The sequence below is a fragment of the Lactuca saligna genome, chromosome 6 (genome assembly GCF_052625555.1).
Source record: "Lactuca saligna cultivar CGN05327 chromosome 6, ASM5262555v1, whole genome shotgun sequence".
In the NCBI taxonomy this organism is placed as follows: domain Eukaryota; kingdom Viridiplantae; phylum Streptophyta; class Magnoliopsida; order Asterales; family Asteraceae; genus Lactuca; species Lactuca saligna.
This window is the reverse complement of record NC_136422.1, coordinates 31,536,988-31,609,076: the sequence shown is the minus strand read 5'-3', so window position 1 is coordinate 31,609,076 and position 72,089 is coordinate 31,536,988.

Genomic DNA, 72,089 nt, shown 5'->3' with positions numbered 1-72,089 from the left:
CATTCTCCCCCGAAAACATTTAAACATTGGGGCTGTGAAACTCACCCTAGTAGTGTGATTTGATAGAATCTAACACCTTCAGCAAACGAGAGAGTAAGAGAGGATGGAAATGTGATGTAATGAGAGTTAGCGTTGGACTTGCTATTTATAGGCAGTCCAAGGCCCTATCACATCGTGAGAATGATAGGCTCACTTCGCAATCAATGGTTGTATCACTTCTTAGACTTGCCATTTGCGTTTCTAGCTTTGGAAGGTGTTCGGATAACATCTCACGTAGTGCGCATAACATGCTCACATCGTGATCCCTAAACTTATCACTCTGTACACTTTCCATCTGTATTTTAGACTTGAGAAGTGTCATGGAGCACTCTCACATCGTGAGAATACACGCTCACATCGTGAGTTATGACATATTAGGGTTTCTACTACGTGTCATGCTCTCAGACTGCTAGATCTTCGGAAGATCATATCTTTTGCATACGAGCTATGTTTTTGATGTTATTTATATACACGTTTAGGTATTTATGAGTACTATAAGTTTCTTTTAGATTCAAAAATCAAATTCTTACTATATTTTAATTTCCTCTTATTATAGAGACTATAGTGTTTAGAATTTATCATAACTTCTTCATGTGAAGTCCAATTGATGTTTGTTAAAATCTTTTTGAGTCGTATGGACGTGTACTTTTGAATTATACAATTATGTATGAATGAAAGTTCATATTTGTATTAGAATTAGCCATGAACTACAAAGTATGTTTATTATATTATTAGTTTGCTTTAATTACATGTAACTATTATTGACGTATTTTGACTGATGTTACACAAACGACGCCGACATCAAGTGTAGAAAGAAGACTGTAGTAATCAAACCACCTGGAACAGAACAATTTATGGTGTATGGGGAGAAACTTAATGTAAATTCTGGAATCCACTCCTTGATGAAAGCCATAAATTGTTTGTCTAAAGTATGTACATCATATCTGATATTCGTGATCGATGCCAAAAATGAAAAGAAAGAGATTCGGAGGATTCCTGTGGTGTGTCACTTTCTGGAAGTGTTTCTTAAAGATCCTCCTACATTACCATGTAACAGACAAGTAGATTTTAGGATATATTTGTTCTTAGGAACCACTCTTATAGCAAAATCACTTTACTGATTAGCACCAAAATAGATGAAGGAGCTAATGATACAAATCCATAAATTATTAGACAAGGGTTTAATTAGGCCTAGTTCATCACCCTAGCGAGCTCCGGTAATACTTGTAAAGAAGAAGGAGTGGAACATGAGGATGTGCATAGTGAGAGCTAAATAAAGAAATGTTGAAGAACAAGTACCCATTTCCAATGATTGACGACCTGTTCGATCAGCTGCATGGTGCGAGCTATTTCTTGATGATTGATCTTAGGTCATGATATCATTAGGTGAAGGCAAGAGATCACGATATAGAAAAGAATACTTTTAGAATGAGATATGGGCACTATGAGTCTTTGGTTTTGTGTTTCGTACTAACTAATTCTCCAACAACATTTTTGGATTTAATGAAATGGGTTTATAAACCTTTCCTAGCCAAATATGTAATAGTGTTTATTAATGACATTCTCATATATTCAAAGAGCTAGAATGAGCATGGAAAGCACTTAATAGAAGTGTTATAAGTTCTAAAGAAGGAGAACGTCTATACAAAGATCTCCAAGTATGGTTTATAGACTTGCAAATTCCAATTCTTAGGTCATGTCGTTAACCAAAAAGGAATAATGGTTGACCCAACATAGATCAAAACTGTGATGAAGTGGGAACGATCAAAAAGTCCTACTGATATGTTGGATAAGGTGTTTAAGTCCATAACTATATTTGGTATGTACTTGACCTGAGAGTAGCATGGTCCATTTGGGTAGCATGGCACTAGAACAATTTGAAGGATGGATAATTGAGAAGAGGTTATTGATGATTTGTTAATATATTATAAGTTCTAATATATTAATATGACATCATATATTGAATTAGTATTGATGAGGAATTAATTTGGAATTAAATTTGTGATCAAACGAGACTAATTAAATATATGAGGATTGATTGTGTAAATCATTCATTCTTAGAAAGTGTTCTTATGATCCATAGTTCTTTATGTTGGGCTAAACCCATGTGGTGACCCATGGATACTCCATGGAGTTTAAAACCCATGGAGCCTAAGGAATGTGGAAAGTCATGCACATTAGGGTTTGCATGGTGTAACCCTAGTTGTGTCACACTATATAAGAAACCTCGTGGCTACCAAAATCAACACTTAAGTGAGATACAATAGGGCTAGCCGATTTTTGTGTGTGCAAGACAATCTCTTCTCAAGTCCTCCATTGTTTGTGGTGTTGTGTGAACCATTTGAGGCATCACATTTGGGTTGCCAGGATGATGCTTTGGAAAACTGAAAGTTTTCATGTATAATAGAGAAAATATAGATCCAAAGCATCTAGGGTTGCATGTACACCATAGGAGTGTTAGAATTCTCAAAACCCCTCAGTGGTATCAAATCCTACGATTGTTTTCCATTTTATTTGATGCTACTTGTTTTCAAAGTTTGAAAAAATCGATTTTCTGCTTTCTGGACAGTGAATTCGCTGAGTCCCCTGACAGACTCACCGATTCCACCCTATAAACTAACCAACTCGCCGATTCATTTCATGCACTAGATGAGTTGGTGCTCCAGCATGCAGAATTTCGAGGTTTAAAGACATAATTAGACTAGAATCATTACCCTAAACTAGTTTTAAACAAATAACATGTTTTTGATGTGCTAATGATTATGCTTATCCAATGTCAAAGATAATGGTCAAAGTTTCTTTTTCTTGTATTAGTTTATATGATTAGGCTAATTTCATGAAATTTGTTTGATATGAGTTATCTTGTTCATATGAGTTTAATTGAATCATGTATGAATTATTTGATACTTGTGTTAATTAAAATAATTTGTTAAATGCGTTTAATGGACTCCATAACTTGTCCTCAAGTTATGGAAAATGAATGGTTTTTCGTTTAGGAGATCATTAAACTCATATGTTTGGAACTTGTAAAGTTAAACTTTTGCATACTTTAACTCTAAACCTTAGAATTTTAAAGAATTAAAATTAAAACTTTATACTTTTATAATATTATAGTTTTAATATATATATATATATATATATATATATATATATATATATATATATATATATATATATATAAGACAAGTCAGTCTTACCGTTAGTAGGCCCTATTCACGAAGCCGGTCTATAAGAGGGGGGGGGGGGGTAAGGTTACTACCTATAAAATGACAATTTATTGGGTGTCCACTCTCACCCACCGCTTCCTTGACTGTAGAGGGTCGTTAACTAAATGAGCATGATAGGGCATTAATTCTCATTATAAGTATAATGATAATTATAAAGTAACTAAACCCTTTTATAAATTCCCAGTCTTAGTGGAGCGTGTATGGTTAACCGACACGTCGATTAGGTGATATATGGCATCAAGAGTACCAAGCACATTTTCATGGTTATTCACACCTTGTTTGTGATCCTCGGTTTCCCAGCCACAAACCTGAAAGGCATAATAGAGATGATTTAAACATGCCATTGAATCGTTCAATAAATCTCAAAGGATCTAGGAATTTCGAATACAATTAAAACTTAATAATCAATTTCATTTTTCATGGTGGAAATTGATAAATCGTCATTTACCTACCTTCAAATATTTTTCAAGTTGGATTACGACATCCCTCTTCTAAATTGTAAAATATTGTGTTGGGTCCTAACCTTAGTATTTCATTTGGGTGTTATACTGAGGACTCTTATCTAATATAAACTTTGTTCTTTTCTTTTTCAAATGCCTTCCAACACTGCTTCTGGCTCAAACCCTACTGGCTCCTTCTCTCTCATGAACCTTTGTGGGAGAGTCATCTTTGATGGTATTAATTTCAATGATTGGATTAGAAACATTAGGATGGTCACTCGCTATGAGGAAAATGAATATGTCCTCGACAAGGAGCTAAAGGAAATCGATGAGTCTTTTGCTACTCCTCAGGAGATTACTGAGTTTAGGGCCCGTGAAAAGGATACAACTAAGATAGTTTGTATCATGCTTGCCACTATGTCAGCTGAACTACAAAATCCTATGAGGACTTCTACCCTTTTGAGATGCACCATGACCTGATGGAATGATATGTTCAGAGTGCTCGTCAAGGGAGGTATGAAATAATATTCTCCATGATTACAAAAAAAATGAAGGATGGTGAACCCATCACAACCCACTTGTAGAAAATTCATAGGTTTGTGGACCATTTGCTCAAGTTGAATGTGAACTTTGATGAGGAGCTGGCTATAAATATCTTTGTACACTCCTTACCTCCATGTTATGATCAGTTCCGTATGACTTATCATATGAAGAAGGAGGAGGTCACTCTGAGCAAGCTTCAGGGCCTTATGAGGACTACTGAAAGTGATCTCAAGGCAAGGGAAAGAAGAGGAAGGCTCCTTCCAAGAGCCGTAAGGGAAAGTATCTTGATGGATTCTCTTCAAGTGGAATAAAAGGTGGTTCCACTACACCCTCGACCATTCCTTACGAAGCAGAGTGTTTCTATTGTCATGAAAAATGGCACTGGAAGCGAAGCTTCCCCAAATACTTGAAGGATGTCATGGATGTAAAGGTTAAACCCACCCATGTAGGTATTTATACTATTCTATCCAAAAACTCATCACATACTAACTCTTGGGAGATTGACGCGGGTTGTGGATTTCACATTTGTTTTGATGTTCAGGGCTTAAAAAGTAGTAAGGATGTGGAGCACGGGAAGATAAAATAGATCATGGGAAATAGGAAAGTATCACCTATCACCAAGATTGGAGTTTACTCCTTATTGCTTAGTAGTGGATTAGACATAGATTTGAATAATTGTTGCTAGTCGTTTGATATGATGAGAAATATTATTTCCTTTCATGGTTTGTACAAACAAGGTTTTACTTTTTCATTTGATAATGAAATTGGTGCAATAAATGCTTATTATAATGGTGTTTTTTTTTTATTTTAGAGCATTACCTTGTAATGGTGTATATGAAACTGTGATCGTTGTAGACAACTTAGTAAATAATGTGTTGCATATCGATTCTTCCAATGATTTGGATAAGGCATCCTTGTGGCATTGTTGTCTTGGACATGTCAACAAGAAGTGAATAGGCTAAATCCAAAAGGCTGGAGTCTTGGAGTCAGTTGATTTAAGGTCGGATGACACTAAATCACCCTTCATTGGCACTTGCGAGAGTGGTGAATGTTTGTTGGATCTCATACACACCGATGTGAGGGGGCCATTCCGAACCGTCACAAGGGATGCTAACCGCTTCTACGTAACTTTTAATGATGATTACAGTAGATATGGCTATGTCTACTTATTCAATCATAAGGCAGAAACATTTGAATGGTTCAATGACTTTAAGCAAAAAGTGGAAAATCAACTAGGCAGGAAGATAAAGATGCTTCGATCCGATCGAGGTGGTGAGTATCTTAGTATCGAGATCCTAGACTATCTTAAGGTGTCACACCCCCAAACTGAAACGGCGGAAACGTTCGGGGGAGGAGGACGTCATATGTAGTATCACAACACATGCATCACGGTAATTAAAGTAACAAACAACCATTTCATTAATATTAAAGTGTTTACAAAGTATGTGATTCAAAAAAGATTGACTCCAAAAGTAAATAACAAAACAAGACATGAATCAACTATACTCCATCTTCTAAATCCCAGAGCACGTACATGTCTACTAGTTTTCCTGAGAATACAAGTTATTTTGAAGGGCTAGATCAGTATTTAAGCTGGTGAGTTCATAAGTATTTTAGTTATGAAAAGAAAATTATAAGTTCTTTTGAAAAGTTTGCTTGTTCCTCCAGAAAATCCTATATTTTATGATGTGATGAATGATAAGTAAAAATGACTCTACAGTTCCTTCTATGAGTACTAAATGGATACAAGTTATATACAATTTAGAGTAAACAGACAATCAATTGTGTGAATCTGCCCTAAGCCCACAACCAAACAAGGAATATTAAATGAGGTGGAAGTCACTCATCCCATTGTTGGTTAGATATTTATTGTAAATAACCCTTGCGTATTCACTAGGTACTTACGGATTTAACTGTAATAGTTCTTTTATATTTGATGAAAACATTCCTTAAGAAAATCATATATTTTATTTAGTAATATGGTAACCATAATAGTTCCTTACACAATCACTTAGTTTATACTAGCTATATATAATATAATATTGAATGGACAATTAAATGTGTGAATCTGCCCTAAGCCCACAACCAAACAAGGAACAGGAAATGAGGCGGAAGTCACCCATTCCACTACCTATTGGATATTAATTATATAAAATAAGGTATTATAGAACTAACCACTTAAAGTCCTTTATGTTATACTAGTCTAATAAGAAGTATTAAACCCTTTTATAAATAAGTTTCTAGTTTCGCTAACTTAATTGTGAAATGTTGTTTTTGGTAAAATGCTATTATATTTTCAGAAAGTTCAATCGAAAACTATTTACCTTAAAAGAATGATATTTACCAAAGAAAATACTATACGTTCTATAAAAACCGACTGGATGTCCATGTTTTTCTAAGTTTGAAAAGCAAAGGTATACTCCCTATACTTACTATAATGATGTCTAGTTTTGTAAGTATGTTAGACTGAATAAAGACTTGGTTGTTCTGGATACCTGATACGACGATACTATCCTCCTATGATTACCTAATACGTACGAGTTGCATATAACCAAGATCGAATAGACAGTTGAATGGGTGAATTTGCCCTAAGCCCACAACCAAAGAAGGAATAGGAAGTAAGACGGAAAACAAACATTCCATTGTCAATCGGACTTCAGTTTTATCTAACCCTAAGGTATACATTAGGTAATCAGATAGTTATTATCCTTTGATATTTGTTTATGAAAAGTTTATTACCATGTAAATATATCGTTATTATCTATTGTAAGTTTTAGGACCATACTAATTGGATTGGTTAACCCTGACGTATTGTAGACGTCGAAAAGAATATGATATTTGTCACCCGCAGACCTGCCGGTCCGGCTGTAGCTAACAACGAGGTGAAAAATTGCCAATCCTGTATAGATCTATACACAAACTCACGCTCTCCCTCCAGGATACTCTGTTCGTAAGGGTAGACTTTCACTGGTACTTATATGAGTACTAAAAGATGTGTCCCACAAGTTGGATTAACGACTTTTTACAAGTAATAAGGTGTAAAACCCTTTTTATATTTGACAGATAAGTTTATAAAAAGATCCTTTTGATCCTTAGGTTAAACTTATTAAATTTTATAAGCTTACTTCTATGTTCTATTCAAAGTTTCAGATTCTAAATACAGTTTATTGGTACAAAGACATAATAAGCAATTTATATTTCAAAACACAACATTTCTTGTGTTATACTTGTATTCCCCCCCCCCCCCATTAAAAGCATTTAAAATCATTTAAAAGATAGATTATAGGGGTATCAGCTCACATTATGTGGGTAATTCAACTGAAGATTCGAGTAAGGATGATAAGTTCCATGAATGAAGTCCCAAGACACAAACGATTCCTAAATGACATATAATGATACATATATGTACATAATTAGTGTGTATATCAACTAACATGTAACGGAAACAACCTTAGGAACTAGGAAACACTTGAAATGAAGTGTTACAATCATAATTGATTGATTGAAGGGAGTTTACGACCACACTATGAAATGTTTACGGCCTTAAAATGTTCACGGTGAAGAACACATGATGTGTTCACGGCCATGGATGAAGGGTTCACAGCCATATCAAGATCTTATGAAGGTTTCACAACCACCATGATCCTATGAAGGGTTCACGACCCAATGAAGGGTTCACAGCCGTGAACTCTTGAAGAATCATGCTTAAAAGGTGTTTGTTTTGATGGGGATTCAAGAGCTTCTAATGGACAACAAGTAGATGAAAGAGCTACTTACGATTTGGAAGCTTTTAAGGTGTTCACGACCGAAGAACAAGTGTGTGTTCTTTGTGTACTTAGTGGAAAGATGGTGATTTGAAGATCTTGAAGAAAAGTGATGAATTTATGGGTGTTATCAAAAGGCTTCATGTGAATAAGAAGAATAACTAGTAAAAAGGGGAGCATCACTTATGTTTTTTAAGAGAAAGAAAGGTTTCCCTTGATTATACTTAAGAGAGTTTGAGGGGTTCACGACCAAACTTAGGAAAAATGAGGGAAATCTTTACATGTAGAGAGGGGTTCATGACCAAACTTGGGTTCACGACCATGAACCTAGTTTGCGGTTGTGAACATCCTTTGTTGATGTTCTTGGCTTGGATTCACTCCATAGATCCATTACTCACACTTCTTAGTACCAAATCCTAAGTATCCAAGGCTAAAAAACTCATAGAATGACCTTTAACAAGGCTAAAAGGTAACAGAAACAAGTCTGACTCTCGATTGATTGGTTGGACTTACAAGATAAAAAATTCGGGTTGTCATATAAGGGGTGTGGAATTGTTTCACAATTGATGCCACCTAGGAGACCGCAACTTAATGGTGTGGCTGAGAGGCATAACCGAACCTTTTTGGACATGGTTCGTTCCATGATGAGTTGAGCTTCATTACCAATCTCAATATGGGGGTATGCCTTATAGACTGCCCCTTATATCCTTAACCTAGTCCTAACTAAGAAGGTTGCCAAGACACCTCACCAGATGTGGACAAGGAAAGGTCGCTCGTTACACATTTCAATGTTTGGGGTTGCACAACTTTCGTGAGGCATGAGACTCATGATAAGCTTGAACTTGTAGTGAACGGTGTATTTTCATCGGCTACTCGCAAAATTCCTTTGGTTATCTCTTCTATAGACCGATTGACTATGTTGTCTTCGTTTCGAGGAAAGGGATTTTCCGAGAGAGGCAACTCATATTCCAAAGAGATAGTGGGAGGCAATTTGGCCTTGAATAACTTCAAGAGTTGAGTGGTAAAGGAACCTCAAACACTAGCGATCTACCTGAAGAGGAAACTCCTATTGAACCAGTTGATGAGTCTGTACCTCTAAGGCGTTCCATTAGAGTTAGTGTTCCACATGTTTTATATGGTTTCCATATAACATCTGAGGATGACACATTTATCAATGTTAGCACATTGGTAAATTTGTATGAAGCTAGCAGCTACAAGGAAGTAATGTCAGGCCCCGAGTCTATGAAATGGAAAGAGGTAATGGACATCGATATTCATTCCATGTATGATAATCAAGTTTGGAACTTGGTTGACAATGTATAGGGTCGTAAGATAGTTAGGTGAAAATGGATCTTCAAGAAGAAGACCAACATGGATGGGAAAGTACACACATATAAGGTGCGACTGGTTGTGAAGGGCTTTACTCAAACTTTGTGAGTTGACTATGACAAGACCTTCTCACCAGTAGCGAAGATTAAGTCTAGTAGGGTTGTGCTAGCCATAGTTGCATTTCATGATTATGAAATATGGAAAATGGATTTCAAAACGCTTTCCTTAAAGGAATGTTGGCCGAGGATGTTTACATGAATCAGCCAGAGGGTTTTGTGAATGCAAAGTACCCTAATAGAGTGTGTAAGCTTGATAAATCAATTTATGGATTTAAACAAGCATCTCGTAGATGGAATCTTTGTTTCAATGAGAAAGTCAAAGAATTTGGCTTTTCAAGAAGCGAGGATGAGTCATGTGTATATGTCAAGGCTATTGGGAACACAATTAGCTTTTTGGTATTATATGTGGACGACATACTACTCACAGGAAATGACATCCCGACCTTACAGGAGGTTCAGTCCTGGCTTGGGAAGTGTTTCGCTATGAAGGACCTCGGAGAAGCTACCTATATTCTAGGAATAAGGATATTGAGAGATAGGAGTAAAAGACTAATTGGACTTAGTCAAAGTACCTACTTGGAAAAGGTGCTGACACGGTTCAGCATGCAGGATTCCAAGAAAGGTGACTTACCGATCCAGCACAATGCCAGACTGAGCAAGGCTCGATGTCCGAGTACAAAGGTTGAGATAGCTGAAATGAGTCGAATACCTTATGCATCCGCTGTTGGCTCGATCATGTATGGTATGACTTGTAATCACCCTGATGTGGCCTTTGCTTTGAGCATGGTCAGCAGATATAAAGGAAATCATGGTAAGGCTCATTGGACTACGGTGAAGAACATTCTTAAGTACCTGCGAAGGACTTACGATTGGGTCCTTACCCTCGGTGGGAGTGATGACTTAAGAGTGACAGGATATAGTAATGCCAACTTTCAGACCGACAGAGATAATTTCCGCTCTCAGTCGGGCTGGGTGTTTACCCTAAATGGTGGAGCGATTACATGGAAAAGTTCCAAGCAAGAGATGATAGTTGATTCAAAGTGTGAATCATAGTACATAGCAGCGAGTGAAGTGGCGAAGGAGGCGATATGGCTGAAGAACTTCATCGGATACCTTAGAGTTATACCAAACATAAAGGAGCATGTGGAGATTTTCTGTGATAGCAATAGTGCGGTTGCATTAGCCAAGGAACCAAGAGATCATGGCAGATATAGACACATTGATAGAAAATATCACTTCATAAGACACCAAATAGGACTCCTCATGTCAAAGAGGGTATCATCATATAAGAACCTGATAGATCCCCTCACGAAGAGACTGAGTAGGGTTAACCATTTACAACATGCGAGGCGCATTGGGCTGAAGGATGATAATAGTTTTAATGATTAGATAGCTATTTCAAAACTTTTAATAGATAAACTGTAACTGATATTTGATGCTTAAATAAAAGGTTCTTTTTTATTTACTAGTATGGTACTGTCTATAGTTTACAATTGTTTCATTTTGCATGTTTTGACTTCCAGAATAATTGGATTATTCAAACCATCCACAGTCTATCATACTTTGGAAGTAGGTATTGAATCAATACTTTCATGAATTTGGCTTGTAGATTGTCAGAAATGGTTAGACATTGCTATGACATTCTTGAGTGCTCATAAGGTCTGAGTATTGGATTCAACCCATGCTCACTTTTATCAGTTCATGGAATTTATCCCGAGTGATCGTGAGATGATAATATCATATAATCTTCAAACCAAGAGATATGAGTTGTTGACTATGAGTTGGTTGTACATTGATAGTAAGAAACCGCTTCAGTAACTTGATGCCATAAAATGTGATGTTTTGTACAATTTGATGAGTAGTTAGTACAAGAATATGAGTCGAAGTTTATCTATTCCTTTTAGTCCTTGGAGGTTTAAAATCGATATCTTGAGCCCCTCGATGATTTTGTTTTGACTTATGTGTCGTGCCGGATCAGAACTAAATTGATGTGTTCAATTAAGTTCTATGTCAAACAAATCTAAAATCGGGAAACAAACTACTGGACAATAAGATTCACTGTGTTCCATGTGTTTTTCCAGCTGATATCTTAAGAACATAAGATTCTATGACCACTTACCTAAAATGGTACGTCTAAATTTGACAAAGGCATTTAAGAGCCACGATTGCTAGTAGGAAGCTGAAGTTATACTTACAACTATAGTTATTAAACTTATCCAAGTGAGAGACTGTTGGATACAGTGTCTAAGTCCATAACTATATTTGATATGTACTTGACCCGAGAGTAGCATGGTCCATTTGGGTTGCATGGCACCAGAACAATATGAAGGATGGACAATTGAGAAGAGGTTATTTATGATTTGTTAATATATTATAAGTTCTAATATATTGATATGACATCATATTATTTAATTAGTATTGATCAAGAATTAATTTGGAATTAATTTTGTGATCAAAAGAGACTAACTAAATATATGAGGATTGATTGTGTAAATCATTCATTCTTATAAAGTGCGCTAATGATCCATAGTTCTTTATGTCGGGCTAAATCTATGTGGTGACCCATGGATACTCCATGGAAGTTAAAACCCATGGAGCCTATGGAATATGGAAAGTCATGCACATTAGGGTTTGCATGGTGTAACCCTAGTTGTATCACACTATATAAGAAACCTCATGGCTACCAAAATCGGCAGTTAAGTGAGATACAAAAGGGCTAGCCGATTTTTGTGTGTGCAAGAAAATCTCTTCTCAAGTCCTCCATTGTTGGTGGTGTTGTGTGAAGCATTCGAGGCATCACATTTGGGGTGCTAGGCTCTTAAAGGCTTAAGGTTTCAAAGCTACAACAAAGTTAAGTCATCTGACTAGATTTTTGTAGTGTATATACTCTATAGTATGCTAGTTAGGATGATGCTTTGGAAAATTGAAAGTTTACATGTATAATGGAGAAAACATAGATCGAAAGCATCTAGGGTTGCATGTACACCATAGGAGTGTTAGAATGCTCAAAAACCATGTATTCAAAGCTTTATAGGGTTAGTTGGATATTACATAAGATTTATCTAAGGCTTTTCTTTGATAACTGTTCCATTAACAGCTTTGACCTATAAAGGAGCTAAGTATACATGGAGTGCGAAGGACGAAGAAGGTTTCAAGGAATTAAAGAAGAAGTTGTGTTAAGCACCGATTCTTTCTTTACTCAATGGAGTTGAAGACTTTGCAGTTTATAATGATGCATATGGAGTTAGGTTAGGTTGTGTTATGAATCAGAGAGATAAATTAATCGCCTATACATCTTGACATCTGGAAGAAATCGTGAAGAACTACCCCACTCATGATCTGGAGTTGGTAGCAGTAGTCTTTGCGCTAAAGATATGGAGACATTATCTTTATGGCATGAGTGTAAGGTTTTCACTGATCAAAAGAGTCTATATTATATCTTTGGTCAAAAGGAATTGAATATGATACAACGATGCTAGCTAGAATTACTCAAGGATTATGACTACGACATATTGTACCACCTTGGGAAGGCCAATGTCATAGCAGATGCTTTGAGTAGAAAGATAAACTTGGAAAGGAAAAGCCAAGAGTGTTAAGAATTAAGATTATCTCAAGAATCGTAGAGAGTATTTAAGAAATGTTAGGAGGAAACTTTAGAAGGAGATAACCGAAAGGAAGAACGTTTAGGTAAGATGTTGGAATTTGGTACAAACGACCAAGGGTTCAAGGTATTCCAAAATAGGATTTGGACGCCTAAGATAGGAGGAATGATAGATCTTCTTATGGAAGAAGCCTACAAGATCATGTACTCGATTCATCCAGGCATCAACAAGATGTAGATGCATTTAAAACTTTGTTACTGCTGATGATAAAGCTTGATGTTGCAAAGTATGTGGTTGAGTGTGTGACTTGCACAATAGTTAAAGCACAACATCAGAAAACATATGCGAGTTTGGATCCTTGACCGGTACCCATGGGTAATTGGGAAGACATCACAATGGATTGTGCGACTAAACTACCTAGGACAAAGAATAGTTACAACATGATTTGGGTAATCTTGGATCGATTCACAAATAGTGCACGCTTTATAGCGGAAAATGAGAGATGGTCTACGGATAAGCTCACAGATTTCTATATGAAGGTGATAGTAAGAATTCACGGTGTTCCTTTAATGATTATGTCAGATTGTGACAGTTTTTTAACTTCAAGGTTTTGGAAGAGCCTACAAGAAGAAGTAAGTATGAAGTTGTGTTTGAGTACAACCTGCCATCCATAGACTGATGGTTAGAGTGAAAGGACAGTTCAAACACTGGAATATATGTTGAGAGCATGTACCATAGAATTCTAAGGTAACGGGGATGAGCATCTACCTCTAGTAGAGTTTTCCCACAACAATAGTTATTGTTCAAGCATTAAGATGTCACCTTATAAATCCTTGTATAGACAAAAGTGTCATACATCATCTTGTTAGATTGAATATGGAGAAAGCAGTTTATGGGACCGGAGATAGTCTATCAAACTGTTGAAAAGCTAAAGGTGATTAGAGAAAGGATGTTAGCAGCTCAAGATCTTCAAAAGAGCTATTCTAACAAGAAGCGATGACCAATGACCTTTGAAGTTGGAGATTTGGTGTTGCTTAAAGTCTTTCCATGGAAGGGACTTATCAGATTTGGAAAGAGAGGGAAGTTGAGTCCAAGATTTATTAGACCATTCAAGGTTCTTTAGATAGATGAGAACCAAGCTTACAAGTTGGAACTTCCAAAAGAGTTAGATGACATTCATAACACTTTCCACATGTGCTATTTGAGGAAGTTTACGGGAGAAGTCCCTAATATAAATCCACTTTCGGATATAAGGATTTATGAAGAAAATAGGTTAATCTAAGAACTCGAAACTATTGTTGACCGTAAGACAAAGAAGTTATGACGTAAGATGGTTGATTTAGTGCTAGTGTGATGGTGACATTTGAATTGGCCGAACCTCACCTAGGTAAGAGTAAGCGAGATGAAGAATCGCTATCCAAATCTGTTTAATGATGCATGATTTTGAGGACGGAATCATCCTAAAGGGGGGTGAGAGAGAGAGAGAGAGAGAGAGAGAGAGGGAGGGGGGAGGGAGAGAGAGAGGGAGAGAGAGAGAGAGAGAGAGAGAATTGTAATCCCCTCATATTCTGCAAGACAATTAATAAGATGATGTAATAATTAGGATCAATAGTTGTAACCTATTTCATATAATAAAGGATAATTATGTGTTCTATATGTAATTATTTGCAGTATACGTGCTTACAACGATATAATAAAATAGGAATACAATACATTTCTAAAATAGAATGATAATTTGGCTGAATATCTTTGGCAAAAATTGAAGTAACCGTAACAAGGATTCCAGAGATATAAGGAATGCTTAAATCAAATTTATAACGAAGAAATTATGATATGTTGAAGTTTTGCTATTCAACTCAATACAACAACACGCGTCATAAAAAGTAAAACTTTGTTTAGTTACTTTTTAGCCTTAGTTATCTAAACGAAAGTCATAGTAGTCGTCAAACCGAGAGCGTGCATATAGTGAATGTCTAAATCTGACATCATGGGAGGAAGTTATAATTTTTCTACGATTCATTTAGTAGTATATAAATCAAAAATCGACTTTTAGATCAGTCGATTTTTAGCTGAAAGGATTTAAACGAGAACTGAAGATCTCGTTAATAGAAGTTCAACTATATAAAACAGTCGAAAACGAACATCACATGACAAAGTTATGCATTTTATACAGGCTTTAACAGTCTAAGACTATATGAAATAAATAAAATACAAAATTAGCAGACGAAGTCTAAATGAAAGTTGTAGATCCCGTGGATAGTTCCGTATGCATATAAAGAACGTCAAAAATGGAATTCATATGAAGAAGTTACATAATTTTGAAGTTTGAAAAACATTACACGCATGTGCGCCTCATGTACAGCCTTCTAGAAGTCAACCATATCGCCGCACACAGTGCCAGACGCGTGTCAACACATTGAGAAGCCACATCAACCATGTGCATGATGCGCATGGCTCTTGCGCGATGCACAAGTCTACGTTCTAGACAATAAATATAGCTCATTTGTGCTCCTTCCATTCCCCACATCTCCTCTATAACTCTCTCTAGAATTCTGCTTCTTTTGGTCCGAGATTTTCTTCTTACTTAGGGTATTTTGGTAGTTCTAAGGTCCTTAGGAGCCCGATATCTAGTAGCTATCTTCTCAAAGTTTCGTCAGAACAATTTTCAGACTTTTGTCTAGGTGCTAAAGTGGCATTCGCCAACAATCGTTCTCGAACGTGTTGGAATTTACTAATTTTTTTGCTAAGGTGTCAAGATCAGGATCTTATATATGACCGTTTTTCACTATGTAAAATCATTGAACGTAAAATCGAATCGGATCGTAAGATCCTACCAAAAATATTTTATTATATAAAAAAGGCATTTTCATCCATCAGTTGGTCATTCATTTAAAAATATATAATTTAAAACATGAAAAAGACATCTAATATATTATTTAACGATAAACAATTAACAAAGGATATTCTAAGTAGTTAGTAACAAAAAATATTAAAACGATCTCATTTATCTATTTAAAATTGGGGTAAATACATCAAAAAACACTATTTTTATACAAAAATTCGATTTTGACACCGTGTTTTTTTATGTCAATTTTCACACTTTGTTTTCCAATTTGTTACAATTCTGACCACTTGACCGGTTAACCAGGTTAGATACTGACGTGGCATGATGACGTGTCAGTTTTGATGATGTGTCATGCTGACATTATATACTGACGTGTCAAAATTGAATTTTTTTCCCACAAAAAACACTAAGTTTTCGTTTTTTTTTTTTCGATTTTGACATTAAGTTTAATTTTTTCTTTCAACTTTGACACTGTTTTTTTTGTTTCAAATCGAACATCGTTTTTTCCAATTTTGTTCAATGTTGACAATTTTCTATTTGAAACCGTATAAATATTTTTTTTAATACATTTAAACCGTATAGATATGTTTTTTTTTCATTTAAAAACCATCGTTTTGTATAAATACATTTTTTTACACTTAAACAATATTGTTATATATAAATATGTATTAGTTATATTAAAATTGTATTTTATATTTAATATGCAACTTTAAAATGTTTTTGGAGGTGTGTAATCGATCAAAACTCAGATATCAAGTTTGCAACCCATCAAATTTTTACATTTTATTAGAAGCTTATAGTTAGTTTGATTCTCATGATATAACTAATGTTTTGAATGTAAGAAAAAAAAATACCTTGTATTTAAATAAAAATGTAGTATTTAAACGAAAAAATATGTTTATAGGGTTTAAAATGTAATAAAAAAATATATTTATACGATTTCAAATGGAAAATAGATAAAATTGAACAAAATTTAATAAATGATGTTCGATTTGAACAAAAAAAAAATATAGTATCAAAATTGAAATAAAAAATTAAACTTAGTATTAAAATCGAAAAAAATGAAAATTTAATGTTTTTTATGGAAAAAAAATCAATTTTGACACGTCATCATATCATGTCAGCATGTCACATCATCAAAACTGACACATCATCATGTCACGTCAGTATGTAACCTGGTTAACCGATCAAGTGGTCAGAATTGTAACAAATTGGAAAACAAAGTATCAAAATTGATACAAAAACAAACACGATGTCAAAATCGAATTTTTATGTAAAAATAGTGTTTTTTGTGCTATTTACCCTTAAAATTGTAAGATATGATCCTATGATTAAAATCATGATTTAAAAAAAAAAAAAAAAAAAAAAAAAAAAAAAAAAAAAAAATTGCAACCTCCTATCGGTGATCTGATACAGATTACTTTGATGCATATAGAAGACGATAAATGATAATTGTTCAATCGATTCCTACTACCCCTACTTTGGCGGCAGATATTATTGTTCAATCTTTATTTCGAACTTTTTGTTTTGTCCGACCTAGCTACTTGTTAGGTGCGGCTTTGTTATAAATGACTTTGTTGCAGTATCCAAAAAAAAAAAATCTGTCTATATTTATGCTGCCACTTTTCACTTTTAGTTGTTGGATTTTTATTTAAAAAGCTTGTCTATTCTAATCACTTTTGGTATTAATAACTGTTTTTAAATATATGTTTAGATGGTCAGAAAGCTTATATAAATTAGATAACTATTGATTAAAAATAAAGATTGTTACAACCACATAACTTCAAGCATTGTGGGGACTTTTGAGGTCAAGGAGATGGTTTGTTATGAGTTGCACTAGTAATTCTCCTCCCATTTGATTGTCGTCACCTCCGGTAGAATATGGCATACTTTCTTTAGTACCACTACTACTACTCCTTTTTTCTGCTACTGCTCCTAAAGCTTTAACGCCAACCATATTGCTCCTCGAATTCTACATACATCAAATCCAGGAGTGGTTTGGGAATTTATGAGTGACTACAAAGTAAAGCTTTATAATTTTAAGGTGCAAGTGTAAAACTATTAGATCATGAAATCAAACTCTATTTAAAAAGTTTCATTGATATGGTTTTAACATTTTGTAAAAACATCTGATTCACTCATTTGGAACTTACATAGGATAACCCTTGATGATGCTTTGGTGTTTTAGTAACCATATCAACCATATTGAGCAACCCATCAAACTGGCAAAAACGTAAAAAAAAAAAAAAAAAAAAAAAAAAAAAAAAAAAAAAAAAATACAAATATACTCATTTAATGAGAAGTAACGAGTACATGTTCTTAATTCTTACAAAAAATATATGTACCTGGTTAACGATTTTCTCATATTTAGATATGCATCGATATTGCCTTTGATCATCTTCATACTCTTCCTTTGACATAGCTAAATACTTCTACATACACAAGTTATAACTACTAAACTATATCAGGATACTTAATTACAAAATTATAGATTTGGTTCTATTAAAGCATTATGACCCTACTTATTAAATCCATTAGCTTTATAGGAGATCTAACACGAAATACGTAATGGTGCAATCATCATGAAATAAACACCATGATAGTTTATTGAATTGAGACACGAAAATGGTTGGGTATAAATTCAATCATTATCTCTTAAGCATGTTTATAATATTTTTGTGTTGGGTTGGCTAAAAGGACATCATATTTTACCATTTAGACAATCCTAATTAATTTTTTTATAAAGATGATTACAAGAAGTTGATTATAGGTTGACTTTTTATAAAAATGATTATAGGATGTCTAAGGGTATCTTATTAACATTTTTTTTTTTGCAACCTCCTATCAGTTTTTCCGGAAAACAATACAATTTAATCGAATAAAAATATTTAAAAGATTTATTAGGGTGTCCATATTGCAATATGGGGTGTCTTTTTAGTCACCCATGTGCTGCTAATTAGACACCCTATAATCATTTTTATAAAAAGTCAACTTATAATCAACTTCTTGTAATCATTTTTTTCGGAAAACAATACAATTTCAACCAATAAAAATATTTCACACATTAATTAGGGTTGTCTAAATGGTAAAATAGAATGTCTTTTTAGCCAACCCATTTTTAAAAAGTGATTAATAGGGTGTTTAAGGGTGTCTTATTAGCAACACCTCCGTCATAGATTTTTGTTTATAAACAGCAAATTTTATAAACAAGCCACAAGCCTAGCAAGTGACTAGGCAGGGGTAAAAAAGGAATAAAAGAAGTGGGTTACAATGAAAGATCGTTTGCAATTTTTTTTTTCTTCACAAAATCAAGATGAGTTAAACAGTAAAATAAGCATGGAATGCATATATAGTTTACATCAAATGACATAAAGATTAATGATCAGAATAATGTAATATATATATATATATATATATATATATATATATATATATATATATATATATATATATATATATATATATATATATATATATTCCTATCTAATAAAAGAATTGTTTTATTTTTTTTGATACATATCATCTTATTAGATATCCTAATTAATGCATATTTTATTCTTTTTTTTATCATATATCACCATATTATATCTCCTAATTAATAAATGTCATTTATAAACCGATTAATTATCCATTTCAAATTTTAAATTTTAAATTTACCACTCAAATTATATTAAATTAATAACATTAGAATAAAAATTAAAATAAACTTAATACAAATTATAAAATGATATAATTTCACATATTTATTTAAATCAATGATTAAAATTTAGATAACTAAAAAAATCTTTTAATTAATAATTTATTTAAAATAATTGATTAATAATTTTTAGTTTTTATTTTAAAAGTTTCATTAATTGTATAATCGTGATTCCCACGGGTTATAAACTAGTATATATATATATATATATATATATATATATATATATATATATATATATATATATATATATATATATATATATATATATATATATAAAGAGAAAGAGAGAGAGTGAGAGAGAGGGAGAGAGAAGGAGAGAGACTTCAACATATATAAATACTTATGAAACCGTGTCGTATCGATATAAGATATTTATTAGACAATGTCGAATGCTAAATAAGGATCAATATAGATATGTTTAGTCATAGCCCATAGGGATACAAAATGCCGACTCTGATACCATCTAATATATATAAAGTCTAAGTTTGTCTCTCTAAAAAGACAATAAGAGAAGGGCAACTCCAAAATATATATATATATATATATATATATATATATATATATATATATATATATATATATATATATAATGTTAGGAAATTATATTTCGAATGTATTTATTTTATGTATTTGACTCATATTGTATAGTTTTGCATACAATGTTCATGCATGTATTTTACCTACATATTTCGAATTAACGGGAGAGGATCATTATGAGATATATTAAACTATCATGATATTCGAATAAAAATATATTTAATTGACCTCTTCCTAAAGTTTTTCTCTTCTTTCCCCTCTTTCTTCTCAGTTTAGCCCTAGGTGTCGACAACCTTCTTCCCTTCCAACTCTTTCTCTTGTTTTTTTCTTTTATTTCTTCTCATGGAATTATGGAGTTAGTATTTCACTTATTTATTTTGGTCCCCTTCATTATGAGGCATAATGAGACCATTTAACATATACGGTGCCCATTCAAATTTTCTTCTTTTTTAACCGTTTGGAGCCAATATAACATGCAATATATAAGGTACAATGATGAAACATTTGCTACCTAATGGTTTAGATGAGTTATTTAAACATTAACAAGTTCAAATGAGTTATTTAAATTGTCGTCTTGAATGCATAAGGATTATTCCTAACGAAAAAAAATTAAAAACATTCGAGGTTTGATTCCCTTTCTTGGGAGGATTGTAAATCAATGAATATGTAACTAAATAAATTGAAATTATAGTTTAAATAATTACAAACAATAAAATACATGTTGTAAATCAATGAATATGTAACTAAATAAATTGAAATTATAGTTTAAATAATTACAAACAATAAAATACATGTTGGAAAAATATCATGTCATTCATACTTCAAATGAATGACTTATGGTAGATTAAAAAAATTCATAATTTCAACATTATGTAGATAGGCTGTAATTTTTCAGCTTTGATAAACCATTTTCATGGGACTGTAACCCATTGTATATGTAACCAAACAAGGTGAAATTATACTCCAAAATAAAGGAAAAACAATAAACTACATGTTCTACAAAACTATCATGTCATTCTGATTTTAAAACAATGAGTTATGATAGTTTAAATAAGTTTACAAATTCAACATTATACTTAATTGTCCCAGATCGACTTTTACCTAAAACTGGTAAAAAAATGAAACTAAAGATGTGGATTATTGGGAACTGATAATCTTGCAAAAAAATAAAAACCGACACTGGTCCCGACTTAACCGTTCTATATGCTCATCATTACTCATGTGCAATCTCCCACCTTCATGCCAATGTAGGTATATTACAAACTTTTAATTATAACTACTTTCCTTTTTCTGCATTAATCGGTGATGTTTCACAAATATCTAATTATTATTAAAAACTTTAATTTATGTTCATTGTTTCACCTGTGATACTAAATGCTTTATCAAATTTGATGCCTTTGGTTATTCTATAAAAAATTATCTGACCAAAAAAACTCTAAAATTATATGATAGGAAGGGAGACTTATATCTAATCACCTACTCAACATCTTGAGCTCTTCCTACTTTTGGTTCATCTCTTTGTCATCAAAATCCTAATCATACCGATTATCATGTTTTTTAGCACTTAGTTTCTAGTCATTTTATTCCTTGTACGAACTATAAAAATTCTAATTTATGTCATGCATGTCAAAGAGGAAAACATATTCATTTACTATTTAATTTATCCGATTCCATTCCTATTTTCTATTGTAAATTATCCATTATAATGTATGGACTTCTCGAATTCAAAGTGTTAGTTACATTATATATTACATTATCTTTCTCTACTATTTTATACATTTCCGCTAGGTCTATCACCTATATGCAAAATCTAATGTTTTCTTTAAATTTTTCCACGTTCATAATCATGTTAAAAGGAAGTTTGTTTTGGCATCCAAACATTTCAATCTGAGAATGAAAGGAGAGTATTGAAACTCTCAATTCCATTCACTTTACGATACTTATGAAACACATATATGTTTCTCATGCCCACATACGTCTCGGTAACATGATAAGTGTAAACGTATGGTTTATACGTTTAATAATATTGTTCGTACCCTTCTATTACAAACCTAACATCCACCTACATATCAAGTTGAATCTTAACACATTGTCACTCATTTCCTCATTATTTTCCAATATGTCGTGCTTCAAAATGACACTCCCTTCCACAAAATATTCCTCTAAAAACTATCATACATTAATTTACAAATATTCAAGTGTCTATGTTACCTTGGTTATCCATATAAGCATCAATGTTCCTCTTACCCAAATCTTGCTAACTACAAGACTATCATACCTTAATACATCACATTCACAGAAAACAGACATACACACACATACACACATATGTGTATATATATATATATACACACACACACACACATATATATATATATATATATATATATATATATATATATTCGCCTCGATGTCTCCTTAAAATCCTCCTTCCTATACCTTGAGATGATAACAATGACACCCCAAACTATCTCAACTTGTTATTCATACTCTACCAATTAAATAATGCTAACCGTAGCCTCCCAAGCCCTTCCATCACCCCAAAACTGACTATGACGTTCTCTCCCACCCACCTTCCAACTTCACCAATGTCTTGAACACCCTTGTATACACCTTCCAATACCTAAATAATGTTGTAGACACCTCAAGTGGCCTAATAGACAACACCCTTGACCACTCATACACCTTATTCTATATCAACAACTCCATTGGATGCTGCCTCATATACAACTGCTTCCTTAAAAGTGTCTCCAACTCTTTCAGTTGTGTTTTGACCATATGATACCCATTCTTGTCTCATTCATTTATATTATCCTACGGCCACCCATAATCATCAAGGTGGTAACATCCAACATCATGATTTCCTTCTGCAGTGGTCTCTACGTTCTTTTAATCAGGAACCTTGCGCACGATTGTATGATGATGTTCTTATTTTGATTGCTTCATCTTATGAGTTTTATAATAGATCACACCCACATTATGCAAATATTTCTTTATGTCTTACTGTGGGGACATCAACTATTTTCTTGACATTGTTGCTACTAGAAATCACCATGGAATATTTCTATATCGTCTAGAATCTATTGATGTTTTTCCATTATTTGATTAGAGGTTTTATAATTCAAGGAAAGGTAGAAGAAACGTCTGAATCCTGAAGGAAATAATCATAGAATCTAATCTGGACTTTATCACATGAGACATCTGGCACCCTTTAAAAGGTGTGGCGTGTCTCCGACACATGGGTTGATCGTGTTTTTTAGGGTTTTAGAGTATTTAAAGTCCATTAACCCCTAGGGTGTCATTTGTTAGGCTACCTCAATCCTATAACACTCATTGACAGAAACTCTAGCCTTCTTGAGTGTTGTGATCTTATTCTCTCTCATTGAACCTCATTTGGTGCTTGTTTTGGGCATTTTGGTGAAGAAATTAAGAAAGATGGTGCATGGGAGTTTAAAGCTTGAAGATCTTTGAATTCTACATACTTTTGGACTTGGGTAACTTATAAAGATCCAAGCTTTATTAACTTTCATCTTTAGATCTATGATATATTAGTGTTTTGGCCTATTTTATTGATGTTGTGGTCCCTTCTTGGCTTGATCTATGGAGTTTGGAAAAGTCCATGGTTTTTGAATCATTTGAGACTTCATATTTGTCCTTTTGAGTGGTGCTTTAGGTGATTGCAAGCAGTGTTCTAAAAGGCACGTGATGGCGAGGGCCAAGTCGTGCCATGGCGTTAGGCGTGACTTCGCTATTACGAAATGCATCAAAATGTTGCTGCTAGACGTGACACATGACAATGCGTGCTAGGGCATGCCATGGCATGTTATAACAAGTTATTGCACGTGTTTTTTCATTTGAGTCACATTTTTTTTTCTTTTTATGTATTTTCTAATTGGGGATACAAGTATTGTGTTTTTTGTTAACTTTTTGTTATTACTTATTGACATAACACTTCTAAAATGTAGTTATATTTAATATAAATTATATTTATGTGGTATATAGTTATAAATTAATACAAAATCACCACCTTAAATCATGACTTGAAAAGGATCATGGTTCGCCATGGCTCGTTAAGCTTGAGGCTTGGCCTTGCCGCCATGCCACGCCTCATGCCATTTAAAATCTTGATTGCAAGCTCTCTTATGTTTCTTGATGATGAAATATGCATTCTTGAACCTTTTGAGACTTAAAGTTTAGATCTTGGTTATGTAGACCGTGCTAATGGATAAAGTTTTAAACTTTATCCATTAAGAAGTTATTAAGTACCAGATCTAAAAAGTTGGAGGCATGACTTAATGGAATATGTTAGAATCCCTTTTGATAAAGAGTTGGACGTGGAACGTCAGTTTAATGTGCGATGTGGTTTTCGATTTATCCTGGCATGTGTATGATTTTGAGCTAGATCCTGACTAATTTGTCATGTAGTTGGCGAGAGGCGCTCAGTGGAGGGCGCGACATGTCTTTTGTCCTGAATGTTGACTTTTTTGACCAGTTTGACTTTTGTTCAAACTTTAGTAGATCTGGGTATTTGTCTAAGGTCTGATCTCAGTTTTTCATTAGGTATCTTGTGGTACGTTGTTTCTGTTGTTGGGATTGCTGGTGAGCTTCTGTTGTTGAGTTTTCTCATAATACTATATATTGTAGTATGTATCCTAGTGTGCTAGAACGTGCTTAGACTATAGTATGTTGTTAGGCAGGTAGACTTGTAGACTGTTACCTATGATGTTGAGTTCTATTTATCTGTATCATGTATATATTGACATATTTAATGGTAAGCTGAGGCGTTCAAGCTTTGTGTAGACCACCAAGATGTAGGTGGACCAACTTAATGTTGAATGTCAAAGGGTGATTTGATGGCAAGATCAACATTAAGTGTTGTGAGTCTAGACACTCACAAGGGGCAAGTTAATGGTAAGATCAACTAAAGTGTTGTGAATCTAGAAACTCGATATTGTTTAGGTGGATCAGTTTCAGCATTGGCAGTCTTGCTTGTACGCATGTATGTATATTGTTGTATATGGTATTTTGAGGGAGCTTAGTAAGCTTTAGCTTACAATTATGGATCAAATGCTCTTCATGTACTTCATCAAAACATAGGAAAGCGAAGGGGGGACTGTACACGCACATCAATAGTTTTATGATTTGAAATTCCATAATAATCTTCTTTATAACTCTAATTTTGGATTAAAGTCTACGAACAAGTGGTTGTGCCTTGAATATATGTCTTTATGAAAATGAGGGTTTATTATATTTTTAAAATGAAAATTTTATTTGGAAAATTTGAGAAGTTACACACGATCATTCACACATGCACTTCACTTTACTGAAAAGGGTATTACATTATGTTCTTGGTACCACTACATGTAGGTTTAAGTTGTTTTCCTACTACTCTCATAGTCTGGCTGTGTATTCTGATGTTGAATGAACTAGGTATAGGGTAACCAAGAAAACGATGGTTTGGAACCGAACCAGTACAATATTGGTTAAATGTGGGTCGATACTCGATTCCACTAAATCATGAAATTAGATTCTCAGGACTGTTATTTCTAATACCATTGAGTCGGATTAAAAACCAAAACTGAACAAAAATTTAAATGGTTAACTGTGTAGAAAATTTTTCGCAACTTAAACATCCACAACTCTCTCATATGAACTTGGATTACACTGATTTTTCTTCATGCATCTTTTTATGTGTGTTGACTACATGGTATCCTCAATAATTAATTAATTTGGATAAGTATAGCCCGAGTCACATAGCGTTAAACAAGCGTACTCAAAAACTTAAATTTTCTAGACCTGTGATGTTTTCTTACTAGACATGTGTACAATTTTTCCTTGACTTTGAACACTCGTAAATCTCTAATATGAAATCACATTGAGATAATTATTTTTCTTATCTGTTGCTCGTTATCTTAACTTCACCCCAGTATCAAGAACCTACTGTTTTTTTTTTTTTTTTTTTTTTTTTTTTTTTTTTTTTTTTTTTTTTTGTACTTAAGCTTAAGTTCTATAACCACACAAATGGGTTGTTGCACAGTAATATGGATACTAGAAATAGATTGGCACCAAGGTACAAGAATCGAACCAATATCATATAGTAACTAAAGGTTTGGTACTTAGTTCCTTCAAAAACTAATTTTTGGATTCGGTGTGGTTCCCTTACCAAGGTCATAGTTTTCCCTGCTCTAGATGATCAACATTTAGTGCTGCGTGTTTTTTTGGCAATAACACTCTTTCGTGGTCCTCCAAGCATGAAACTATGGTGTCTCGGTCTAGTGTCGTAACTATATACTAGGGTGTTGCTAATGTTGTTGCCGAAACTTGTTTACTCTGTAATCTACTGCTTAAGTTATGCTAGACACCTAATCTAGCCACTATCATCTACTGTGATAATGTTAGTGATACCTACTTGTCCAACATTCCACTCCAACATCACATAATCAAGCACATTAAGATCAACATCCACTTTGTTTAAGACAAAGTCGCCCTCGACGAACTACGTGTGTTCTGTCATCGTCTTAGTATTTTGATTATTTTACCAAGTGTCTGTCTTCTACTCTGCTTTTAGAGTTATGTTTCAATTTGAATGTCAATGACTACTACCTCAATCAAACTGTAATGGCTATTAGCATATTATATTTGGAAATTGGTATGTATTTTATTTCATATATATGTCCCTTGTTGTGAGTACGCCCAATGGATCCATGCATGTATTTTACCTATACATTTCAAATTAACGATAGAGAATGATCATGAAAAAATATCCAACTATCAAATGAATGTTAACTTTTTGTTAGCCTCTTGTTTGCCTACAACTACTTATTGATCACAACTATAGAGAAGAGGCATTAAAATGCTCACGCTTAACTTAGTAGTAAGTTAGATTTATTATTTTGTTACAAAAGCAAAGATAAAAATTGTGAAAATTTCATATTTTAGGATATGGTAATTTGAATGGGCCGATCTAAATCGTGTTGATAAACGTTAGCATGTAGTAAATAAGACCAACTTTTTAACTAACTAGAAAGTCGTTATATGGCCTAATCATTGTTGCAAAATCAGTATTAAAAGTTATTGTAATGGCACATATAAGGCATGATATTGCAAAATCAATATTACAAGTTATTGTAATGGAACGTATAAGGCATGATATTTGTGGGATTCCTTCCAAACAACTTTTGTAAACATGATTATCATGACACATGACACAACAGTTCAAATTTCTTTTCCAATTATGAAAAGGTTTATATTTGAATCATGAGACAGTTATAAAAACATCATTTTTTTCACATTAATTAATCATTCAAGTTCAACTTTTAGATGTAGAATTTGTAATTATATATTTTCCCATAATATGATCTTGAAAACATCATTTTCAAAGAGACTGAGTTTCGATGTTCATTTAGCATGTATTCAACATTCAAGACTTTTATTTATCGGGAAATTAGTAAACAAACCAGGGTTTTTAGGCTTTACGATCAAAAACAACAAAAAAAAGCATTTGGCATATTAAGCAATTAACCATTCATTCTGGAATGGATATTCCAGAGTAGTGAAAACAGGTCAAGTCAAATACCGGAGCCCGAATATATATATATATATATATATATATATATATATATATATATATATATATATACTAGCCGTTTACCCGTGTTAAGCGACGGTGCGAATAGTTTTTTTGAGAATCAGTTTCCAAAGACATTTTGATTTTTGTGCAAGTAATTATTATATCCAAATAATTATGAATAAGAGTTATTCTAGTATAAACGAAATCAATAAGAGTTAAAAATAAAAAGTTAGATTTCTTTATAAATGTACATGAAACATGGTTGATTGTATATTATTAATCATACAACATTTATTTATATACCACATTTGATATATAAATATCATTTCCGTTGAATTGTTCGTTAGCATTCACAAATACTTTTGTATTGACACATGATATTTAAATTAAGAAAAAAAACTCTACAATACGCATACAAGTAATTTTAATTTTTTTTGTTAGCGTATGGTAATTTAGACTTATATAAAATTCAGTCTCAAAACGATCCTATTTTTTTATTGATCTCGCAACAATTGATAGTCCGTTCTTTTTTCGGCCGTTCTAGACTATCTCGTACCGGTTTTTTTTCGGTTTTATTGTTTCAGTTTATACTTCACAATGATATTTATGTTTTTTTAGTTTTAAATTTTTTTTATGTATGTAACAATAATATGGTTGCATATTGCATATATTTTTTATGATCGTATATTTTGATTTTTTTTGATATTCATAAAATTATATTCTAACAAAATATTCATAAAATAATTTCTTTAGAAAAGATGTCATTTCAAATAAAACTCAATGAATCGAAAAATATCATTCACCACTCTCCGTCCATTACTCATCCTTTGCGTCATCCTCTCATTTTTTTTTCCGTATGCCGGGGAAAATACCTCACCTTTCTACATGAATTATTAGAAGAATTTCCGTCTCTATAAAACAGAAGGAAAAGCCCGGGTGGAAGCACAAACTAAAGGACGAACATACATACTTATATAATTAGTAGCGACGAATAATATTACAAAAAATCAGCCAATATCATTTACCGAAAACTTAGTTTTTTTTACAGAACATTTTATTTTTCTAGTAAATATAGTAACCTATCTTTTCAATATGTAATTTAGGAAAATACATATATGAATACGATTAGTGGATTTCCATTTAAGTTTATATATACAATTATGTTTTACTTTGACTGGTTTTAAATTACTATGGTATCATGTTATAACTTCTAAATTGAGATTCAACCAAACTTAAATAGACTCATTATTTGGATTAAGAATTTTATCAAGTAGAATAAGTTGCCATGTAAAGTTTTATTGCCTTCATATAATCAAAGTACTTGTTATTGACTAAAATTTTATATGTAAATTGTTTTTTCGATCAACACCAACACCTCCTAATGATATCAGATACCCTCACATCCTCCAAGAATAACCTATAAGACCCATGTAAATGAAAGTAATGGGCACTTGAGTAGAGGGTGGAGAGCAACATAATCATAGGGAAAGAAAATTGTTGGCTCATTTTTTCTTTACAATCACTATCTTTATCATATTAATTCCCATTACAGAAAAATTAATAATAACAAATAAATAGCATCAAACTAATTCCAAATAAACGTTTATCAAGAGTTTAGGACTCCATTACTTGTAATCATATGCTTCCCTACATCATCAAGTGCTTGGAAACATTTTGGTCTTCCTGTCAACAACAAGAATTATAAATCCGTATATGAGGGAAAAAGATTAACAACAAACAGGGGCAAAATAGCCAATTTAGCTTGGGTAAGTATCATCAAAATCTAGGATCAGCAGTTTTAGACAGAAACTTTAGACACGGGCATTCTTGTTTAAGGGAAAACCGGGCAATAAAACCCTTTTTGATGTAGATCACCAAGAATGCTAATAGAAACTGACAAAATTGCTTTTTTCACATTTATTATCAATTAATGCTAAACCTCTTGTAATAGTAATTAAAAGAAACGTACTAACATAAATTGATCAAATGGCCTTCATCCAGTTATAATCCACAAGGATTCTCACAAATCCACAAGCAACATCTTGAGAATATCAATTCACAAAATTGGGTCAAGCAAAAATCAAAGAATAGTCAAGGGCAAAATTATTCATATCTAACAAAATTCCCCACCTGCCATTAAGATTGTAAATACACCTTATAATAGTAATTAACACTACTCTTGGCATTAACACTACCATTAATTCTTTGGAGTAAACCCATCAAAAACGCAATACTCATCTATTAACCAAATCAACTAAAAAACTACAAAAATGATTTTACCCTACACATGTTTTTGAATACCATACATGTTCACAAAAAAAAAAAAAAAGTTTTACAGATATGGATAACCATTACTTTAGCACACCATATTGAAACTTTTGTCTAACATTATGAAAAGCACTCAAGCATAATGAAAACCTCACTAAAAATCGATTCTTACATTCACTAAGAAAAATTACAATTAAAATTGATTGATACATATGATTGATTAAAGTTAGAAATGGATTATACCAAGAGTGGTTGATGATATTTCCTCAGGGAAGCATCAACCCAAGCATTTCATTATTTACATAAAGTATATAGAATTGGTTAACAGATGGAATAGTGGTAAATTCCTTCAAAATTTTAGCCGGTCAAACGAATAACCAGAGCTGCTAGCAAAGCTTCTTATCTTTCTATTTCAAAATAAACATTTTTCCACCCAATTTGTTGTATAATTTCATACCCTTCCCATTTGTTGATTTTCGACTTTTCTCTAAAACATCCAGCACAATTGGTTTATGTGAAAGAAACTTGAAGAGGATAAATGACGCCTTGGGGTTTTGGTCACAAAAAATTCACACATGCACCAAAGACACACACAAAGTACAATCCTTTAGTAAGAAAAAAAAAAAATTAAAAAAAGCAAGAAATAGAAATTAAAGTACGATGAAACTCTTACTAAAAAATAAGATAACTTACCTCTTGTTACACCATTTCCCTTCAGAGTTGACTTCTACTATTACTAAAAAACCAGCATCCATTGGCTCTTATACAATTGAATCTACAACAAATGAGTTCAATAAACCATTCATCTCTTTTTTGTAGCAAATGAAGCACCACACAATGGTTATCAAAATAAATATTGAATCTTTTGAACAAATGTAAAAATAAACAAAGATGGTTTCACAAGAGCCATAGGTTTACACATATACACAACTTTTATCTAGATGGGTAGAAACAGAGTATGTATGAAATAAAAATAAGAGAAGCTAGGAAAAAAGATTTGACAAATGAAGGTATGTAGTTATAGAGTTCCATGTATCTTCAAGCGATTGTGTTTAGAAGTCGTAATCTTCTGGTTTGAATGTATGAGATTTTGAAGCTGGATTTTGAGCAAACAAACAACATGGTTGATCAGGACCTACAAATCGAGAATGAAAAAGAGAGTGGTCTTAACAAAAATTCAAAAAATCAATAACAAAAGGCAGCTACTAGGTGAGATGGGGGGAGTAGAGCCACAAAGTATATAATTCCACGAATTACAACACTCATTATGGGGTAAAAGTAATGAAAACTTACCTGCACAAAATATTACCTCTTTGGGAAGCTCTGAACACTATCATACACAATTGTGGTGATTGGTTTTGATGAGAGGATCATTAGATCAAATAAATTGGTTACTTCTACAACTTTTAATTGCAAACTATCGGCTAAGAAGCACCGAATCTACGTAAAATAATCATGGAGACAGATATCAAAACAATTAGAAATGCAACAACACACAATAAAAACTCTAGTTTAATAAAGAGAGAAAGATATATGGAAAAGGGTCCAAAGAATGATATAACTGTTGCTTTCTTTCAAATCGGAATGGAGAGTGGCAATTAGGGTTTGAAATCGGTGTAGGTTCTAAAATCATGGGAGATTATACTAAGAAAAACATAAATTCAACTCAGTCTATGGTGAAAATGATTACAATATATAACAACTCTGATTTTTGTTTACCAAAATAGCGAAAAGAATAGATAGATACGATTGTTACCTTTAAATCGATATAAAGAGTGAGGGGTACATGTTTAAATCTTCATAGCTTCAAGAATCATTTGAAATCAGGTTTTGAAGTGAGATTTAGGGCTCGTTTGGTGTTTGAAATAAGGGATTGAGGTTACTGAAGAAAAGGTGTGGAGGTTTAGATGTTGAATTACAGGAATGGAGAATGAACCTTCGGCCACGAGGGAGTAGAAGTGAACCAACCAATAGAGGTGGTGTAGGGAACAAAGGGACATGTGTGATGATGATGAAGACACACCACTAATCGAATACGAAAAGCACATCCATGATTTTTTTCTTGCAGTAATCGAGCAAAAGAATTTTAGATATTAGGGTTTCAAAAAATAGAGGATGAGAAGCTTTGGTATTTTATAGAGTCGATCACACCTGACATATAGGGACGACAAGCGATGATACGGGACGCCATTATTAGGAACTTAGTCAACAGGTGGAAGATAAGCTGATAAATCATCGGCGGTTAGTTCTTATCTTAGACTTTTTCAATGGTTCAACCAAGATAATGTAATGCATAAAGTTATTGTATATGATGCTTTAAGGCTTGTATTTCTTAAAATTCAGCAAAACATGGTAAATGCTTTTTAAGGTGTCTATATATATATATATATATATATATATATATATATATATATATATATATATATATATATATATATATATATATATATATATATATATATATATATGAGAGAAAAGTGAATATACCCTTAAGGGTATATAAGCTTAGGTACTCAAAGTCATCATACTATGTTGTTTGTATAATATGTATACATTGTAATTGTCTAATATTCTAATAATTCAACTTCTAACTTGATTTACTTATAAGATTTTTATAAATTTCACATTTATCTTCCTCTTACATAATTTTCATTTTCAACTCTAATATATATAACCTAATAGGTGTTCCTCAAAAAGATGTGATATAAGAGAAAAACAATAGTGAAATTTCGAAAATCTTCAAAGTAAATCAAGTTAAGGTTGAAGTTTAATAACATTATAATGAATATATCAAACAAAACAACTAATTAAAGTGGGTTTGGGTACCTAAACTTATATACCCTTAAAGGTATATTCACTTTTCCATATATATATATATATATATATATATATATATATATATATATATATATATATATATATATATATATATATATATATATATATATGTGTGTGTGTGTGTGTCCATTTACTGGTTTACAGTTATACATTTTTAAGATGGACCTTGTTTTGGTAAATGTTGTTTACCGTCAACTTCATCAGTGTTAGTTTGATAAATTTTATTTTGAAAAAGTGTCATGTTAATAAATATTGTTTCCACAGTTTTTATGATTGGTGCAAAGCAATAAATTGATGTTAGTTTACACACAACATCAACATTCAATATTTATGGATCCTACGAAGCACGATGTTTGTTTGCACGTGTTTAATTCGTTAGTGTTCATCGCGTGCTGTATCGATAAATGTCATTATGAAAGGTTTCATTTTATTAAATATCATTTTCAAATTTTTTTATGAATGTTGCAAACCAATAAACTGATGTTCATTTATACACAACATCAACATTTAAGTTTTATGGATCCTACGAAGCATGATGTTCGTTTATATATGTATAATTCATAAATATTCGTCAATATAAACCTAGGTTATTAGATTATTTTCGGACTAGTTGAGATTTTAGTTGGAGTCCTTGGTAGGTTATCGTATAAACCATGGCATTTTGCTACCGAGAGTTGGAAATTTATGACTTCAGGTGATCTAACGATAATAAAAATTTACGTGCAATTGATGTCTCGCATTATGTATATCTTAAAATAATAAAATACCACATTTAAACAACCAAAGAAGTTGTCAAACTCAAACCAAACAATAGTCTTGTAACGACTATGTAGTGTGTGTTGCACATTATGTTATGTAGTTACGTTAATTTATTACTTGCGGCATAGTAAAAATCTGTACATTGTACCTTAGAATTTTCTTGATGTGATGTATGGTTAGAAGTGTGAAGTGCTTTTTCAGGAAGTACCTTAGCTCGGGTCTCTGAAGGATGGAACATCGATCTTCCAAAGAAGAAAATCGAAGAGCCATGGAGTACAATCGACACATGTAGGTTTGTTGTAGCCTCGTAGGTCTTAACAGACGGGTGATGAGTTGCATTTGACTTCTTCTCCCACAAGGTTTTTGTTTGATGTTTGAAGTTGACGTTCTACCTCTAGCAATTAGTTGCTAGAGACTATAATGACATGAAATGTTTTTTGTGTGCCTGGTGTCATGGGCACTAGTGTTCTTCTGTAGTACATAAGGACGTGTCCTTCAATATTTTGTAACATTTATTCCGACCCATATTTAAACAACGGATTCCGTCTACATTTTGCACATGCGGGGCGTGAAGGTAAAACATAGATAACTAAAACAGATGAGTATTTAAAGCTCTCAGGGAGTTCTTACATGAATTAGGTTTATTATGTGTCCTTAAAAAGGTCCATGTGGAAACACCGGTAATAGACTTTCTTTGTGGCTGACATATGCAGTAACATGCAGGTCCGAAGGCTGTACCCATCTTTGCTTATTTGTTCCCGATAAATGGCATGAAAGTATACCCCTTGGAATAACATGTATAATTAGAAGTTACAATGTAAATTATATGTTTTGTGCATGCTACTAGGTTTTTCGGGTCCTTAAAGATGATATGGCACAAGGTGAATACCCTTAAGATCAAAACTACTTCGGTTCTGTGATCGTGGGAATAGGATCGTTTGTTGTCAATTGTCTTGACCCATTTCTCATTTTCCATTATCACACCATGGGCAGACTTGTCATAGGAAAAATTAAGATTTAAATGATTCTCGCAGCAGAAAGAACGCAACAACAGGAGTAGAAGTCTCTATGCCCAGTTGTTGTTTTGTAATCTTGAACAAATATGGCTAAGACGACTTAATGTTCAAACCAGTGTATTGAAGGTGATTATAGGAATTTGACACTGCTGGCTAAGAAATAAGTAGGTGAATGATGGCGACAAGCTATGCTTGATTTGAGTATCATATCGAGACTCGGAGTGATGCATTCAAATGCATAGAATAATTTATTAGTGCCACAATATTCTCTTCCGGAAGGATTTCCATCAAGATGATGTTGAAATTAAATTAGATAACTTCGGAATTTTGTATGAATGATTCAAGAAATTTGGTTGTGAGACAGGATCAGCTTCTTACAAGGATGCTTTGCTAGATTGGGGTTGAAACCAGGATATAAAAGTTGTAGTTTGACATATCTAGCATTTCATAATTTCGAGCCTAGTAATTTAATACTTCAAAAAATCGAAGAGGGCTCTATAGATGTAAGACTGGGGAGTTCGTTGGTGAATAGAACGAGACCAATTCTAGTTTGTTTAAAGTGACCTTAGAATTCACGTATTTCAACAGAGACTTGTCATTACAGCGTCTCTTGTTTCAGAAGAGTCTTCCAAAAGGTATGGTTTTTCAATGTTTGACCCGTTAGGGTATGAAAACCAAAACCATGTACCAATATTTAGGTCTAGATTTAAGGACTGAAAGCAAGTGGATTAACTTTGATGTCCTTGTGGTGTTTTTTTGTACTCAATAGGTTCTTGGTAGGATCGGAAATTTTGATTACATACCCCGTAATTAGGCTTAGGTCTTTATGGAGTAAATGTCTGACTAAATATGAAGACATGGATGAAGACCACATAAATGTTGGAACATGAAAGTTGGAAAACTGAGGATTGGAGGTGTTTTTGACAAAGCAGGGAGAAATCGTAGTAAGGGGTTGTCGAGCTAAGAGAAGAAAAGATTCATAGGTGAATCTATTAATAAGCTCTGACAAATTTATTTGATAAAATCAACTTTATGGAAATTGTGCAATGCTATTATTGAAGAAATGTAGGATATGAGGGTGCTTAGCATTGTTTGCCCATTTGGTTCAGGTTCATTTTGTGATTACATTTCCATGTGATTACAATAGGTAAAGTGGTTGTGAACCTCATTACATTTGCTTTTCAGACTTAATGAAAGAAGTTTTGATGGACTATTAGTTGATTCAACGTGTACTGCGGCCTTCCCTTTTTGATGGCTCTTTTATAGAACTATCATAACTAAACACACACGAAATATAACTAAAGCTTTTCTACTTATTTGAAATCCAGGTATAGGTTCATTATAATATTTAGTAGTTTAATGAAAATGACTAATTTTTTGGTGAGCTCCGACTCGATGCTAAAAAAGGAGAATGGGCTTCTAATATCAAATGCATACCATAATCGTGTGTAAATGCATGTAAATGCTTGAAGTAAGTCTAACAATTGTTGTCTTTCCATAAATGTGCAGACATAAATCTATGTTTATGAGGGAGCATGGAATTAAGGAGATAAGTATAAATAAGAGGTGTTCAAACATGTATGAGGTTAGCTGTAAGATTTTAGTTCAAAAAATTGTAGGTAGCCGGACTCCACATATAACAATATCAAGGGAATTTTCTTTGATTCGATCTCGTTTAGTATTTAGCCTTCTAATCCTTATGAATTGGTTCTTTCCACCAAGGAGTACTGATGTGTGTGATATCATTTAGAGGGTGCAAATACATATTTTTTTAAGATCTCTTTGTTTCACTATAAAGTAAAAGAATTTCTCGGTGTTACGGTATGTCGCGATCAAAGGTATGACTGACTTGTAGCGTTAAACTTGTATTATCAAGGTTAAATAGAGAAGGTGAGGTTAGTACTATGTAGATTGTTGAAGAAAAAGGTTAAATAGATAAGGTGAGGTTATTACTATGTAGATTATTGAAGAAATGCGATGAGAAACTTGTGAGGCAATGGCTCTTTGTTCGAGGTCCCACACATGGCGCCATTTGATCTAACCTGGATAATCGCGACGAGGCTGATCGAGTTGTAATCTCGGATGTTGATACGATATCGTAAGTGGTAAGCGATCCTAGTACATGTTACACTCATCCACAAGACCATTAGATCCATCCAGGACATGTGACCTGAGAGTGACCTCTGATGATCAAGTTAGGCTTTCTATATGGGGGGATCCTTCGAGCGGAAGGAAAATCATTATGTGCGCATGAGAGAGTCGTAAGAGATAGATTGTAGGTTACATGGGGATCTCGATTATGTGTGTTTAGAGGTTTGTGTGTGTGTGTATGTGTGTGTGTATATATATATAGTTGGAAGTGTGTTCTACCTTGGGAAGGAAGCTAACATCTGTGCATTGGGAAGGAACACAATGTTGGACCTTTTTTCTTGGGAGAAGCAAACGGTATTAACGAACCGAACCATCATGATAAAACCTAACTTAACAATATTGCTCAACCATGTTTAGATGAACCACTTTGGATAAATCGTCTAGATGATCGAACCTTGTGTCTAGAAAAGGTAAAACAATGTATAGTCGAATGGCCGAAACATGTTGGTCAAATAGTTAAACCATGCTTGTAGAATGATTGAACCATGTTCAGCCTAACCACATTAGATGGACCATATTGGGCCGAATCATGTTGGCGGAACCGTATTTAGCGAAACCATATTTATAGAACCATATTTAGCCAAATCACATTTTCCTGTACCTGGAAAAAGGTCTGATGAGAGATGTATATATCTATAATTAATATGAAGTAATTCTAATGGCTCAAAAATTGTAATTGTAACATCCGAACTTCCAGGTATATTGTTTATTTATTTATTTATTTGGAGGACTATTGAGCAACTCAACGACTTGGTGCTACAACTCGTCGAGTAGAATCGTGTTGTGCCACGTGGATTAATGATCTACTCGACGAGTCCGAGAGCCGACTCGCTGAGTAGACGCTGTGAAGAGAAACCCTAAATCCCCGGGTTTAGGGCCTATTTAAGAGAACTTATAGCCTCATTTGTGGCTCATCAGCTGCTTGCCTTCACTGAGAGAAACCCTAATCACCCTTTGAGCTAATAGAGAGAGTGTGTGAGCAAATATTGAGTATCTTGGTGCATCTTTGGAAGAGAAGAGAAGGATTTCAAGCAAGAAACGAGAGGAGGCTATTAGATATGTTGCTATTCATCCAAGAGCTTCAGTAAAAGGTATAAAGTTTATAAATTTGTCATTGGTTTGGGTAAAGCTCATATTATTGGAGTTTAGGGTTTCTTTTCTATCTAATATTGGGACTTTGAGTGTATTAGGAACATATAGAGATTTGGACATCAGATCTAGACCTTGTGAGGTCCCTAAAGTCCAAAGGTCTCTGCTTTATTCAGCCATAATAGAGCCTTGAGTGAAATAGAGAAAAACCTTTGGTGTATTTGAGTATGAGTAGAGTATTAATTAAAGATAATTATCCTATGTGTTAGGCGGAGGCTAGTTCGAGATTCCCGAGTACGATACTTTTACTTGCTAGCTTATGAGGCGAGTCTTCTCACCATACTTACCATGAGTGGTATCATTGCGTGAATGAGATGTATTATGTGCTTATATGTGTATTTTGGTACTCTACATTTGTCTTTGTGGTTTATGCTTATTGTTATGAACTTATTGAGTTAGGGTCGGAGGATCCACCCGAGTTGTGGGACCGGAGGTTCTCTACTGGAACACATTGACCAGATGGTCGTATTGAGTTAGCCTCGAGTGACTAATGTGATGTGTCTGGTATTTTTCGAAACTTACTACGCTTCGTGCTTACCGTGTTATGTGTTATGTGTTTCAAGTACTTCTCAGGATCGCGGGAAGGCACCGGCTTGATTGTACACACACTCGCATTGAAGATTTCTTTTCGAAGGATCTTGGATTTGATATATATATATATATATATATATATATATATATATATATATATATATATATATATATATCAAATGAACTCCTGCATCTGACCTTCTTCAAGGACTGTCTCGACTCCACCAGGTCCCTTACAATAAGGCTGGTTACTACTATACTCATCCCAGGCTCGCCCTAGGGAAATCTCCGGCTCTACTCGGTCCAGTCCTCAGCTGCTGCAGGCCTCCTTGTAATGCCAATTAGCCATCACCCGAATACCATCACACGCGACGAGACTCAGATAATCCTTCGAGTACCCGACTCGTCCCTACAACGGTTGGACTCAAACAAGAGCTGCGCAGTAGGATCAAATCTGGTACTCTAAGATTATTCAACTCTGATTGCATGTGATGTGACGTATTCGCCTGATGGCTAATTCCCATTATTCGGAGTCCCACGTAGCACGAAGTAAGCAGCATTCAGACAAGGGAAACAACCTCAAACAATTCCGCTCTCATAGAGAGAAATTGAACTAGCACACCGTGCTAACTCATACTATTAGGCACACCCTAACAGGCTACCCTACTGTTGTCTACTCTATACTAGCATGCAATTCTCATATAGGTGGAACATATAAAGCAGGCACATAAGGCATCACTCCTAGATCCTAAGTCCTATTCTAGCATGCTATTCTACAAAAGCTGATAAACATAACATAAACTTGTATGGGTACTTTGGGGAATACTTACTTGAGCTCGGCCGGTCGCGCACATCACACACACTTTGTTCTTTCTTAAGCTCTTTTCTCCATTTAGAAAACATTTTTATAAAGAAAATCTTTTAATCCCTTGATTTGAGCTCAGACAACCCCGAAGGTGAGTCCGAATCCCTCAAACCAGGGCTCTGATACCAACTTGTAACGACCCAATTTTCACGTCCGAAAATTTCGTTTTGAAAACATTACTTTAGAAAACATTAACAATTAAAAACATTGTTTGATCAAACTATAACACAACGTAAACCATGTCTAAAAGCCAAACCATACAACCCATCAAAATATCAGAGTACAAATCCCAGTGAATCTCGCAAATGCGGAAACCAGAGTGTGTGCATGACGTGTCGCTACCGCGCCAGCTCCTTCCCCTTCGAAGAAGAGGTACCTGAAACCAAAACTGTAAAACGTAAGCACAAAGCTTAGTGAGTTCCCCCATCGTACCACATACCAAACAAACACATAACATACATACTGCCAGGCTATTCTGGGGTGCCTGACTACCTGGTACGACCATTCTGGGGTGCCGACCTACCCATACGGCCATTCTAAGGTGCCGTCCTACCCGTGTCAAGCCATTCTGGGGTGCTGACTACCCATGTCAAGCCATTCTGGGGTGCTGACTACCCATCGGTCCTAACAACCGATCCTCGGGGATTGGTCCCCTCCTACTACCTCTATCGCATAACATAACAGACCAACATACAAACATATCATCACATACTGTCAGACATTTCTGGGGTGTCTGACTACCCTTCGGTCCTAACAACCGAACTCTACTACTATCACATATACATATCATGCTAGCATATAACATATCAGGCAGTAGCAAACCTAGATGATATCACAAAGACAATCATCTATCATACGTCTCCTACTGGTGGGCCGGCATTGTGGCCTTAGACCCACCGCTACTGGAAGGTAACTCACCTCAAAGTAGCTGCTAAATTGATCGGGAACTAATTGACTGCTGCTGCTGCCCCGGAAATCCTCCAGCTGCAATTCCCACAACATACTCAATCAAATACTGCTAACTGTCATTTGGGTAAAATGACCATTTCACCCCAGGTCTAGCCCTAAGTCAAAGTCAGAGTCAACTTTCAGTTGACCCGACTCGCCGAGTTGGCTCTCCAACTCGCCGAGTTCCTCTCCAGACGATTGTCTTGAGTCCCTGTTTCTACTCGTTGAGTTAGGCTATGACTCGACGAGTCCTTCTTCTAAAATAACATTCAAGTCCTTCATCCTACTCACTGAGTTGTATGAATAACTCATCGAGTTCATCTTCATCCGATGAACACTTATACGGAGACTCGCCGAGTTGTATGAATAGCTCGCTAAGTCTGTTCTTGATCTAAGGAGATTGCCTTGAACTCGCCGAGTCAGGGAATCGACTCGCCAAGTTCCTCCATAGATGAGTTCAGCTTCCAACTCACTGAGTCACACCCCGTGACTCACTGTACACTCGACACTACGAAAAGGGGACAAATTCGGAGACTCGCGAGCAGACTCGCCGAGTCACATGAACGACTCGCCGAGTCGTTGCCATGCACCTACAAAATACACAGATTTGCTCGATTCCAGTCCATGCCATTCACAGATCTGGGTTTCTAGGGCATGGATTACACGTAAAGTTAGATAATCACCAATGAAGGTTTTAGGGCTCAAAGTGCACCAAAATGGGTAGATCTAGGGCTTTCATGCAATATGACCCCATAAAGGCATTAGATCCAAGCTCCAGGGACTAAATGGTGCCTAGATCTAGAGGCTAACAACTTATAACAACCCACAATGCACAAACAAGCTTGGGGAATGGCTCAAGAAGGACTTTCATGAAGCTAAAAGAGACTACAAGCTTGAAAACAGAGGGGAAACGAGCTATACCTCAAGGAAAACGTTGAGATGACACAAAGATGCCTGGCCTCCTTCTCCTCTTCTTGATTTACTCTTCTTTCTCCTCAAAATCTTCAAGAACACACCAAAACACTTCAATCTCACAAGGAATCAGGGTATAAATGATGTTGGGAGCTCTGAGGGTGAATGGGGGCGAGCTTGGGGCGGAAATGAGGGTTTAAATAGGGTGCAAACCCTTTAAATTTAGGGTTTCATCCAACAGCGGTGACTCGCCGAGTCCAGGATATGGACTCGCTGAGTCGCTAACTTAAACGTGTCCCGGGTCTCGTCCCTACTCGGCGAGTCAGATCTATGACTCGTCGAGTCCAAGGCTAAAAATGGAAAATACTCAAATAAGATTTACATACCAGGAACCAGGTGCTACAAATCTCCCCCACTTATTTTAGACTTCATCCTCGAAGTCTGCTGCTCGATCCTGAAACAGCTCGGGGTAATGCTCCATCATCTCGTCCATCGGCTCCCAAGTCCATTCCGAACCCCTGCAGTGCTGCCATTGCACCTTCACTAGCTCCACCCCCTTGTTCCTCAAATCCTTCGACTTCCTGTCGAGGATTGCGACTGGGCGCTCAATGTAATTCAGGCTGTCATCAACCTGAATATCCTCTAACGGCACTACCGCTGAATCGTCCACTAGGCACTTCCGCAGCTGAGAAACATGGAAAGTGCTGTGGATCTGGCTGAGCTCGGCTGGCAGATCCAGCCTATACGCCACCTTGCCCACCCGGGCTACAACCTTGAACGGTCCGATGAATCTCGGGCCCAACTTGCCCTGCTTTCTGAATCGAATGACGCATTTCCAAGGCGACACCTTCAAGAGAACCATATCCCCGACTTGGAACTCCAATTCGGATCGATGCTTGTCGGCGTAACTTTTATGCCGACTCTGAGCGGTCTGAAGCCTGCTCCGGACCTGTTGGATCCTCTCGGTCGTCTTGAGCACCACGTCGGTGCTCCCCATGACTCTCTGGCCAACTTCACCCCAACATATCGGGGTCCTGCACCTTCGTCCGTACAACAGCTCCAAAGGAGGATGGTCAATACTCGCGTGATAGCTGTTGTTGTATGAGAACTCGGCCAGGGGAAGATAGGTATCCTAGCTACCACCGAAGTCTAGCACGCATGCCCGCAACATATCCTCCAAAGTTTGGATGGTCCGATCGCTCTGTCCATCCGTCTGCGGGTGAAAGGCGGTGCTAAAATGCAAACGAGTGCCCAACTCGTCATGAAATCTCTTCCAAAATGTGGAAGTAAAACGCACATCCCTATCCGAGATCACCGATACCGGCACCCCGTGCTCTCCTGAATCGGAATAAAGTGAGCACTCTTGGTCAATCGATCCACAATGACCCAAATCGAATCCACTCCACGCGCGGTCCTGGGAAGCTTCGTAATAAAATCCATCGTGATATCTTCCCATTTCCACAGTGGAATATCCAACGGTTGCATCTTACCATGCGGTCTCTGATGTTTGGCCTTGACCTTCCTGCAAGTGAAGCACCGCTCAACGTACCATGCCACATCCCGCTTCATGTAGGGCCACCAATAATCCAGACGAAGATCCCTATACATCTTCGTCGCCCCGGGATGAATAGAGAATCGGGACTTGTGCGCCTCCTCCATCAAAATCTGGTGCACGCCTCCGTGATACGGCACCCACACCCTACGGTGTAGTGTCAATAGTCCTCGGCTATCATAATCAAAGGAGGACACCTGACCCACCACGCGCTCGCTCTTCCGATGCTCCTCCTTGGTAGCCTCCTGTTGAGCCTCCCGAATTCGCTCCAATAGGGGAGTCACTACGGTCATCCTCATGCATACGTCCCTGATCATGCATTCGCTCCTTGGTAATGTCGCCAAATCTTGAGGGTAAAAACCACAGCCCCCAACTCCAAATCGTGTGTCGGGTAGTTCGCCTCGTGAGGCTTGAGCTGCCTCGAAGCGTAGGCAATGACATGCCCCCTCTGCATCAGAACTGTGCCCAACCCTGAAATGGACGCATCACAGTAAACCACAAAACCCTCTACGCCCTCTGGCAGGGCTAAGATCGGCGCCTCGCACAATCTCTATCTCAGTGTCTCAAATGCAGCCTGCTGCTCGGGCAGGAGTAGTACCGGGATGGGTGACCCCCTAGGAAGTCCTCGTGCCGAGTGGCCCAAAGCGAACAATATTGTGATACGTGCCAGAGGGGGATGTTACAAATGGTATCAGAGCTAGGGCACAGGTCGATGTGTTCGACGGGGACGTCGAACCCTATAATGGGGGGGGGGGGGGTTAAAGTGGGTTAGATCTGATCCCACATCGGCTGGGAAGGAGAACTAAGCATTCCTTATAAAGGGTGTGGATACCTTCTTTATTACAACGTGTTTTAAAGCCGTGAGGGCAGCAGATCCCATAAGAACTCTGCAGTTAAGCGTGCTCGGGCGGGAGTAGTACCGGGATGGGTGACCCCCTGGGAAGTCCTCGTGCCGAGTGGTCCAAAGCGGACAATATTGTGATACATGCCAGAGGGGGGTGTTACAACTATTAAACTCAATTTCAGATTTCTTAAAGGAACTTTAAGTTTATCACAATAATCATTAGAGACATCAGAATGGGTTTCCTCAAATCAAAAAGTAACAATGCATGGCAAAAATTTATTAGGAAGGTACCTAAAACAACATTATCATCTTCATTTGCCTTCGTAGTAATCATTTGAAATGTCCTCCCTTTCACCTTTTTTCTTCTTTTTTCTCACTCCTGCCACTCTTTTAATTCTTCATTCAAATTACTCCTAAAACCACACAACAATCCTAATTAACACTAATATTTCTTCCTAATTTTGTTCATTCATCGATTGTAGCACCGCTAGATCAGCAGGCACCAAACCCTCCTCATTCGTCTGAAGAATTTGTGACATTCCCATTTTCACGGCCAGAAAAGACCGATTTTGTTTATGCTTTATAAAAATCAGATTATGTCTTTCAATGAAAACGTTGCGGAATTTGTTCCCAGAAAAACATGATAATTTTATTATCAAAGCATTTCCGAAGAAATGTTTTTTTATTCCTTTTAAAACATTTGCGATGTCATCATCAATACAGAAACATAAGCATAAACAGAACTTACATTCATTTACACTAGTGATATATATATATATCTCCTTAATCTCTCAGTGTAATGTAACTTCACATCGTTACCTGTGATACAAGTTAACAGAGTGCGTCAGGTTGGGAAACTTGGTGAGTACATAGGGTTTTCAATCCACAATAATATAATTATTATGTTTAATCATCAAACAATTAACCCAATTACACATCCCCATTATTTTCATTATTCTTAACTACCTTCCCTAATTATTTATCCTAAGGGTCATCTCCTACATCATATTTACCTCTCATCTCCTTACATCGCATTTCCTTATATGTTAGTTCCTAAGGACTCTCCTAAGGATCATCGCCTACATCGCACATACTGTATTGATTCAGGGATTACTCCCTCGATACATGCCCAACAAGTGTAAGGGTATAATCGCATAATTACGTAGTTACAACATCGCCTGAACTCGTAATTCATAGTAAGGGGTTAGAGTATCATCGCATGAATACGTAGTAACAACAACACCTGAAATCGTAAGTCATCACCTACACATTATGAGACTGTTGGTGTTTCCATGGGGTTGTCTATAATATTTCGTGGTCGCCATCTATACTCTGGTAGATGACTACATCTCCAAATTGTTTGACAAGTTATAGTATCTTTCATCCTACATCACCGATTCATCATCACCTATCTATCCTCGCCTAATTATTATCACCTTCCTATCATCACCTATCTCTTATCATTTTATTTCATCACACATCAACTATTTCATCTATCCATGTTTTATCCCAACATATTTGTAGATATAAAATAAATATATAGTTTAAAATCATTTAAAACATGTATAAAATCATTCATCCAGCATAGACATTAAGTATCCAGATAATATGCACACATGTCATGTAATTTATATAATAATACTTGATATCTATGTGTAAGATGAAATTAACTATGCCCTCACTTGTTAAAGTGATGATTCCAAACTCGAACAGAGCTTCGCTTCTTAACAATATAATTTCTTCGACGAAATCTATTATTATTACCACTAGATTTTAGTCTAATATTTACCGTGACTACTTATTAGTCTTAGCATTATTATTATTATAATTATTATAAGGTCCTAATAACATTACTATATTTAAATAAAAGCTATATTAGAAAGAGTGTAGGCGTAGCTCACTTACAGCGGGTTTTTATTAAAAAACTAGGCTTCGCTGGAGCAGTGTTTCCGAGCCAATAGCTTTTCTTCTTAGACCTATCGGGCGCTCTGGGGCTTCCTTCTCATGCTAGGGAGGTTCCCTAGACTTGGGAGGGGTTTAAGGAGGCTAGAGAGAAGTTAGAGAGAGAAAGAGAGATTATGGTGTGAAGAAAATTTGAAGGATTCATCCTTTATTTATAGAGATTTTATCGTAGAGTCGTCTCTAAGCTTCGTCCGTATCTTCCATGTACGAGCTCCGTTTACTACATTACTTATATTCAGGCATTGGTATTTATGAGTAGTACAACTTTGATTTAGACCCCGTCGGCTAATTCTCATTGTATCTCAGATTTACAAAACTATATTCAAATTCGTCGCGCTCAAAAAGTAGAAACCAAGCTTCGTCCATATCCTTTGCATACGAGCTTCGTTTTTTGATTTTATTTATATCCACATATTGTTATTTATGAGTACTACAACTTTCATTTAGACACCGTTGGCTAATTCTCATTCTATCTAGGAATTACAAAACTGTATCGAATTCGCCGCGCTCGAAAAGTATAGACTAAGTTTCGTCCATATCTTTCGCATACAATCTCCGTTTTCATCTGTCTTTTTATTGTTTAACTCTTATTAACGATATCTTCTTTTCTCGTTTAGATTATTTTGGCTGAAAATCGACCGATCTAAAATTCGAATTTCGGGTTGTGCACTTCTATGCTAAATCTTAGAAAAATCATAACTTCCACATAAAAAGTCAGATTTGGACGTTTTTTTATGCACGCTCTCAGTTTAACATATACAACAACTTTCGAATAGATCGCTAAGGCTAGAAAGTATTTTGTCGTAAATTCACTTTTTACGATTCCCGGTGTCACGCTAGTTTTGTCGTAAAACTTCGAGTGTCATAACTTCTTCGTTATAACTCGGATTTCGGTGTTCTTTATATGTACAGTTGCTTTCTGACATATACTATAACTTGGTTAAGATTATTCATTCTAAATAATGTTCTATCAAAAAGTCATTTTTGACGCTCATTGTCTCTAAAGTGACTAGCCCGGATCTACGGGCGTTACAATTGTCTCCCCCATAGGATGATTACGTCCCGGAATCATCAACGAAATAGGGTTGTATAATGATTCCTTACGTTATCTCTTCATCCTATGTAATAACCGTAACTTCTATGTCGCTTCGAACGAGTATCTAACTCTTGGACTCCCTGATTGCAAGCGGTACTCGATCTTGCACCTGCTCCCTATCTCACGTTAGACTCCAATTTATGACCTACAAGTCATAGTCTCGATCCTTAGTGGAGATTCCTTCTTCTTCTTAACAAAATTAAGATGGATTGATGTGCCATATTCTAATAACCTATCATCGTAGGTTGCAATGCTTAGACTCAGGTCTCTTAGAGTTAAATTCCAGAACAGACTATACCTTCCTTCATGTTCTAATATGATATAATCACATATTAGAAGGTAGTATTCCTAACTACAAGCAAATATCGTGATACCTCTATTGGTCGCTTTGATTGTCTTTCCCTTCTAGCTTCGATCTTAAGTCAGATGCTATATCGGACTTGGTTCTCTAAACCATCTAACATACTCTTCTTAGTCGGAATGAATTTGAAATGACCACTAGGTTCAGAATACCAATCATCTTCTTAGTCATTACCTAAATAGTAGTAATGACATACTTGAATAAAAAGGATTCAATTACTAGCCTCTTGGTAACCTTGTGACTTTCCCTGATCCAAGCGTGAGTAGTGTTCTTCCGGTAGTATATACATCTACTACCTTTCACACCTACTCATACTTGTCACAAGTATTGTCTTGCAGTTTTCCAATTAACCATAAAAAAATCTCATAACAAATTGACTCATCAGATAACAAAATGAAGGTTTTATATTATTCCTTGAAACGATTACATAGGTGTTCAAGTTCAACATATATTATGCCTCTTATAGGCTACACCTCCTGATACTATCTGCTTGGTTTTTATATAACTTGATCCTTGGATATCCATCCTCACTCCTGATTCCTTTTATTGCCATCTACTTCGTTATGGATCATTTGGAATGCTCTTGTTTTTGGATTTAGCGGCGGATTTTGCCTTGCAGCTTCGTTCTTCTTTGGACAGTTCTTTGAAATATGCCCATAATTTCCACATTTGTAGCACTTCTTGTTGTCAAATGTACAATCTCTGGAATAATCACCGATCCTACCACACTTATAGCACGTTACTTCTCCGTCGCATCTTCGGAAGTGATTCTTTTTGCACTTCTCAAACCATCTTGCTTCACCTCCTCCTCCTCCAGACTTTGGGAATTTTATCTCCGTGTTGGACCTTGAAGATCCTTCAAGCTTCCTTTTCTCGCCAACTTCAACTCTCTCCAGAACCTTTTGTCTTTTCTGGGTCTCCACATTCTTAGCAACCCTGATGGCGGCTTTCAGAGTGGTTGTTTTCTTGACCATTGGACCAAAGTCTGCTGGTAATCTGTGGGCAAGCTTGTTGACCTTGGAGAGCTCAGTTGGAACTAGATAAGGAAAGAGATTCATCTTCTCCGTAAAACTTAGAGCATACTCAGTGACACTCATCCTCCCCTTCTTCAGATCCTGTAATTCGTTGTTGATCTCCAGAAGATCCTACTCAGAGCAGTAATGCATCTTTAATTGCATTAGGAAATCTTGCTTGCTTCTCCTATGGGCATCGTGTTAGCTAGTAGCTTCTACCAACTCAGTACTGCAAACTTTAACAGAGGCCCTTCAAGGGCGGTCTTTTGTTGGTTGCTACACTTGTAACTCTCAAACATTATCTCCATCTCGGAGATCCAGTCCATAATTTCCACCGGTGATGGGCTTCCAGAAAGACTCAGGGGTTTGTACGCCATGAAATCTGTGTACTTGCATCCACGTTCATCATTTCCTCCATACTGATTGTTTCATCTAACTAACGTTGGGTCATCTTGACCAACCGTCCCACTGTAGTTCCCTCCTTATGACTGCCCATCATTCAACTCGGGTTGTTCAATAGGCATCATAAGTTCCTCTCCATTTTGTTTAAGTAAACGCCTTGTTTCCTCCATTTTACGATCCAACATCATTTGGATCATCGCTTGTTACCCATCCATGGTGATTGGATCAGGTGCGGTTACTACAACATGTATTTGTTCAATCACTAGGGGTTGTTGATTCCTATTTCCATTCGCGTTCCCGACTCCACTTCGGGTTCTTGCCATTTAAATATATACACCAAATCAGACGGTCAGTGTGTAATAACGGGAATTAAGATAGGAAAGATTTTATCTAAGATTGACGTATAAATCCCCTTATCTCTCCAAAAACTTATATGTCAGTTCTAATACCGTAATTAAAGGCTTAGAAACCTGAACACATAAAGTTTCCAAATCCGGTCGGTAATAGACCATCAATCCGATCATATAAGGCATATCGTAAATCATTTAGCACATAAAAGCATGTTAGGCATTTTTCCCTAAATAATATGGTGCTTGTATCTATTCAAGTGTATTACCTATGACAAACTCCTTAAAATCATTGCTTAGCATTCTAAGTTTAAGTCTATATATAAATCCATATTCCTAGTTCGCTTAAACTAATGCTCTGATACCAACTGTGACATCCCCTCTTTCACGGCCAGAAAAGACCGCTTTTGTTTATGTTTTATAAAAATCACAATATCTCTTTCAATAAAAACATTGCGGAATTTGTTCCCATAAAAAGATGATAATTTCATTATCAAAGCATTTCCGAAGAAATGTATTTTTATTCCTTTTAAAACATTTGGGATGTCATCGTCAATACAGAAACATAAGCATAAATAGAACTTACATCATTTACACTAGTGATCTATATCTCCTTAATCTCTCAGTGTAATGTAACTTCACATCATTACCTGTGATACAAGTAAACTGAGTGGGTCAGGTTGGGAAACCTGGTGAGTATATAGGGTTTTCAACCCACAATTATATAATTATTATGTTTAATCATCAAACAGTTATCTTCTTTATTCCTAAGTACCTTCACTAAGGATTTATCCTAAGGGTCGTCTCCTACATCATATTTACCTCTCATCTCCTTACATCGCATTTCCTTATATGTTTGTTCCTAAGGACTCTCCCTAAGGATCATCGCCTACATTGCATAGATAATATTGATTCCGGGATTGCTTCCTCAATACGTGCCCAACAAGGGTTAAGGTATCATCGCATGAATACCTAGTTACAACATCGCCTGAACTCGTAATTCACAGTAAGGGGTTAGAGTATCATCTCATGAGTACATAGTTACAACAATGCATGAACTCGTAATTCATTACCTACAGGTTATGAGCCTGCTGGTGTTTCCACGGGGTTGACTACATCTCCAAATTTTCGAACAAGGTTATAGTATTTTTCATCCTACATCATCGATTCATCATCACCTATTTATACTCAACTGATTATCATGACCTTCCTAGCATCACCTATCTCTCATCATTTTATTTCATCACACATCAATTATTTCATCTACCCATGTTTTATCCCAACATATTTGTAGATATAAAATAAATATATAGTTTAAATCATATAAACCATGTATAAAATCATTCATCCAATATAGTCAGCAAGTATAAGATAATATGCACACATAGCATGTAATTTATATAAAATACTTAATATCTATATGTAAGATGAAATTAACTATGCACTCACTTGTTAAAGTGATGATTCCAAACTCGGACAGCGCTTCGCTTCTTAAAAATATAATTTCCTTCAACGAAACCTAGTATTATTACCACTAGATTTTAGTCTAATATTTACCATGACTAATTATTAGTCTTAGCATTATTGTTATTATTATTATTATTATAAGGTGCTAATAACATTACTATATTTAAACAAAAGCTATATTAGAAATAGTATAGGCGTAGCTCACTTACAGCGGGTTTTTATTAAAAAAGCGGGCTTCGCTGGAGCAGCGTTTCCGAGCCAAAAGCTTTTATTCTCATAGCTGTCGGGCGCTCTGGGGCTTCCTTCTCGTGCTAGGGAGGTTCCCTATACTTGGTAGGGGTTTACGGAGCCTATAGAGAAGTTAGAGAGAGAAAGAGAGCTTATGGTGCGAAGAAAATATGAAGGATTCATCATTTATTTATAGAGATTTTATCGTAGAGTAGTCTCTAAGCTTCGTTCGTATCTTCCACGTATGAGCTCCGTTTACTACATTATTTATATTCACACATTGGTATTTACGAGTAGTACAACTTTCATTTAGACCCCGTCGGCTAATTCTCATTGTATCTCAGATTTACAAAACTGTATTCGAATTCGCTGCGCTCGAAAAGTAGAGACTAAGATTCGTCAATATCTTTCGCATACGAGCTTCGTTTTTGACGTTAGTTATATCCACATGTTGGTATTTATGAGTACTACAACTTTCATTTAGACACCGCTGGCTAATTCTCATTCTATCTCGGAATTAGAAAACTGTATCGAATTCGTCGCGCTTGAAAAATAGAGACTAAGCTTCATTCATATCTTTCACATAGAAGCTCCGTTTTCATCTGTCTTTTTATCATTTAACTCCTATTAATAATATCTTCATTTCTCATTTAGATTATTTTGGTTGAAAATCGACCGATCTAGAATTCGAATTTCGGGTTGTGCACTTATATGCTAAATCTTAGAAAAATCATAACTTCCTCATACGAAGTCAGATTTGGACGTTCTTTTTATGCATGCTCTCAGTTTAAAATATACTACGACTTTCGACTAGATCGCTAAGCCTAGAAATTATTTTGACGTAAATTCACTTTTTACAATTCCCAGTGTCGCGTCGGTTTTGCGTAAAACTTCAATGGGTCATAACTTCTTCGTTAAAACTCGAATTTCGGCGTTCCTTATATGTACAGAACCTTTGTGACATATACTATAAATTGGTTAATATTATTTATTGTAAATAATGTTGTATCAGAAAGTCATTTTTGATGCTCATTCTCTCTAAAGTGATTAGCCCGGATCTACAGGCGTTACAGAATTGACAACTGATGTGTCATTAGTTCCCTTTCTTTTTGCTCCTACTTCTCCCGTGCCCGCCTTTCTAGGAACTCCAAATTACGATGTTTCAAGTCATTGTTTTATTTTATTAATACGTTGTGCCTGTCAAATTCCGCTCACATTTCCGCCATCTCTTTTGCTTTCGCCTCCACCTCCTCTGCATGTCTTGTAGCGCGCCTCGCTTTATCGCGTCCGGGCGGTCATCGTTGTAACGACCCAAAAATCATGACTAAAAAAATTCCTTTTAAAAACATTACTGACACCATATTTATAAAACCATAACATAATTCATAACATAAATTCTGAGTATCATTTCAAAACATGTTCTTATTATCAGAGTAATGGTGTGTCCCATGCGATCACCCCGAGCTCTTCCCTCCGCTACCGGAAGTACCTGAATCCAAAACTAAAAATGGTAAGCACGAAGCTTAGTGAGTTCCCCAACCTACCACATACCATGCATAATCACATACTGCAAGCAATGGGCTACCCCTACTATTTCGGGCCTTGCCCGATCCTAGGCCCCGCATGTCTCGGAGCCCCACTCGGTATACATATCTGTTTTACATTAGGCCTCGCCTGTCTCTAGGCCCCGCCTGCTAAACACATGCAAACATATAACCATAGCACATAACACATAAACTAAACATACCCTACTTAGTCCAATACAATAACCCTTTCGGGGGTAAAAAGACCATTCCACCCCTAAACCAACTTGGTCCATATCTAAGGCCCAAGACTAAGGCCCAACACTATGTAAGCTTCCCAAGCCCACTAGTGACCCACTAATGGCCCAATTTGTTACATTGGGACCAATTCCTTTATTGGGCCTTACCCTAAACCCAACACATATACTTGGCCCATAATCATTGACTCCTGATGGCCCATTAAGGCCCAAAGACCTATAGTCCAAAGAGCATCCCACACTGAGGCCCAAATTCTCAAGGCCCAAACCTGGCAGCATACGCGGGGCATACTTCTAGGTACGCTGAGCGTACTAGCTGATGGATCGTACGCCAAGCATACAGCCTTGTTAACTCAACTTTCTATTAAGTGCTTAATACCTCGATTTAGCAGCTACAAACTCAGATCCAAGTCTTATTTCGTGTCTTAAACCATAAAGTTGCTTACTTGATGGCTTGGATGACTCATATAAGCTCAAACTCCAAAAAACAATAACTTGTTTCCGTGGAAAAATGTCTTAACTCATGCATGAACTCATATGGACCTTCAAGTTGACAACTTTACTACTCATGGGACACTTTTAGCTCTGAGGGTGGCAATCCCAAGCTCAATGACGAAGTTTTACCATAAAGGCCCAATCTTTGGACCTAAAAAGTTCCATAGCTCCTTATACCTAGATCTAAGCTTCTATGAGGAAAGTTGGAAGCTTTGACTAACACACCCCTACGCTTCTAATAACACACCCCGGCCCGAAACCTTCTTGAATAAAAATCAAAACCTATATATGACCAAAATGCCCCCTATCCTTGACTTCTGGATCCATAAATGAATGCTTTTTCGAACGGGATGTTACAATCGTTGCGGGGATATCTCTTGGATATCATCCGGGATCTCATCGTCATCAACGTTTAGGTCGATGTGAGTTGGTGTGTCTAACACGTTGACCGAGCTAGAATTGTGAGACCTTTTGGATTGAACCTCCGACGATGTAGGCGTTTTATTCTCCATTGGATCCACTCGCAACAACTCCCATGATTTTCAAAGTCGAAAACATGTCCCATTTTGACCAGATATTGTTCCTTAGCATATTTGAACAAATCAAAGGCATTAGTTCCGCTTTGCTCTTGCTCCTCAAGCCGGTTGTAAATACCGTTTGCACAGCTTAGTTATTTGGCCACATTTGCTACTCAACATGTCATTGTTGTGATACGGAATTTTCTTCAAAATAGCGTGAAAATTGTCAGGCACCGCCCCCCAATAAGCTCCTTTCTTCATTCCATTTCCACGGAGTTCATCTTTTGAAGTAGCACACCAAGCAGCCATGAAAACAAATTCCTCCTCCTGTAACTCTGTAAATTTTCAATTACAATTTTCATTTAAAATTACATAATTGTCATAACACATTTCACAAAATCTTGTTTATCTAATTTACAAATCGCAACTCCATAATAGGTTGATTAAAATCCAGGATCCTAACAACGTAACTCTTTCTCTTACATGTACAATCAAGCCGATGCCTTTCCGTGATACTGAGAAAAACCTGAAACACATAACACATAACACATAACATGGTAAGCACAAAGCTTATTGAGTTCCCCAAAATACAACACGTAGCTCTGTAGCCACTCAAAGCTATAACACAGTAATACCCTTCGGTCAATATGTCTCAGTGGAACCCTCCGATCCCACAACTCTGTAAGCTTTGAATAATACACAACATAAATCACAAAGAAATAATGCAGGATATCACAATACAAAATGTAAGCACATAGGACATCTCAGTCACACAAAGATATCACCCATGGTAAGTATAGTGAGAAGACTCACCTTGCAAACAACAAGCAAATAACCTCGCACCTGAATCTTGAACTACCCTCCGACTGACACAATGGATGTATATCTCTAAATATTAGTCTTTTTCATGACTCTAATAACCGAAGGCTATTCTTTCTCTCTCTAACTCTGGAAGTGGATAAAATACCATTTTACCCATCCATTATCTCCATTACCCATGATTAACCCAACCCTAAAGTCAACAAAAGTCAACTCGAGTCAACAGTCTATGTTTGACCCGACTCGCCGAGTGCACCAATTTGACTCATCGAGTCCACTCATTTTCCTAAGAATTCTTGTGAAGGTCCAGCTCAGTTCATCGAGTTGACACCCAACTCACCGAGTTATCACGTGATGAAGCTCATCGGGACAAACTCTCATCGACTCGTCGAGTCTGGTTATGGACTAGGCGAGTCCCTTCAATCTGATTTCTCATTCAGACGATTTAAGGCAGATCCATCACTTCAAACATTAGATCTACCATCCTAAGGCTCTATTGACACATAAATCTTCAATCTTTACACTCATGTATGGTTGTTTTTCTCCAATCTACCAATACATGTTCTCATAAGGTGCTAAACACCATACTCCTCATATGGATGAATAAAGTTGGGACTTTTTGGTTCTAGGGACCTCAAAAGGTCCAGATCTGAGGTTTAAACATCTAGATAACTTAGTATTCTCGAAGTCCCAAATAATGTGATGAAAACCCTAACTTCTCAACTCATGAGATCTAACCAAATAAAGGGGAAAGGTTCAAGCTTTTTACCTTCCTCTTGAAGCTCTGGACGAAAAGGCCTAAACCTCAACAGCTCCTTCTTGTTTCTTGGTAAACAAACTCCACGTCCTCCTCAAAGATGCACTAAAATCCTTCAAGGTTAGCTTGGAGACTCTTTTAGCTCACTACAGTCGTTTAGGGTTTCACACAGAAGGGTTAGGCACTTGGTGAGGTAGAAATGGGGGAATAATTTCCCTTATATAGGCCCCAACCCTGGGAAATTAGGGTTTCTCAACCCAGCATCTACTCGGTGAGTCGGCTCTCTGACTCGTCGAGGCCATGCATTAATCCCACACGCAAAAGTAGACTCTACTCGACGAGTTGGACTCATAACTTGTCGAGTCACTCTATAAATCTCAAAATTACTCACACAATAATATACCTGAAAGTTAGGATATTACAATTCTCCCTCACTTGAATTAGATTTTACCCTCGATATCCCTCCTTAACAACACATAAATCGAAACCAAATAACCAATATAGCACCACCGAAACGATCTTATACCACACGGCTATCTACCTCCATGGACACCTGAATCCAAACTGGAACTCCCAAAACTGGAAAAAGGACAGACCCTTCTGCCGCTACATTACCCCTCCATAATCTGGAAACTCTAGTAACCTGTCTCACTACTAGACCGCCCTCTCAAGATATCACTATGTTATTCACACTAGGAGTGATGAACTTTATGGCAGGAAGAACACGCAAGTTGATGATGTTCAGGAACTTCTCTTTGGTCGGGATAACCAAGGAATCATCAATTAGATTTAGATAAACTTCATTAAGATTGTTGAGGGGTCGATATGCAGAGAATGCACATTTGAAGAGAGTCGATGAAGGAACAACGTCTGTGAAGGAGTCAAAGGCTCCAAACAGGGGATGATTTGAGATGTACTTGATCACCTGACGGATGGCTTCATTGTAAGAATGATGATCTTCAAATATTGCCCTAAAATTGTTAGACGCAATTGAAGGTGTTTGGTTTCTTGCAGCATATGCAGAACCAGCGGGTTGAGCGGAACAAAGAGCTTTGGATTGCTTCTTTGAAATGCCAGACTTCACCATTGTTGAAAAATATTTTTAAGAACTTGAAGAAAAATCTTGATTGCAAGAAGATGAAGATCTTCGATTGAGAGTTCAGAAAGCGTGAAACATTCTTTGGGGGGGGGGGGGGGTGGGAAGAAGATTTATATACCTCCGGATCTGAAACGTTTATTGGATTTTCCCTATTTCCCTTGGGTTTTAAGCATGTGCGGCCACTAATAAAGTAAATTAAAGAAACTATTTATTATTTTTAATTTTAAAAAAATAGAGCATTTAATGATATTTCAGGCCGATAAATGCACGTTTGGAGAACGTGTGGTGAGGGGAAAAAGTCTGTTGAATAAATAAAGTAAGAATTTGGAACGGATTTGACATATTGGATAAGGGGAGTTGACAATTTAACGAAAAGATTCCTATAAAGATTTCTTTTATGGAAAATTGGTTTATTTGTCATGATACCTAAAATAGGTCTGACACCAAATCACTATTTGAAAAAGAACAGAAACATTGTATGCTACAAACAAATATTTTTTGATAATATTATTATTTAATGAGAACCATTTAATAGCACAAAAAGTTCCATGAATTTATGAAGAGGTTGAGAAATCATTAATTGATTACAGATTGATCATTCATTGTAGATTGGTGGTGATACAACTATGGTGGGACAACCTGAAGAATACTTGACAAAACATTAGAAATAACAAAGAATAAGGACCCAAGAGATATATGTATGATATATGGTTGCAGTACACAGAATATACTCAAACAATCTGTCATAGATACATCTTGTTAGGACTGCAACGGAGACCAGGGATCGTTTGTGGTACATATCAATTCAAAAAGAATTTTGGATCCGGATTCATCATCCCTAACATTTACCGAAAACTGTTGAGTTTTTTGGAATCAAGAGCTTTGGTAAACATATAAGCAGTCTCTTCATTAGTGTTAACAAAAACCAGCTCAATGTTACCTTTGAGAATGTGTTCTTTGATAAAATGATACCGTAGTTCAATGTGCTTCATGTTCGAGTGATGAATAGGATTGTGAGAAATCTCTATGGCACTCTCTGAGTCATAGTAAATCGGTATCTGCAGCATCTTATATCCGTAGTCCATAAGTTGAGTTTTCATCCACAAGACTTGTGAATAATAGTTGGCTGTAGCCACATATTCTGCTTCTGCGGTAGACAATGAGACACAACTTTGTTTCCTTGATGACCAGCTGGCGAGTCTTCTACCGAGAAATTGACATCCACCAAAAGTGATTTTTCTATCCAATATACATCCAACATGATCCACATCCGTGAATGCTTGTAGGATGAAGTCATTACCTGCGGGATACCATACGCCTAGGGCCTTGCTGGCCTTTAAGTAGCAGAGAATTTGTTTAATTGCGGGCATGTGAGATACTATTGGATCGGAGTGGTATCTTGCACATATGCATGTTGCGAAGATGAGGTCCGATCGGCCTGCGGTGAGGTACATCAATGAACCAATCATTCTGCAATAAGTTTTGTGTTTTACTGATTCTCCGGAAGGGTCATCATAAATCTTATATCTGAAGGCCATAGGAACCTTGGTTGAGGAACAATTGTCCATTAAGTATTTCTTTAGTAGTTCAGAGGTGTATTTCTCCTAATGGATGAATATTCCTTGCAGAACTTGTTTTATTTGAAGTCCTAGAATGAAATTAATCTCTCTATTTATGCTCATTTGGAATTTTTTGGTCATGAGATTTGCAAAATCATCCACCATCCTCTGATCTGTTGATCCGAAGATGATATCATCCACATATATTTGTACAAGCATAAGGTGATTACCCTTCGCTTTTCTAAATAAATTGGGATCAATCATTCTTCCTTTGTATCCAGACGAGACAAGAAATTTTGAGAGAGTCTCGTACCAAGCCCTTGGAGCTTGCTTTAGACCATAAACTGCTTTCTCAAGCTTATAACAATGATTTGTGAATTCAAGACTTTTGAAGCCCAGAGGTTGTTGAAGATAAACATTCTCTTTCAATTCACCATTTAGGAAGGCACTCTTTACATGCATTTGATGTACTTTGATGTTCTTGTGAGATGCATATGCTAGGAAAATGCGTATGGCTTCCATCCTGGCTACAGGGTCGTATGTGTTAACATAATCAACACCTTCAAGTTGACTATACCACTTAGGAACTAGTCTCGCTTTTTTTTCTAACGACCACACCAGATTCATCCAATTTATTTTTGTATACCCTTCTTGTACCAACAATAATGTGACCTTTTGGCTTTGGAACGAGTTGCCACACTTTGTTTCTTTCAAATTATGCCACTTCCTCTTACATTGCGGATATCTAGTCAGGTTCCATTAAGGCTTCTTTGATGGGTTGGGGCTCAATCAAGGACATGAACGCTGCATAGTAACAGTGGTCAGATAAATCTTTGGAGGATCGAGTTTTGATACGTGCGGATGGATTTTCGATGATTTGACCTGGTGGGTGATCCTTTTTCCATACATGAAGGTGAGATTGCATATGATCAGCAACTGTGGTAGAGGGAATGTCTTCTATATCATAGGATTATTTAGTTGGAGACTGCAGTTCGCCCTAGACTTGACAGCAGCCTGCTGAATTGTCTTGAACTAAGGGAGTTAGATCAGCATTTTCTTAAGCAGTTGAGAGAGGATCCCCCTAGATTGTGGATGGGAGTTCCCCTTTAACCTGAGATGGTTCTCCCTGGATTGTTGAGAGAGTTATAACCCTTGGATTGTTTCTCGTGTCAATGGTCTCTATGTTGTCATTATTTGAGTCGAAGGACACATTTGACAGGAGAGATCCTTTGCGGGGAGGGATCGGAGCTACTTCCTCAAATACTGGAACCTCGGTAGTTATCACCTGATCCGGACTGGAACTTTCTCCTTTAATCGGTAGAGTGGATGTATTGAGTGACACTTCATCGGATAGAGAAGGAGCAGAAACTTTAGCACATTGTTGTTGAGCTTCTAGAGACATGTGAACTTTGGATAGTTGAGCTTTCTCTACTAAGTCAAAAAAAAATCATCATTGTTTATTTCAACTATGTTAAGGGGATCCGAAGACGGTGGGATATCACTTTCCAGGATTGCTTTTGTTTCATTTTATGGAGCAGTGTTGCAAACGTAATAGTCATTGGCTTTGACGTTGAAGTTTTCTACTATTAGTCGTGTGCGTCTTATGAGAACCCTATAGGCTACTTTGTTTGTTGAGTAGCCAAGGAAAATGCCTTCATTTGACATCAGTGCAAACTTGTTCAGATGATCCTTATTGTTGATCACAAAACATCTACACCCAATGATGTGAAATAATCTAACATTTGGTTTATGGTTATTAAGGCCCTTATACCGAGTTTTGTTGAGATGCTTATAGACAACGCTTCAGTTTTAAACAAAACAAGTTGTTGCCATTGCTTCATCCCAGAAGTAAAGAGGAAGGTTTGCGAAATTAAGCATAGATCTGGCTGCTTCTACTATAATGGGATTCCTTTGCTCTACTACTCCATTCTATTGTGGTGTGTAAAGAGATGATAAATTGTGACTAATACCCTTTGAAACCAAGTAACTGTTTAGGAGATGATTTGTGAACTCGGTTCCATTATCACTTTGAATGCGTCGTACCAGTAATTTGATCTGCAGTTCAGTCTCCTTGATGAAATTGATCAGGACCTGCGGTGTTTCAGACTTGAGTCTTAAGAAGAATACCCATGTGAAATGAGTGAGGTCATCCATTATAACCAGTATGTATTTCTTATGATGGAGACTGGCTACAGTAGATGGACCGCAGAGATTAATATATAAGAGCTCAAGAGGCTTAGAGATTGAAGAATCAATCACCATAGGATGGCTTGCTTTGGATTGTTTAACACATTCACATCCAGACCACAGAGTATCATTGATGAGTTTGAGAATTGGGAGTCCTCGGACGAGTTCTCTGGTGACCAGGTTGTTGATATATTGGAAGTTAAGATGAGCTAGCTTGTGGTGCCATAACCAGTTGAGCTTGGATATTGCTTTTGACAGAGAGCACAACTGTGGTTTTCCAATTATCAGTGAAACGTGCAAGGGATATATGGTTCCTGCGGAATTGGATTTGATCAAGCAGGTGCTTCTATCACTCGTCATTATGTAGTGGTAATCGTTATCACATTCAACCCGATGGTCTGCTTTACATAGTTGGCCTACACTGATGAGATTGTGTTTGAGACCTTCCACATAAGCAACCTTTTGGATAGAGAAATTCCTTGTAGTAAGAACACCATAACCTCAGATTATCCCATTCATGTTGTTTCCGAAGGTGACATTTCCACCGTTGCAGATTGACCCGAAATCCCGAAGGTATTCTAACCTTCCGGTCATGTGCATGGAGCTGGCACTGTCAATTAATCACTCCTATTCTTGTTCCTCCTTGGACATTGCCTGAAATTTACACGGTTAGTTTAGGCACCCAAAAAAGTTTGGAGCCCAGGGCTATAGAAGGATTTTTCATAGGTGCATGAACCGAGGTTGCAGGGAAAGATTTTGTGTTAACTTTTAATCCTAGACCTAGGTACTTGTGAGTTTTTGGAGTGTTGTGAGATTTTGAAAAGTCATGAAACTTCTGAAAAGTGCGAGCATTTTGAAAAGTTTGAATTTTTTGACAAGTACAAGATTTTTGAAAAGTATGATTATTTTGAAAAGAACATGGTGGGGCTCGAGATGACCCCTTTTGACAGTGAAACTCAGATGATGAGTTTTTGACATTTATCCTGACATTACTTTTGGTTAGTGTGACAACCCTATATTTTTCCAAATCAATGTAACACTCAAAAGTCAAATACAACGAACTATTTGGAATCAACGGAATTAACCTCAAAAATAAAGTGTTCGAAAATATAAATTTGAGATGCATCAAATGTTAGATATCGTACCAAGGTTTCCAAAAACATAAAGAACGTTCAAAACCGAGTTATAATGAAAAGATTATGACCACTCAAATATTCACGATACAACCGATAAAACATTATTAAACGTAAAAAGTGAAATTCCAATAAAATGCATTTTAGCCTTAGGTATCTAAACAAAAGTTGTAGATTACGTTAGACTGAGAACGTGCATAGAAAGATTGCCCAAGTTGGACCTCGTATGATGAAGTTACGAATTTTCTAAGTTTCGTAACAGCAGTAGAGAGCTAAAAACTCGAATTGAAAATCGAACGATTTTTAGCCGAAGCAACCTAAACGAGAGTTAAAGGTCTCTACAATAATAGTAGAATGGTAAAAAGACAGACGAAAACGGACATCGAATATAGAAGTTATCGATTTTTAACGGAATTATCGTGTCCTGACCTATTAAATAAAATATAATTAAAAATAAAGTCAAAATTAGTCGACAAACAAAAGTTGTAGAGTATTTTCTCACCTTTGCATGGATATAAAGAACGTCAAAAACAGAGATCGTATGCGAAAGTTACATATTTTTGAAGTTTTTGGCACACACTTCGAAGCTTATCCGAAGGAGTACGCCTAGCATACTTTGGAGTACGCCCAACGTACTCGGATACTAGGCTCCAGATCGTCCACGTCGACCAAACGTTTCGTCCGAGGATGCGGTAAGCAGTGATGCAAGCGAACACCCAGCGTACGAGGTACGCCCCGCGTAAGTCCGAAGTACGCCCAGCGTACAAAACCTCTCACACCCCTATAAATAAGATGTGAGGGTACCGGCCATCCTTGCTCATTTTCTCCATTTCTCTCATATTTCCACCTCATTTCGCGTGCCGATAATACCCTAACACCCCGATTTCATACCCCAGCCCCGATGAAGGTCCGAAGCCCCGAGATTCCCAAGATGCGAGGGTACCTAAATTGTTAGCTACAGTTAGACTGGCAGGTCTGGGGTGACAAACGTCATAATACTACAACGCCTGAAGAACGTTGTTGCAGGCAATCTGGGTCAATAGTATGGTTATAAAACTCACACGGAAGTATTAAAATAAGTTTGATTTACGAGACTCATGAATGCATTCAGTATTTACATTATTTTGAGTATTAGTTCACCCTTATCATTTAGGTATGAATGATACTAATGCCCTCAAACTTTTGGGACTTTTTCAAACAATATAAGGAAAATATTGGATTTTCTCGAAACTACTTTCATCTATTTTCATCTAAAAAGACATACTTTTTCAGTACGAAAACACTCATGAGCTCACCAACTTTATTGTTGACACTTTTTCGAAACTACTTGTATTTCTTAGGGAATCAGTAATACAGGTAACCACCAGCTTTTGAAGAAGGAATGCTAAGGCATCTATAATAAAACATTTTAAATCATCATATTTGTAATATTCTTTTGGAAACATATATTACGCAACAATGTACGTTTTTTTATATATATGATGGTTGTGTTACTTTCTTTACAATATTCAATTGCTATGGTATTACGTGAAGTCACCCGCCCCCAAATGTTTCCGCCATTCTAGTTTGGGGGTGTTACAGATTGGTATCAAAACATTGTTTATAGTGAACTAAGTATATCGAACCACATAAGATATACAAATTATAAATGCAAAAAGGGACCAAAAACTCGGTGACAAAACGTTTTCATAAACAATATATATATATATATATATATATATATATATATATATATATATATATATATATATATATATATATATATATTTAAATGCATGCATCGGTCTCGTATCATAGCAAAGTTTTCTAAAAAGTATTAAGGCAAGTTGCGACACTACGACCGGCCTCGAGATATGTAATCAAATCGAGAATAAATATAGCCTGATCAACTATATTTATCCTGGATTTGACCAACGTACGTCGAGGAATGGTCGTAGTGGACAACAAGTCAAAAACTTACCAAATAAAAATACTAAACTTGCAAATTCGAAATACTATAGAAGTATTTTATAAAAATATAAGGACAATAAAAAAAATCATGCACACCTCAAGATTTGGTTGAACTTAGGATGCCGTCGAATAGATATTTCTTTTCTCATTAAATTCTCTTACCTCTATTCTAGTACAAACAAAATGGCCGGATTCCATATACCGGGAGATCCCTACTACCCGAACCAAGGTAACGGTGGATGGATAGAAGAAGATCCGGAAGAAGTCCCAAAGGAAATCGAAGAGGAAGTCGAAGAGGAAGAAGAGCCTATAGAGGAGGAAGAGGAAAGTACGGATGGAACAGACTCCAAGCCGGAAACCATCAACCCACTAGCTCCCTATCCTCCTACAATTAGAATGGGCTACCAAGGTCCCACTCCCATTTAAGGAAGCCATCTCCACCATTGGAGCCATAAACTAGGTGTACACCCTACCTTTGGCATGTGTCGGGAGTTCTACGACGTCAGTGGTGGAGGTTCAACCGATCGAGCGCTTCCCGTCCTTGTGGGAAAAATAGTCAACCAGACCTACCAAAAGGGAATTCAAGCAGCCAAAATTCGTGAGATCAATGCTGCTGCACAGGGTAACACCGTAGACATCCGTCGTTTGGATGGACTACATGAAGATAGCCAACTCCACACAGGGACGCTTCAAAGCCAAATGGAGGCAGCACTTGCAGAAATAAGAGAGATGAAGGAACAACAAGCTGTCTTTGAGAGGCGTTTAATGGGATTCAAATAATCGGATGCAGAGTCTAGCTCCTAATGCACAACACGCTGCAAGAAGAACTTGACAAACCCCAACAATTTTGATATAGAATAGGACCTCAAATAAAGTTTCTTTTCTTACCTTCTTTGAACTTGTAATCGGAGACCTCTAGATAGGTCAAATTTTCCTAACCGCAAAGAAAAATGTAACGCACCTTATGTTTGAAATATATATATATATATATATATATATATATATATATATATATATATATATATATATATATATATATATATATATATATATATATATATATATATATGAAGTATATCTTTACATACCTCTCGAAAATTCACCGAATTATCTAAATTGCTATGTCTACTTTGAATCCATTAACTAAAGTCAAAACAAATTACAAGATATAACTAACCCTCTAGTGTACGATTCTCAAATCATTAAAAACTTACAGTCTTCATTGTTATTTCTCTACCAGAACATGCCTCCCCGTAGATCATCACGCAGAAACTCAGCTCCAACACCACCACCACCACCCCCTCCAACTATGGATGCAGCTATGTTCCAAGCTGCTGTAATAGCCGCTATAACCACAGTGATGGAACAAATGAGTAACAACGGGTTAGGAGGAGGAACAAACAGCTTTACAAATCGCCAAAGCCAAGGCCGTACCGGGGATTGTACTTACAAAGACTTCACCAACAACAAACCCATTCCCTTTAATGGGACTGGGGGAGTGATGGCTCTATCCTAATGGATAGAGAAAATGGAAGCTGTGTTCGAAATATGCGCGTGCCCCGAAGAAAGCAAAGTAAAATTTGCCGCATGTAATTTCTCCGAACGAGCCCTAACATGGTGGAACGGCCACATCAAGAGACTAACCCTGGTAGTGGCAAAATCCATGGGTTGGTTAAACCTGAAACGAATGCTTCTATGAGAGTACTACCCAAGAGGTTAGATTCAGAAGCTCGAACAGGATCTGTGGGGCCTTACGATGGTAGGCTCAGACATCGCAGGCTATACAAATAGATTCAGTGACTTAATAATACTTTGCCCAGGGATGATGATTCTGGAAAGTCAAAAGGTGGAAAGGTATATTTGCGGACTATCACCCCAGCTTCGAGGGAGTGTGCTAGCCTCCAAACCCACAACGTTCGACAGCGCCAAGGTAGCGCAATCTCTCATTGATCATGGGGTCTGTCAAAGTGTCACAACCGCTATCGCCGAACCAACCAAAGGAAGCAACAACAACGACAACAATGCCAACAACAAGAGCAAGAAGAAGAACTGGAACAAGAGAAAAGGTCAAACTTCGCAAGAACCTTCAAAGAAACAAATGGTGGCGGTCCATGCCGCTACTGCCCCCACTACAATTCGCGCTACCCCTGCGCCAATGAAGCAATATGCTGGGAACCTGCCAAAGTGCAACAAATGCAATTACCATTACCATGGTAATTTCTGAGAAATGCACTGTAAAAACTGTGACAGGAAAGGGCACACTACCCGTTTCTGTAAGGCACCGGCACGACCAATCACCCAAGTTGCTTGTACTGGAGTAAGCCAAGCATGTTATAGGTGTGGAGAAATTTGTCACTTCAAGAGGGATTGCCCCAAGGCAAAGAATAATGGCGGTGTAGGAAGAGTGATGGCGATAGGACAGAATGAAGCAATAGCTGACGTCACGGTGGTTACGGGTAAGTTTCTCCTCGACAACATTTATGCATGCATACTCTTTGATTGCGGTGCGAAGCGAAGTTTGTGAGTCATAAATTCAAACACCTAGTTAATTAAAAACCCCAACCACTCAATAAAATATTCACTGTAGAAATGGCAAACGGTAAAACGGAAAGCGCAAGCGATATGTACATAGGATGTACATTAAATTTAAACGAGCACTTGTTACAAATCAATCTTATGCCAATTTCAATAAGAAGTTTTGATGTCATCATCGGTATGGATTGGTTAAGCTTTCACCATGCTGATATACTTTGTCACGAAAGGGCTGTTCGCCTCAATCTGCCAAACGGCGAAACTCTTGTCATTTATGGTGACAAGCCTAGTACAAATTTACAAATCATCTCCTGTGTCAAAGCAAAAAAATATATTATCATGCCTTTCTAGCCTAGGTGGTAGACAAGAAACGAGAATCGAAGGACATTAAAGACATTCCGGAAGTCTGCAATTTCCCAGAAGATCTTCCAAGAGTCCCACCAGAACGCCAAGTCGAGTTCAGGGTCGACTTAATTCCCAAAGCTACCCCAGTAGCAAAATCGTCGTACCGTCTAATTTTACGAGCTGCTGAGCAAAGGCTTAATCAGACCAAGCTTCTCAGCCTGGGGAGTCCCTGGTCCTATTCGTAAAGAAGAAGGACGGACCCTTTCGCATGTGCATCGATTACCGGGAACTGAACAAACTCACGATCAAGAACCGATATCCTGTAAAAGCCCGTCATTTCAAGTCAGTAAAAATCGAGTCTTGTAACCACTTTGAAAAAGGGATTAGAATATCATCGAAAAATGAAGTATTCAAAAGCTCTGTTTGGAGTACGCTATGTGGTAAGTATCGTCTTAAGGTTTCCAAACATATAAATAACACAAAAATCCGAGTTATAACGAAGAAGTTATGACCATTCTAAGTTTTCCGACAAAAAACCGGCAATACGAAGTTACGTAAAAACGAAAAGTTTCAATAAAACACTTTCTGACCTTAGGTGTCCAAATGAAAGTCATAGATATCGTTAAACTACAAACGTGCATAAAAAGAACGCTCTAATCGGATATCGTATGAAAAAGTTATGAATTTTTAAAGAAATTCCTTAATCACGCCATTTTAATAAATAAATAATAAAAATAATTTCGGAATTTGCCGACGGAATCTAAACGAAAGTTGTAGATCTTAGTCTGTGAGCCTACCCCCCCCCCCCCCCGTCCCGTCCGAAGTGCGAGGCAGTCGAGGACTCGGTCATGCGTGACATACGCGTACGCCCTACGTACCGAGGCGGTTCCAGCCCCCTATAAGAGGGATGCGAGGGTTCCCGGAAAAATTGCACATTCTCTCTCCTTTTTCTTGCGTTTTGCCTCGTTTTCCGTGCTCGCACTACCCCGAAGCCCTGGTCATTTTGTGCAAGTCCCGAAGGTCGATTTTACTCCCGAGAAATCATGAGAATCCCGAGGAAAATCCATTTCCCGAGACGAAACTCTGCCTGGTTTTCCATCTTGCTATCTTCAAACTTTCAAGTGAGTTCATACCCCTTTCAAACACACTTTAAATACATTTTAAATGCTTTTATACTCTTTTAGGGGGGAATACAAGTAAACATACGGTTATTATCGTATATTTTATAAAGTTTCACTTCGCTTGTTTTACCGAATAAATCACTTGGAACTCATTACTATTATGGAAAACTCTTGTCATACTTTGTGTGCATTAGATTTATGCAAAGTATATAATGATTTCAAAGTACCTTTCATTGTTAAGTCGTTTTATACATTCTAAAAACTTATGATTTATGCTTTGTCAAACATTGTGAAAAAGGATAAACTTCGCATACAAAAACTATCACTTTAATACAGGCTTAGTTGAGAATCCATGAGACGTGTATATCTTCAAACATTACTTTTCTTTATTAGAAAGTAATGCTGCAAGTCCTGTCTATAACCAGAGTCTCCCGTTCGGAGAACGTGTCGAATGTGTATAGATCTATATGGGAAGTCATGATCCCACGCCCTGACTGTTAGCTACAGTCCGTCCTTTGGGGTGACAGTTGTCATAACGCTGCGACACCTGAAGAACGTCGTTACACGCATATTATGTTTAGTATGGTTATAAAACTTATCGGATATACAATTATTATGGTATTATGCTTTTATGAACGAGTGACTATTAAAACTATTCTTCATCTAACAAATGCAATCTTCGTATAGCTTTATTATATAAAACTATGACACAACTTTTAAGAACGTCGTTTTCTTGCAACTTTCGGTCCTAGAGACTGCCAGTCATGTTAGGAAAATAAGGGTTTTTCCTGTATTCAAACCAAACAAATAATAGGAAAATAAGGGATTTTCCTGGTGCAATTATTTACAACTTATAACACGAACATTCATATGCATTTCATACTTTTATAAGAAAATAAGGGACTTTCTTGGAAAACACAACAAGTCATATCACAACCTTTAGGGAAAATATGGGATTTTCTGGATCTAATACATTCATTTTCAACACAACGAGTCATAACTCTTTACATTTGAATTACTAAGTTTTCTGGAAAACATACACCCAGTTTGGAATGGCATTCAATTTTTCTAAACCACTTATGAACTCACCAACTTAATTGTTGACACTTTCTCTTTGAAATAACTTGTATTCTCAGGGAACCGCTAAGCAGGTTTGGAAATCAACTTTTGGGATTAACGCGCTGACATTAATTACTGCTTTTGAAAGATGTTATTGTATTTACCTTTTGAACATGTAATGAATACAATTATGTAAACATCTTGGGAACTTTAAATATATATGGTGGTGTGTACTTTCCTTTCTATGAACTGTTATGATACTGAATATGACGTCCTCCGCCCCCGAATGTTTCTGCCGTTCTGGTTTGGGGGTGTGACTGATTGGTATCAGAGCTTTGTTTATAGGGAATTAATGTCACACCCCCAAACCAGAATGGCGGAAACATTCGGGGATGGATGACTTCACGTAGTATCACAACAATTGAATATTGTAATGAAAGTAACACAACCATCATATATATAAAATGAAAACGTATATTGTCGCGTTATACATGTTATCAAAAGAATATTACAATATGATGTTAAATATTCAATAATAGAAACATCCTTAGTGTTCCTTCTCCCAAAAGCTGGTAGTTACCTGTATCACTGATTCCCTAAGAAATACAAGTGGTTTTGAAAAGTGTCAACGATTAAGTTGGTGAGTTCATGAGTGTTTCGAGTTGAAAAGTATATCCTTTTTGGTAGTAAATTGGTAAACGAGGTTTTCAGAAAATCCAATATTTTCTTGTAAGTGATTCAAAAAGTTTCCAAAGTTGGAATGTGTTAGTATCTTTTATACTTGAATGATTAGAAACAACTTTGTATGAAAACTAATGTAGAAAGCTGCAATGCACATATGAATCTCGTAAATCAATCTTGTTTTATACTTTTATGTGAGTTTATAACCATGCTATTGACACTGATGGCATCTAACAACATTCTTCAGGTGTTGCAGTGTTATGACATTTGTCACCCCAGACTTGCCGGTCTAACTATAGCTAGTAGTTTAGGTGCGGGATTGTCAATCCCGTATAGATCTATACACAAGTATCACACTCTCCCTCCAAGAGATTATGGTATATAATACAGGACTTGAAATGCATACAAAAATGTACGTTGAAGTTTGGATATCTCACATTGCCTAGTATAAGTAGATTTACAGTGAAATGACCTTACTTCTTTTGAAAGTGTTTCGTTTTTTTCAAGATGTATATGTAAAATGTAGGACTGACTTGTTAACTATACCCATTATATTTTTTTTCCGATAATATGTTCCATTTACTAGAAATAACTTAGTGACATAATTGCTCTTGTATACATAAGTTGTTTGTATCGATATTCGAAGATAGAAATTTCATTTATGTTTATAAAACGATACTTTAACGTGTAATGTACATGTATTTCCCCCCCTAAAACATGAAAAAGTATTGAAAAGTAGGGGTATGAGCTCACTCGTTAAGTTTGAAGAGAGAGACTAGAGTTAAGTAGAACTTCAATCGCGGATAGTTGCGTCGTCGGGCTCTTCGGGGGTCTCTGCAACGTAAATCTTTCGTCGGGGGCTCGAGTACGGAAACCGAGGTGAGGGGAGGGTCTCTGGAGCTTAGAAGTATGAGAGAATGACTGAGGGCTTGTGATTTGTGTGCAAAAACTCGAGCTTGTGCCTTCTATTTATAGGGTTGGAAACCCTCGTACGCGGCGCGTACCTCCGAAGTACGCGGGGCGTAGTCAGTACGCGGGGCGTAACAATGCGTCATGGCTTACAACTCTTGGCTAGCTAAGCGTAGAGTGGGCGGGTCGATGGGACCCGACTCTAGGTCTAGTACGCGGGGCGTACTCCTAGAGTACGCGGGGCGTAATCTGGCCTGTCCTCTTCTAAATTCCGTAACTTTCGCGTATGAGCTCCATTTTTCGTGTTCTTTATATCCACGCGTAGGTGAGATTATGCTCTACAACTTTACTTTAGACTCCGTCGGCTAGTTTTGACTTTATTTTTAATGACATAAGTTTAAATAGGCCGGGCCTCCTAAAGTTCGTTAAAGATTTATAGGTTCTTTATTCGGTGTCGGTTTCCGTTTGTCTTTTTATCAATTTTCTCCTATTGCGGAGGTCTTCAACTCTCATTTAGATTGCGTTAGCTAATTACACTCGATCTTCAATTTGATTTTTCAGCCTTCTACTACTGTTCCGAAACTTTGAAAATTCGTAACTTCTTCATACGAGGTCCAATTTGGGCGATCTTTTTATGCACGCTCACCTTTCGACGAGATCTACGATTTTTGTTTAGATACTTAAGGCTAAAATGCACATTATTGAGATTTTACTTTTTACGTCAAATAATGTTTTAACGTCGTGTCGTAAATATACGAGTGGGTTTAATTTCTTCAATATAACCCGGTTTTGAGCGTTCTTTATGTTTTCGGAAATCTTGACAGGTTATCTAATATTTGATGCATCCCAACTTAGATATTTGAACACTTTATTTTCGAGGTTAATTTAGTTTTATTTGACTTGTGAGCGTTACAATGCTTTTGGAAAATATGGGGTTGTCACAATTAAGTATATCAAAACCATTTCTTTTTGGTATACAACTATAAACTCAACTGGGCAAAAACACTCTGAGAAAAGTCATACTTTTGAAATTAAATTTATTTAGTTTTAAGGTAAGCATGCACTCATTTTATACTAATAACAATTTCATAGTAAATAACTTTAGAAGTATTATAAATAAGTTGTGCAGTACAGGTACGCCTTGGGACATGTAATCGGAACTGGGAAGAATATAGCCTGATCAACTATATTTGTCCGAGAGCCGACTAACGTATGCCAAGGAGTGTCTGCAGTGGACAACGATTTTAAAACTTACCAAAAGCACATCATTACATAATACTAAGGGAGTTGCTGTGTTGCCGTCAATCATTAAACTTAAGGGTAAGTTTCATGTGCTCTAGCTTATAGTAAATTTTTAACCCTATTCTCGTACAGTCTACATGGCGGGATTCCATCACCCCAATGACCCCTACTACCCCAACCAAGGTAATGGAGGATGGATCGAAGAAGATGAAGAGCCTATAGAGTTGGAGGAAGGGGATGACTCTGGCACGGATTCGGAGCCTGAAATTCTCAATCCACCAATCCCACAACCTCCCGTTCACGTGAGGAACTTCCAAGGACCCACTCCTGTGTGGGGAAGTCAGCTCTATCATTGGAGCCAACAACAAAGCTTACGCCCTCCCTACGGCATGTACCGAGACTTCTATGATGTCAGAGGCGGGGGATCAGCCGACCGAGCACTTCCGGTCATGGTTGGCAAACTCGCCAACCAGTGCTATCAATCCGAAGTGCAAGCCAACCGAATCCGAGAGGTCAATGTGGAAGTACAAATCCACACGGCCGATATCAACCGCCTAGAGATGTTGCAGAACGACATCCACATTCGCGACGAAGTATTTCAAGCACAAGAAATTGCAGCCTTCGCAGAATTGAGGGAACAACAAGCTACGTTTGATAGGCGCCTCATGGAGTCGAAGCAGTCCGACACGGAGTCAAGCTCCAAACGCAAACCGCACCGCAAGTAGTACTTGCTCGACTCTCAAATTTTGTTATAAATTAGGACTTCGGATAAAAGTATTATTTTCTTTAAAATGTTCTGTAATCGAAGGCCTTTAGAAAGGTCAAGAACTTTTGTCTAGACCCTGCTGTAACACAACTATATGTTTAATATATATATAAGGGTATATCCCTTTTCTTGTTGTTAATCATGCGTAGTTCGTTCAATTCATAAGTATATCTATTCAAACTTTATTTTCAAGCTCAAAACCTTGTGTCGGTCAAACCGAATTTCTTAGAACTATTAGAAGTTAACTCAATATCATTCAACTTTGAACTACCAAAACTTATAAATCTTTCATTTTCTTTTGGCAGCGCGATGCCTCCTCGTCCAAACCTAAGGCCCAGGCTGGGCACGGCACCACCACCACCTCCACCACCAACTTATGATCCAGCCATGGTCCAGGCTGCTATCACAGCAGCAGTAACTGCATCCCACTCACAAATAAACTCCCACGAAAATGGAGGGGCAGGAAGCAGCACGAATCATCCAAATCATGGCACTAGTCATGGCCAAGTAAGAGAATGTACTTACAAGGAGTTCTCTAACGCTAAGCCAAAAACTTTTAATGGAACTGGGGGAGTCATTGCAATAATGCAATGGTTCGAGAAGATCGAAACGGTCTTCAAGAGATGCTCATGCCTGGAAGCAAGCAAAGTCAAGTTCGCTGCTTGCACTTTCATAGATCGAGCCCTCACTTAGTGGAAAAGCCATGTGAATTCGGTGACGCTCACTGTCGCCAACGCCATGAGTTGGGACGATCTGAAGGTTCTACTACTGGA